This window comes from Citrus clementina, unplaced genomic scaffold (genome assembly GCF_000493195.1).
Source record: "Citrus clementina cultivar Clemenules unplaced genomic scaffold, Citrus_clementina_v1.0 scaffold_9, whole genome shotgun sequence".
NCBI lineage: Eukaryota > Viridiplantae > Streptophyta > Magnoliopsida > Sapindales > Rutaceae > Citrus > Citrus x clementina.
In genome coordinates, this window is record NW_006261964.1 from 12,046,246 (window position 1) to 12,118,334 (window position 72,089).

The 72,089-nt window shown below is 34.0% G+C and overlaps 3 protein-coding genes, 1 non-coding gene and 1 pseudogene across 5 annotated transcripts; 3 read left to right on the top strand and 2 right to left on the bottom strand.

The window, feature by feature from the left end:
- Window positions 1-8,289: 8,289 nt before the first annotated feature.
- On the top strand, window positions 8,290-11,940 carry LOC18032897 (histidine biosynthesis bifunctional protein hisIE, chloroplastic). Of its 2 annotated transcripts, XM_024178751.1 has the most exons (7): window positions 8,290-8,336; window positions 8,479-8,649; window positions 9,750-9,995; window positions 10,101-10,196; window positions 10,274-10,416; window positions 10,680-10,846; window positions 11,306-11,940. In XM_024178751.1, exons 2-7 carry the CDS (start codon window positions 8,503-8,505, stop codon window positions 11,359-11,361), a joined length of 855 nt encoding a protein of 284 aa, XP_024034519.1. In that variant the 5' UTR covers window positions 8,290-8,336; window positions 8,479-8,502; the 3' UTR covers window positions 11,362-11,940. The 2 variants fall into 2 exon arrangements, with proteins under 2 accessions (XP_024034519.1, XP_006420706.1); XM_006420643.2 differs by lacking the exon at window positions 11,306-11,940 and having other exon boundaries at window positions 10,680-11,128.
- Window positions 11,941-12,269: 329 nt separating this feature from the next.
- Window positions 12,270-15,922, bottom strand: LOC18032549 (annotated as a pseudogene).
- A 5,048-nt stretch (window positions 15,923-20,970) lies between these two features.
- On the bottom strand, window positions 20,971-27,917 carry LOC112099218. Its single transcript, XM_024186364.1, has 7 exons — window positions 27,725-27,917; window positions 26,486-27,322; window positions 26,222-26,326; window positions 23,239-24,804; window positions 22,205-22,734; window positions 21,363-21,474; window positions 20,971-21,218 (listed from the first exon to the last, which is right to left on the bottom strand). Exons 1-7 carry the CDS (start codon window positions 27,915-27,917, stop codon window positions 20,971-20,973), a joined length of 3,591 nt encoding a protein of 1,196 aa, XP_024042132.1.
- LOC112095492 lies at window positions 27,358-27,466 on the top strand. The gene has a single exon (XR_002903866.1). It is a non-coding gene; the product is annotated as a small nucleolar RNA R71 (small nucleolar RNA).
- Window positions 27,918-33,529: 5,612 nt separating the features above from the next.
- LOC18033180 lies at window positions 33,530-37,090 on the top strand. Its single transcript, XM_006420649.2, has 6 exons — window positions 33,530-33,757; window positions 34,108-34,258; window positions 34,352-34,550; window positions 35,566-35,695; window positions 36,122-36,295; window positions 36,399-37,090. Exons 1-6 carry the CDS (start codon window positions 33,569-33,571, stop codon window positions 36,549-36,551), a joined length of 996 nt encoding a protein of 331 aa, XP_006420712.1. The 5' UTR covers window positions 33,530-33,568; the 3' UTR covers window positions 36,552-37,090.
- The last annotated feature ends 34,999 nt before the right edge of the window (window positions 37,091-72,089 follow it).

The following is a 72,089-nucleotide window of genomic DNA, read 5'->3' on the forward strand; positions in this document are numbered from 1 at the left end:
AATCTATGCATGTTACATTTGATGAATCTAACCTCTCCTCTACAGAGAAAGTTGTTGTTGATAACGATGCAAATGAAGAATTATAAAAAGAGTCATAAAAGGATAACAAAAAAGATGCATCTCATGGGAATCAAGATAAGCAACATAAAGAAACGAATGTAGAACAAAATGAAGGTACTTCTCAATCACTCCCCAAGGAGTGGAGGTATGTTTCTTCTCATCCTAAGGATGTAATTTTAGGAGATCCTTCACGAGGTGTTACAACTAGATCATCACTTAGGAACACTTGTGAGCATAATGCATTTATTTCTCAAATTGAACCCAAATCCTTTGTGGATGTGGAAAATAATGAATATTGGATTATGGCAATGCAAGAGTAGTTAAATCAATTTGAGAGAAATAATGTGTAAGAATTAGTTCCTAAACTAGAACATCAATCCGTCATAGGTACTAAATGGGTATTTAGAAATAAGATGGATGAATCCGATGTGGTTGTAAGGAATAAAGCTAGATTAGTGGCTCAAGGTTACAACCAAGAAGAACAAATTGGTTTTGATGAAACATTTGCACTTGTAGCTAGACTAGAATCAATTAGGATATTGTTGGCATTTGCATGTCATAAAGATTTCATTTTATTTCAAATGGATGTGAAAAATGTTTTCTTAAATGGTTATATTATAGAAGACGTGTATGTAAAACAACCCCCTGGTTTTGAAAATGAAAAGTTTCCAAACTATGTTTATAAGTTGTTTAAAGCTTCGTATGGATTAAAACAAGCACCTAGAGCATGGTATAATAGGCTTAAGAATTTCTTGTTAGATAATGATTTTTCAATGGGTAAAATGGATACCACTCTCTTTGTTAAGCATAAGAATAAAGATATACTTGTTGTTCAAATTTATGTTGATGATATTATTTTTTGTTCTACTAATAAATAGTTGTGTAAAAAATTTTCATCTTGGATGAGTAATGAATTTGAAATGAGTATGATAGGAGAGTTGAAGTACTTTCTTAGGCTGCAAATAAAACAAAATGAGGAAGGAATTTTCATAAATCAAGACAAGTATGTGAAAGACCTACTCAAGCAATTTGGTATTGATGATTCAAATACCAAAAACACTCCAGTGAGCACAACAACTAAGCTTGACAAAGATGAAAAAGGTAAAAAAGTAGATATCAAAATGTATCAAGGTATGATCGGATCTTTACTTTACTTTACTTAATCGCAAGCAGACCCGATATCATATTTGGTGTATGTTTGTATCCAAGATTTCAATCATATCCCAAAAAATTCTCATTTACTTGTTGTAAAATGAATTTTCCGTTATTTAAGTAGAACTATAGATCTTGGCCTTTGGTATCCTAGAGGAACTCATATAGATTTAACATGCTATTCGGATGCGGATTTTGCCGGTTATAAAGTTGATAGGAAAGGCACTAGTGGAACTTGTCATATTATAGGTCACTCACTTGTTTCATGATTTAGTAAGAAACAAAATTCTGTTGCACTTTCAACTACTAAGGCTGAATATATAGCTACTGGAAGTTGTTGTGCACAAGCTCTTTGGATGAAACAAACACTTAGAGACTATGGCATTAACCTTGAACAAATTCCTATTAAGTGTGATAATACTAGTGTTATAGATCTTTCAAAGAATCTCATTCAACACTTTAGAACCAAGCATATAGAAATAAGACATCATTTCTTGAGAGATCATGCTAAAAAAGGAGATATTGCATTAGAGTTTATTTCTATGGAAAAACAACTTGCTGATATTTTTACCAAACCTTTTGGTGAAGAACAATTTTTAAAAATTCGGCATGAACTTGTGATTATGAAATTTTCGCATTAACATCTTTATTCATGTTATTGAGTTTATTAAAATTGATTGATTTATGATTTGATGATTTAATATCTATGGAATGCTTAATCATGATATACACGTGGAGTGTGTGTATTTTTTAATAGTTATGAATTAATTGTTGAAATATATATATATGCTCATGAATTATGCATTGAATTGGCACTTAAAACATTTTGGATCAATGAAATGATCATGAAATGTATTAATTATTGGCCAAATACTAAAATAAATATGCGAAATCATAAGTTGTAGAAAACGGATTGCCGTTATTTCAATAAACGGCTAACCGTTTTCGAGCAGAAAACTTGGCAAGCATTTTGGAAGCTGTCGGTTCACCGACATCACATTAACGGCTCGCCATTATCATGAGTTAAGTGCACAGTGACGCATCTTCTTCTCCAGTTTGTTTTTGCTCTTAACTCTCTCTCTCTCTCTCAAATCGCGACTGCAACTTCGTTTCTCTCTCAAATCCACTATTTTTCTTGCTCTTTTTCACCATATTAAAGCATTAAAAACAATTTTGTCCCCTTTAGAACCTTTTCAACCGATTAAAATCGGTTTTTACTTCAAAAATTAAAAAATCCCAAATTGAAAACCTAGAACCAGCCGCACTGATCTCGCCTAATTTGACCCAATTTTTTCCATTTTCTATCAAATTTCAACTTGTAATCACTCTCTCATCACTCAAACTTCCTTTCTACTGTTTTACCAAAATCATCAATTGCTTCACGACTGAGGTGTACCTGAACCAAGCAAGCAGCTCCATGCAATGTCAGTTCCTCTAGGCCTCTTTCTCAAGATTTTGACAGCTTGCATTTTCCAAATGGTAAATTGGCTCAATGATTTCATGAGAAATTCATGGGAAAAGCGATAACTACCTCTTTCTATATTGATATTGACGATTTCTCTGATATTACTATATGTGGTAGAACTTTGCCTCAAATGCTAAGATCATGAGATGAAGCTTTAGCCATTGAAGAACGAGTCTATGAAAATTTAGTTAGGGTGTTTTACTCTAATATGGAGATTTCGGTTAATCGAAAAGATAGGATTATAACACATATTAGAGGTGTGAGGATTGAGTTCGATATGTTTGAGCTTGATCGTATTCTTGGAATATCATGTGAGGGGTTAAACCTGTATACTTCTATAAAAGAGCTTCATTTTAGTCAGTTTACTCACTTTGAGGGTGTTAGGAATATCTGTAGACGTCGTAATCTCTCTGACGAGGTCTACTATTTGTCCTTTCGGTCTCAACTGTTGCCTTTCCAAGTCCGTATTCTTCATAGTATTCTCGAGCACATGATTACACCTAGGCAGGGACACATTGATGAAGTGACTAGATTAGATGTCGATTTACTTGACTCTCTCATTCAGGGAAGGCAAGTGCACCTTTCGTTTACTATTTTGCGTCATATGCTCTCTACCCCTGCTGTGTCTAACAGATCTCTTCCTTATGGTAGGATCATTACTAAGATTTTGAGGTATTTTCATGTACCTATTATTGAGCCTGTGTATGTCGAATCCCGCAACCTAGGAAGAGAGATTATTTCTGCGATTAGATACTTTAAGAAACGTGGAAAGTGGGTGAAGACTCAATCCTCCAAGAATGAAGACGCTTTGGTTGCTTTGGAGGATGATCACATGCTAAATGACGTTTATTCCGAGGATGAGTTACCCGACTTTCGCCTTGGAGCTAGACCATGTGTCCTTCGCCGAGTAGCAGCAGCAGCATCTACAGCAGCAGCCTCCTCTCAGGATGACGAGACAGCCGAGCCAGCCGAGCTAGTTGTGCCTCCTGCCGCATCGCCGTTACTGAGGATCACATTCAGCAACTTTTTGACAGAGTGGATGTCCTGTCCCAGCAGCAGCAGCAGCTTTAATATGACTTTATGACTTTTCGGCAACAGATATTAGATCAGCAAATGGAGTTATTTGCTGGACAACGCCGTATTCTTGGTCACCTTGGTTATGATCCTAACAGCTCCTCTTCACCGCCCCCATCTTAGTTTTCTACACCTTTGCATTTCGCACAAACATTACTCATCTCATGTAGTTGTCGTAGTACTATTTGGTTTTTTATTGTGCTTGTGATGCTTTTATGATATTTTTTTTTGGATATATGGACTTTGTTTATGATTGAGTTGATTTTGATGACATGTTTGGTTATTGCTTATGATTATGTTGATTTTGTTGGTATGGAGGTTGGTTGCTAAATTGGAGTTTATATGTGAGTATTTTAAATATTTTGTTTTTGAGAATATGTTCATTTTTAAGGGGAGATTCTGCTGAAATTTTTACGACATGGGTAATCTCTGAACTTCTCTTTCTAATCTTTTCGCGCTCATTTCTTTTTTATGATAAAAGGGGAGATAATTTATATATAATCTGTTGAAAATTTTTCTTTTTATTAAATTTCTTTTTATGAGGTTAAAAATTGATGGGCACATATTTAGGGGAGCAAAATTGCACAAGTATTTCTTGAAAAGTTTGTCATCATTAAAAATGGGAGATTGTTAACATAAATAATTCTTTATTATTGATTTTAATGATAACAAACTTGATTAAGATTGGTTAATCTTTTAAAAGCTCAAAATAGTTTTCATATATTTTTAAATCATCATTTTCACTTTTTAAATGCTTTTATATTCTATGAAAGCTTTTATAAAATTGGTTATTCTTATATTAATGGTTTCAATTGAAAAAGATTTGAGAATTTTGATAAAATAACAAGTATTGCCTAAAATCCTGAAAATGGACATATTTGACAAGTTTTATAAAATTTTGGGCCATAATATATTTTTATAAAGTTTTAGGGCTCTGTAGCAGTCAATGTAGAAAATGGCGATCCGACATCTCGATAACGGTGATCCGACATCGAACAGAATTGAAGAGTAGCCTCTGGATACTAACAGCAATCCGACATCTACAAAACGATGATCCGACAATTTGAAAATTCAGTCCAACGGTCATATTGACCAGTCAAACAGCGATCCGACATCTAGTTAACGGCGATCCGACAGTGAGCAAAAAGTCAATAATGGCTAGTTTTCAGCTTCAAGTATAAATAAGCTCAATCAAATTCAAATAATAACAATCCCAACAATTATTATTGAGCAAAGTCTTGAGCATACAATATTCATTGAGCCTTAAATTCTTGTATTCATCTCATTTACTCACACTTTGGATCTTCATTTGTAATCAAACACATTTTGTGAGAGAGATTTATTTTGTAATAATCTTTAAAATCAAATTGACTGATTGTAAGTGTTGGGATACACTTGGATTAAGAGATTGGGGATAATCTCTTGTTGTAAAGGTTTATTGATACATTCGAAGTCAAGTGCAAGCATTTAAAGCCTTGGAGGCTTGCTTAGTGGAATTCTCAAGCTCGGAAAGCTTGGAGGCGTGGTCGTAGGCGAGGTTGGCCGAACCACGTAAAATTCCCTGTGTTTGAATCTCTCCTCCCTTATCTTTTTATATTGTATTTGTTATTGCTATAAATTCATTTTAGATTTGCATTGAGTTTTGCTTTAGAATTAAATAATTTTTAGAATCCCAATTCACCCCCTCTTGGATTGCATAACTAAAATTTCACTAATTCCACGAGAAGATCAAATAAGGCTTGATGCAGAGATTTTGGATTGAGGAGGACCTGATTTATGCACAAGGTGGGCGAATGTATGTCTATGCGGGAGGGGACTGACGGAGGATTTTGTCACAATAGACACATGATCCTCAATGGGTCGGACATCCGAGGGTAGAAAGGATGATGGCGCTGCTGGAACGTTCATATTACTAGCCAAACATTTAAGATGATGTGCAGTTATACGTTGAAACTTGTCTAGTGTGCCAGCTAGACAAGACGGAGAAGAAGAAGTTGGCAGGGCTTCTATAGTTGTTACCAAATCTAGAGAAACCTTGGCAATTAATTTCTATGGATTTCATTTCGGAGATGGTTAAAGCGGAAGGGCAAAATCGATCCTTGTGGTAGTTGATCGATTTTTAAAATACGCAATATTTGTGTTTGCACCTCATGCTTGCCCAGCGGATAAGGCAGCATAACTGTTCTTTAAGCATATGGTGAAATATTTTGGTGTTTTAGAAGACATCATTAGTGATCGGGATGCTCAATTCACCAGCAGGTTTTGGACAGTGCTCTTCAATCTAATGGGGACAAATTTGAAGTTTTCTACTGTTAACTATCCCCAGGCGGATGGACAGACGGAGAGGATGAATGCACTGTTGGAAGAATATTTGCAGCACTATGTGATAGCAAATTAAAATAATTGGGTGGACTTGTTGGATGTGGCTCAATTTTGCTACAATATCTATCATTCTTCGGCGACGAGGATGAGCCCAGCGAAGCTGGTTATGGGGCAACAACCATTGATGCCTTACAAGGTGGCAAAACAGTATACAAGTTAGAAATGCCTTGCTAATTCACACGAGACAAGTAGGAAATGATCAAGGAGGCCCTTGATAGCTTGGCGAAGGCATCTAGCGAATAAAAAAGTATGTCGATGTTGGAAGGAGGCCATTGGAGTTCAATGTGGGTGACAAGGTGTTGCTTCAGTTAACGCCACTAATTTGAAAGAAAATCAGTAGCAAAACAGGACATCATGGACTGGTATCTAAATAAGAAGGGGCCATTTGAGGTGGTCAAGAGGGTGGGTCAGGTGGCATGTAGATTACGACTATCCGAGAGGTTGAAGATCCATTCTACATTTCATGTGGGTTTTCTTAAGCCTTTCAGTGAAGACTTGGCTGACAAGGGGAGCAACAGACCAAGCATGCTCCACTGGTAATTCAAAAACAATATGACAAGGAAGTGGAGAAAATTTTGAATCGTAGGACAATGGGGCAGAGTAAAAAGTATCGAAGAATAGAGTATCTGGTTCAACGGAAGGGCGACAACAAAACGAATGCTAGCTTGAAGAAAGAAACATCATTATAGCAGTTCGAAAATGAGGTTAAGACATACATGGACTCTATACTGACGAGGACATCGGGCTCTTCTCGTAGGGGAGGTTTGTCATCACCTTAGGCCGAGTGGGCCAGATGCCATGACTTGGCTTGTGGCCTTGTGCCAAGTCTTGGCAGTAACATGGGCGTGCTTATGGTGAGCACAAAAGCAAGGCAAGTCTAACGCGTGGGTTGGGGCATGGCAGTAAGCATGCGCTGTAGGACAAGTGCGAGGAGCGCAACAACAACACAACATCTTGCAATTACGTGAGGTGCAATGAGCACACGGACGTGAGATGCAATAGGTGCATGAGTGCAAGGAGCAGAGGGGCGCAAGCGCAAGGCACAGTGGCCCGCAAGCGGGCACGCGAGCGAGCGTGAGAGCACCGGGCCCAGCAGTGCTCGAGCGTGGCATAGGGGTACGCAAGCATGGGGCGCTCCAACGCGCAAGGCAGGAGTATAATTCCCTAAATATTTGTGGAAGTAGATTTTTGAGCTAGTCTAAATAGATTTTTGAGCTATAATATAAATGTATGTATTTAAATTTTAAATAGACTTCATCTTGTATGTATATATAGATTGTAAACAATTTAACAAAAGAAAAACTCACAATGGATAAATATCAACAAATTGTTGAGTCCACGAGTAAATTTGTCATCTCTATGCATATTATTGCTCAGTGTGGAGTAGATAAAAGATTTTCGAGAGCAAATAATTATCTTTTCATAATTCAATTACTATGTGAGTAGCCATCTATATATTGACTTAGGGTAGCAATTCTATTTTCTCATCATTTTGTACCTTAAACTTTTTATACAAGTCAAAGATATTTTACCAGATAAGTTAATTCGTACTATAGGTAATAACGAGTTAGGCATGCTGCAGGAATGTCAATACCCACATCCGTACCCTTAAAACAAAAGAAATCTCCTTCACCGACCCTTATCCATTATAGGCCTAAACGGATACGGGTCAGAGATTTCCCATAAAGAAATATAAATACTTATACATATCCCTTGTCCTCTATATCCCCATTTATTATTTTAATATCCTACACATTTTTTAAAAATTATAAATTTTAAACAATAGACGATAAATATCTTAATTTTAATATCTTATTTATTATTTACTTTGTTTGCTTTACAATAAAAATCAATTTTAACATTAAAAAAATAAAAATATGAAAAGTCAGTCAAGGTGTCTTATACCTGTACCTAACCTGTTCAATATAAAGGGTATAAATGGATACAAATTTTTTACCACTACTTAGTACCGGCAGGTCTGAAAAAACATCTAAAATAAGATTATACGAAACATTTTCTTTCAATAAAATTAAATTAGGCCCTATACCCGACCCAATGTAACGGCCCTTTTGAACCCAATACTCACGAGAATTGTTTGCACTCAATTTTATATTCTCAGTCATATTGCTATGGCATTGGTTTTGACTCATATCGGGCTTTGGGCAGTTTATGGGCACGATACCTACCTTCCCCAACATCACCCGTAAGAAGCGCACTTTTGTTATAAAACAAAATAAAAATGAAAAGTAAAATAGTGATGGTCGAAGTTTTATGGTATGTAAAGTGTTCGATCATTTTCCCAACTGAAATAATTAATTAAATTCATCTGGGTATTTCTATTTCAGCTTGATTGTGTGATTTTGAGAAGAATGGCGGTGTCGTATTCTCAGTGTGTTCAATCTCTGAAAGTTTCTTTGACTGGTAGTGATCGCTGCAGAGACAATGACATGAAGAGAAATTGTCTTGTGTTTGCCTCTTCTACGGAATCAAATTCTAATCCCGTCCTTCAATCAAAAGTAACTTTTGTAGCACTTACAATTATGCATTCTCATTTTCTTTTCGTTGATCAATTGCTTTATTTTTCTGTGTTGTGAAATCGAAAGCTAAAATTTGAATATATCTGATGATATCTCTTACCCTTCATATGATGATTGTTCGAGCTATATCGGATAGTTTTCAGATTAGAACCTTTTAAGATATCTCTGGCATCACTCGATGGCTTAGGGGAGTCTGTCAATGTGTTAAGGATGCACGCATACTGGCAGAAGTTTAAACTCAGAATCGTAGATGCCCACAGGAGTCACCGGTGCTCTAATGGATGGGCTTAATGTAGTTGAATGAGGAACTGAGGAGCCTTTACATAAGGCTGTCATTCACATACATAGGGTGGACAACCCCCTTGAACCCATAACCTTATGACAATGACTATAAGTCTCTCTTAGATATGTGCCCTTTGGTTGTTTTATAGCACGTGCACGTGCGTGTTCAACATTCTCTCTGTGTTTTAAGACTTTAGCATTACACTCCGGTAGTAAAGAGTCATTATACATATTAAAATATCACACAAGCTAGTTGTCACTCACAATTGTATGAGCCTACACATCCAAATTGCTCCTGCTGTCACTCATACTTGACCAATTCATCAAACTATAACACTTGTTGGCTCAACGATAAGTTGAAGGCTCCATAAGAACTTTGTGTATCTAGATCCCTCTTTGCCCTTACCCGATCCACTCAAATGTAAGCCAAACGCCTAAAGCCTATTTTGAGTGTTATTTGAAATAGAATTGTTGGGCAGGTTGTCATTCAGCTTGAATCCTCAATTTTTGCTTGGCTTTGCACTTTGGTGTTATTTTTTATGATGATATAAGAATAGGATTGGACCTTATGCAAGTTATCTTGAATCTCGTGAGTTCTATTTCAAGAGGCAGTTGTATTGCTCCACTTTATCAGTATCAAAACTTTATCAGTAGGGAAACAATAACTGTTTGCCGTCACCTGAATTCTTCTTCTCCGTGAATTTTTGTTGTTTCATCCTGTTTATTCTTTACTTGTACTCAGGTTTGAAAGCTTGCCTGTAAAATTGGAAACAGAATCTCTAACAGTCAAATTTTAGGTTGACAGGCTGCTAGACAGTGTAAAATGGGACAACAAAGGTTTGGCTGTGGCTATAGCTCAAAATGTCGACTCTGGAGCCATATTAATGCAAGGATTTGCAAACAGAGATGCTCTAGCTACAACCATTTCCTCTCGAAAGGCGACATTCTACAGTCGTTCAAGGTCAACATTGTGGACAAAGGGAGAGACTTCCCAGAATTTCATCAATGTTCAGGACATCTTTCTTGATTGTGATCGTGACTCTGTAAGATTTTTAAATGTAGTTGAAATCTTAAGCTTTTAGTGTGCTCCCAATGGATTTCACCTAATTATGAACTCGAATTTCATTTAATTATGAACTCTTCCTCAGATTATATACCTTGGAAAACCCGATGGGCCTACCTGCCACACAGGGTCAGAAACTTGCTACTACACATCTGTCCTTGATGCCCTGAAAGATCAGCCGGTTGGTAGCTTCATATCTTTAGCACACACTGCTGTACTATTTGGTATTCCTGAAGGTGAATTTGATTCCTCTGACAGGTTCAAGGAAATAATTTGGCAATGACAACGTTGTACTCGTTAGAGTCCACAATTTCCCAGAGAAAAGCAGCATCGGAAAATGGGAAACCTTCTTGGACTAAACGATTATTACTCGATAGCAAATTGCTGTGCTCAAAAATTCGGTACAATAATTAAAATATCCTATTGACATGGTCAATAATTGATTTTGAGTGCTTCATAGTTCATAACTTACTATTCTCTGAGCAGAATAGGAGAGATAGAAACAATAGAGGAACTTTTACATTTAAAACAAATCCACTGCTCCATCCTTTTCTTTTAAATATGTAGTATAAAAAATTTTCTTCTATTTTGAAGAATTAAATTCAGATGCTGAATATAGAACATCTTAAGTTTGGATCCTTATAAGTATGATATTTACTTGCAGTGAAGAAGCAGATGAATTATGCCGAACACTGGAGGAGAATGAGGATAATTCACGTACTGCCTCTGAAATGGCAGATGTGCTGTATCATGCCATGGTTTTGCTCGCGCTCAAAGATGTAAAAGCAGAAGAAGTACTGGAAGTTCTCCGAAAGAGGTTTTCACAGTCAGGTATTGAAGAAAAGAGAAGTCGTGTTTCAGAAAACTAGGCATGGACTTGTATCTTGTAAATTGGGAAATAAGATGAGAATTAATATATTTTCATGTGTTCCCAGCAAATTATGCTACATCAGATCCTTTTCACCAGTTGAGTTACTGTAGCTTAGTGCATTCATTCAGCCTCTTTGCATTGCTTTCTATTTTTATCTATGTTTTACAGAGACCGTATGTCTGATAACTTGGAGCAGTGTGAGCTTCTTTTAATACTTAATTTATGCCACCATATTTATCACATAGGATCTGTGAGTTGCAATAATTTACTTCCCGGACTTGGAAGTTCCTTTATTATCAAGTTTTAGGTCCTATTTAATCGAATTATATATCTACATTTTTTTTTCTTTTTTTGATAAAGAAAGTATCATGTTCATTCATTTAACAAAGAGAAAAGATTAACTATTTCTGCTTATATAGGGTCCTGCCATACATCAGTTCTATTGTTCATTAAAGCAAATTTGGCTAAAGCGTGAGCATGGACATTACACAATCTTGGGATGTGTTGAAATCTGAGATTCTGAAACAGCTTGCTCTGGTTTTGGAATTTGGAGCTTACCCAAAAAATTTCAGTTCTCCTTTTCTTGTTGTTGACCAAAACACCAACTTCTTGACAGTCAATCTCCACTATCAGATGTGTGACACAGCGTCTTCCTTGCTGCATCAACATTGACCTTGAAGGCATTTCTTGGTGGGGGATTTTCTCTCTCTTTGGGGTTTTCTCTGAAAACTGAAAAGATGAGAGTGAGCATGGAGTTGTCATGACTCGGTGAATCATTCCCAAGTGGGTGTTTACACTTTGTTTTCTAGTTTTTTTTCTAGTACGAGAATCTAATTTCTTGTTCAGTTCTTTACTTTGGGTGGCAACTTATAGCTACCAACTCATTGTTCTCATTGAGCCGTCTGGTGTGGGAGATGCTAAAAAGCAAGATTTTCAGTCGTGCATCATTTTGGGTCTATAACACAAAGTACCCATAATGTGTACGAAAAAGGAGACGGTAACATCTCTGTGAGAGTCAATCGACAAAGTAAACGAGATTGAAACTGATTCATCAGGGGAATGCATTAGGAAAATTTTGTTCTTAAAGCTGACACAAGAAGACATAGATAAACTAGAGTTGTGCATTAGACAGATGGTTGCTTTGGTGCCTTGTGTGATAATCCTTTCATGACTTCCAACATAATACTTCTAACATGTAGAAAGAGCAATCCACAAGATTTTAGCATCCCGTCAAGAAAACTGATCACAACATTTTCTGACCATTATTATGGCAAAGCTCATCAATCATGAAATTGTCTAGAGATTATCAAAATTTGTTCTTAAAGCTGACACAACATACATTATTTGGGTGGCAGTTCGAAACTTGGATATAACAGGGTTGTGTGATGTTTAAGGCTTCGATGCTTGTATATTAACATCTCAACAACTAATCTAATGAAGAATATGCAAAACCTAAGGACCAAAATATTCGGTAACATATCCAACACCCCCATTCTGCAGACATACATTTTCACGTCTGCATAGAACAGAAGCTATTAGTTGGTGTCAATCCTAACTAATCAAAAAGACTATGGCAAACAGGCTTTTGGCAATTGAAGCAAAAGACTGTACAAGGTAGTAATGACACGTTCTTCCTAGTCACTAACAAAATTGCAGTCTTTCAAAATAATTCATCCAATGATGCTGAAAGCCTTCATTCAAAAACTGCCGTCTCTCATCTCGGAATATAATTCTGAGAATGCCAACTTAACTTTGTGTCGACTGGTTTGGCAGGACTAAATTGCAAAGATTTGCCTTCAACTTTAAGAACCCCTGCACCAGCATGAACCTGATAGGCGACATAGAACAATCAAATTAGAGAAAAGCTTGTAGATCCAAAGAAAATATTTATTTTTTTTCATATAAAAGTGATTGTACGCAAAAGAAATGTAACATCCTTACAGATGTTATCCCCCTTATCTGAACTTCAACTTTGTTAGCATATTTGTCAAAACAAGTTGTAATTCTACTTGAGAATGAATAAATAAATGACATAGAAGATGCAGGAAAAGAGGCAACACAAAGTACTGGCAGCCCATCAGTAATCAATGGCTATATCACGGAGATGCCTCATAGCCAGAAACATTACCTTTTTCATTTTCCTTGTAAGGGAAAGAATCATGAACGCAGAAATAAATAAATTTAATCTTGAGATAATCTTCAAAGGCTCATCCTCGTGGAATTATAATGGAGTGAATCAAGACTGATATGTAGTTAACAGAGACAAAATCCAAGTTAGGGATTAGCACTGATAACGGCAACTAATAAATCATATCACAATTAGTAGAGTTTTTATGTTACCTGCAATTCTCTGGGACTGTCCAAGAAAACATTGCTGATTTTTTCAAAGTTAGAGGTAAAGATAAAAAATATTTCCAATCCTGAAGCATGATTCTGAGGTCGATAAGCTTGCTATTCAAACCATAGCAGCAATTAGCATGCATTGTACAAACTACATTAAAATCTTCGCTAGGTTCACAGAGCCCACCAAAGTAAGCGGTGTCCAAGAATTTTATCTTCAGTCCAATATCCATGATTGAAGGATCAAACTTTATAATGTTAAGAACATCCTGATCATGATATCCAGGATAAGTTTCACGTGAAGCGTACCAGAATCTGTAAAACTCTATTGATCGGTTATTGGACTTTACATGATTGAACCCTCCATTGGGTCTGTTCTGTACATCATCAGGGCTACCTAGAAAGTGATCGCATGCAACCTGGAAATCTGCATCTGGATAAAACCGTGGAAATGGATCCCTAAACCACATAATATCAGCGTCCTGGAGGAGGAAAAAATGAAAAAATTATTGAATATGATGTAAGTGTTTATTAAATTTGGTTAAGATATGTAACAAGACATACGTTCTTTTGAAGAACCACTATGTTCTAGTGCGTAAAGCTTATTGAGAACCGTAGCAAGTAGTAAAATGGCCCATGATCTCAATATACTGGAGGACGGTCCATAGTATTATCCAAAAGAACATATGTGCTCAACAGAAGAAAAGCAATTTGGGACTAAAGTTTCCTTTTGGTTGGAACTCTAAAAGTCAAAAGGATTTGTCCATATCATTATAAAACTAACAACTATCCTTGTGATAAATTTCATTGAAAGCCCCAATAACAGAGCGTAGTCATCAATCAGCTTGATGTTCTACAACATTTTAACAAAAGGGTTCAATCATTATTACTACTTTTTCCCCCCTAAATTTGTGCCCTTATTATTCGACTTTTTCTTTTCTTTTCTTTTCTTTTCTTGTTATGTCAACCAAACACCATATCTCTATAATGAAAAGATCAAAGTGCACCTGGAACAGCTGCATTTATGTTTGAGCTGGACAAAGTTCACGCACATGGACAACAGTTATAGATTTGCAATAACTTTGAAACAGAAAAGCTTTCATGCAATCACATAACAGTTCTTAAGGAATCTAAAAATCATCTCTATAGTAGGTGCGCATAGGTGTTATGGCACAAACTCACAAGACACACTTATACTTAAAGCTTAATGGCTTTGGTTATCAGATTCAATAATGAGAGGTCAAGAAATTTCAAGTTAGTTAAAATACAATAGAAAAGCAAATTGACTGGACTTTAGCTAATTTCATGGATATTAATATTCCGATGAACAAAAATCTTTTAACTGTTAAAATATGTCAATAGAGAGAGCTAACATCACTACCAATTACCAGCTTCAGAAGAACCAAAAATCCCTTTTATCAATGAAAAGAGAAAAAAAGGCCATCTGCTGTTTTAGTATTAATATTTGAGGTAATGCAAACCAAGACTATGTCCTGATTACTAGTTAACAAGTGGCTAAAATCTCTTATCTACGCCTCACACTACCTCAATGACAACTAAACCCTGAAAATTTTTGTCGATGGGTTTTCTCATGCAGTGTTGCTCAAATGTCAATTGACTGTCCCTAAGAGCATTGGTGTTGCGTTCAACTATCTATTTGATGATAGGTTGCTGCTAAAAGAATCAAATAATCACCATCTTAAAGAAAACGAACTCTATACTTCAAACATAAAATGAGGCGAATATTACTGTGAAAATAAAATTGTAACCCATCTCAAGAACTGTACGCAGGAAATCAATTCTTTTCCACATCATCTTCAAATACTGGGGGGTCATAAAGTAAGCCTCTTGATGAAAATCAACTCCGTCGGTAATGAGAGCAAAGCAATGTCTGTGCAAAGTTAAACATCGCTCAAAAGCCTTTTGATCCAAGGCAATTCATGACCAAATAGTTTAAAAGCTTTCGGGTACCATCTCCAATCCTAAAGCTTTCAAGGAAAAGGTCGATAACTGAATCAGGAGCTGCCCATGCTTCATTCAAAGTTGTTAATATAACAGTCCGGTCTTGCATTGCAGCATTGTTCAAAACCGTTTCAAGCCTATTTTCCTCACTAACCTACAACAAATGAAAATGATATAACAAATTACACTGGGTTGGCTATGAATGAGCTTCACTCCTGCAATCACAAGATAAGGGGTAGGCAAAACCCAAATAAATTTTTTAAACCCCAACTTGTAAGATTCGAACTTGGATGACGAGCTAAATAAAATTGATTCAAAACCGCTCAGTCAAGCAATGGGCAGATCAGTAAACTAAACTAAAACTAAACAAACGAATAAGAAAAACCCAGTTGGGAAAGAAAGTGAAAGAACCTGAAGAGAGTCGTTGTCGAGAGCAGAGGAAGGGAAAATGGACGGAAACGAGGAGAAAGAATTGGAGAGTGGAAGGAAGCGGAGGGTATCAGCAACACCGTACACAAGTATACACGTTAACAAAATTGAGGCGACCGAGAAAAGTGCGCGCGGGCGAGCAGCGGACTCAGTGAGCACCTGATGCATCATATTCGCAAATCCAAAGCTATCTCTTCCTCTTCCTGCCGCTGCTGCTGTGACTGCTCTCTGCCTTCGACTCATCTACATTGAAGAATTACTCGCTCCAATTGAATTTCTTACATCTCTCTGTCGGTTTCCATCTTTCCTTCTCGTATTGCATCTATTCACTTCTCTCTTTTAAACTCCTTACTCAACTCGTGGGGCCCACCTTCTAGCCTAACTCAATCTTTCGGTCAACGTTTCAAAAAATAATAAGTAAGGCCCATGAACTAATCAAGGGCTTTGATTCACTATCATTTTAATTAGGGAAATTATCAGTCATATATTTTTAAATGACAACAATATCAAACATCCTATAATATTTTTTAAGTGTATCACTCGTATACCATAAGTTGACAAAACACTTCTGCCGTCCACCAATCCGTTAACTGCCGTTTGCGAGCGCTGACATCATAAGGGTAATCTAGTCCTTTTAAAAAAACGACATGTCATTCCATTTACTTAGTAAAAAACGACATGTCATATGATATATTTTGATAAAAATGACATGTCATCCCATTTATCGGATAATTATTAATAATTGCTAAAAAACGCTACTTTACAACCGAATCTACTCCTCCAAAATTTAACCTAAATTATTGAAGATCTACTCCTTCAAGCTCAAACTTGAATTTTTTATGGTATAATATATATAATTGTAAATAATATGTTGTTAATAATTTTTTATGGTATAAGATGAATATTTTTTATGGATAATTGTTAATAATGTGTACCATTAATAATTCATATTTTTTTAATAAAAAAATGTATTGTTAATAACAAAATAAAAAAAAATTGTGTATTGAAAATGTACATTAATTTTCAAGATAAATTTATTTTTTTACCTCATTTTGAGTTTAAAGGGTAAAATAGTCATTTTACTCAAATTCTGTTAAGTTCTTAATGGTAGTAAAAGGAAAGGTGGACGCCATAACTCTTTTGTCAACTTAGGGTATACGAGTGATATAAGCGAAAAGTGTTATAACACGTTTGATACTGGTGTCATTTAAGGGTATATGGCTGATAATTTTCCTTTTAATTATTACTAAAATGAAAATGAGGTTTCTAAAAATAATACTTCTATTTTACTATTTAATTAGTAATATATTAAAATTTATATTTTTAATTTTTTAACTTATCTCTAATTTTAATATAGTTGACACAACTTAAAAGTAAATTTTAACTCCCAAGTATAAGAGTGTCTTGTTGTATTATAACTCGGTGAGTCCGAGGTCGATCCACAGAGAAAAGATTTAATTAGTTTATTTTATTTTATCTAAAAATTGAAATTAAAACTTGAATATAAACAACTTAATTTAAATGAAACTATGGAATTGAACTAGTTAGGGTTATGGATCCACTCTTAGAAATAAATAAAACTTAATAAATTCTTTTTGCCAATTTGTTTTAGATTTATTACCCAAAAGATTAATTATACAAATTATTATTATTTTCCCTTTAATTTTATGATGGATTAAGTATTTATTGTGCCAAAATTTAATTTGTCTACAATAAGTCAAAATACCATTTCACCATGCCTTATATTAAGATCTTAAGAATTTATTGTGCCAAATTCATTTGTTTGTCTACAATAAATCAAATTTTCAAAATATAAAACATGTATAAAATTAAATAGAAAATAATTTAATTTATAAAATTAAACATAGAATTTGATTAAATCATATTTATTTCTTAAGAGTTTCACCTTTCCCTAACTAATATTATTTAGTTAAGCATAATTAAAATAAAAAGAAGTAGTAAAATTGAATTACTTATAATTAAAAGAAATAAAAACAACTAAAATTGGAAATAAAACTAATTTTATTAATGAAAATAATTATACAAAATATTAAAAACACACCTAGAAATCAAGATTACAAGGAGATGGAGAGAATTTGAGAAGAAGAGAGTTGTAGAGAGATGATTAAAACATAAAAATGAGGCTCTATTTATAGAAAAATAAATTCATAATCCAGTGCTTTGCGGTCCATTATAGGCTTCATGCATGTGCTCCTCACAACCCTTAGATCAAGATCCAATGGCTGGTCAAAGTTCAAAAGTAAACATCACACATGGCATCATTTGACTCGTCCGATTTACCCAAAGAACGGTTGAGATTTGGCGGGTTAATGGGTGGATCGGGTCGACCCAAATACAAAGATTCGGATCCTCCAACTTGCTTCACCAACCATTGCCACGTGGCACAATCATGGCCATTGAATCATGAACGGTTGAGATTTAGTCAAGATTGCCAATTATCCCATGCACTCATATCTATTGTAAGCTCATTTCATCATCCAATCAGTGCTCGGTCAACAGGAAAAGTCAACTTTTTTTACACAAGCCCAATTTTAAGCCGATCTTGACTGATCTTAAGGTTTTCGGACCTCCGGAATCCAAATTTGACCTCCGTTTATCTGTTTGGAGCCTCGAAGTACGTGAAATTAATAATTTTCCTAATAAACACATAAAAATACACAAAATTAAATATATTTAAAACATAATTAATAATTCATAATATATTACATAAACACAAATATAAATTATAACATAAGCATAAAATAACATATTATCGCTTGATAATTAAACAATTTTTAATACTAATCACACCCCCCAACCAGCTTATTGCTAGCCCTCTAGCAATTAAAGCGTTATATTAAGATTTATAAAATTCACATGCAAGTTAATAGTTCATCTATTCTCTAAATTACCAAATAAATAAACTCTCTCAAATTCCTTTACCACATTGATGTTCACTCATTATCCAGAATATCATCAAACCTTCTTTTGTGCTCAAGTAATTAACACAATACTTATGGGGCTTCATTAAAAGAAAAACAACATTTTCATTCTAAAATTCATTAGAAATTATATCTTTAGGCAATAAATTATTCACACATTTTTTTTTTATATTACATTTCTAACCCGTGTAGCGAGTTTTAGGTCAATGACTCCCAGACCAGTTGGCCTTAAGGCACTAGGTGTTGAAGCACCCCTACGGACTTAATTACTCGGGTTTCTAATAAACAAACAATATATCTATTACCCATGTAGCGAGCTTTATGCTAGTGACTCCCAGACCAGTTGACCTTAGGGCACTAGGTGTTGAAACACCCCTACGGACTTAATTACTCGGGTTTCTAGATATAACAAAATTAAAAACATTTTTTCTTCTTCTTCTTTTTTTTGATTTTTTTTTTTTGGTTTTTTTTTGGTTTTTTTGTTTTTTTGTTTTTGGAAATATACACTTTCTACTACCTTAGATACTATTCCTAATAAATCAAAAGAACTAAATGCTGTAAAACTTTAACTTACAACCCACTAGTATGTGTCATAGTGTGTGTGTGAAGAATGATTCAATAATACCTGTTAAATGAGTAAACAATTAAATAACTTAATAACCAAGTGGAGAGTTCACAAATTTGAGTAATTCAAAGAAAAGGGAACAAAAACAACTTACTATGAATCTCAAAATCAAAATATAATACAACAAGACTATTAGGATGCGTCTCAAAAGTCGTGACTCTTTACACGGCCATCCTAGACAAAAAACAAATTTTTTTTTTTGGTTTTTTTTTAACAAAGAAAAGAAAAGAGAAAAGAGAAAAACAACACACATATTTAAAACATACGTCAATTATCCCTACCCCACAACCTAATCTAAACATTATCTTAACATTTTATAATTTTACAGATATGCAAAAAAATAAAAATAAAAATAAATAAAAATAAAAGAGAATAATAAAAGAAGAAGAAGAAGAGATCTCACCTGAACTTGATGTAGAAGCTTAAAAGCAAATAACAAAGATGAAGAAAAAGTCAATTTTTTTTTTTAACAACACCCTTAAGATTAAGAAGATGCGTTTCTAGAGAGACTATATTCTCTATATCCTGCCATCTTCGACTCAAATTTGTCCTAAGTTAGTCTTTACAGAAAAAAAAAATTTTTTTTTGTTTTTTTTTTTTTGTAAGCACATAACCAGGACTAAGACATTCCACAGTTATCAACTATTCCCTCCCCCCAACCTGAAAAAGACATTGTCCTCAATGTTTTAAAAGGAAAGAGAAAGAGTGTAGAAGACATCACATGAACACTACAACAGAAAATATTTACAAACGGAGAGTTAAATCTAAATCGCACTTCTTATTACTGCTACTGTTACCGTTACCGTCATTAGTCGACCAATTCAGTGCAACAGTCTGTGGATCTGGCTCTGGTGTATAAGCTTGCAAAAGATCAAGTAACTCATTATCAGTAGAAGCAGAGATAAAGAGTTTTTTTACAGAATGTGGAACAAAATGATTCTTTATTGCATGGTTAATAAAAGTTAGCAAGCCGTCATAAAAATTATTAACATTTAACAAACCGATGGGTTTTTAATGAATGTTCAAGTGGGCCCAAGATGCAAATGTAATTAGTGCCTCAAAAGTTGCAAGATCTCCTGGCAAGAAAATAAAAGCATCAGCATGATTCATCATTTCAGATATTCTCTCTTGCATACTTGATACCACTAATTCTTCTCCAATTGGTGGGCCAGACATGCACACTAGCGGTTTCATGGGTTTTGGGATAATGCCGAGTACTTGGCTTCCTCTGGTAAAAACAGCTTCTGAGACAAGTCTTGATAACCCTCGTTCACCTCCTCCATATACAAGATGCAGTTTCCTCTCTGCTATGACACGACCAAGATCTACAGCTGCCTGAACGAACTCTTTGTACTTTCCATAGTGAAACCCAGAAAGCACACAAATGTTTTTGAATTGTTTACTCGAAGATGATGCCATTGGACTAATTTTTCAAAAACAAGTTGTGAGTGTTTGAAAAATGAGCTCATATTTAAAGATCTTGGTAACATAAATAATGAGAAACAGCTGTAAATGGGTTGGCAATATTTGTCAAATGACGAGTAAAGCTCGTGGCTCAATAATTCAAAAATAAACAGTAAAAAGAAAGTAATGATTAGAAAAAGCAAACAGTAAAAGAAAACCAAATATTTATTAAATACAAAATCACATCGCTAAATGCAATAATGCAAATGATAAAATAACAGTAAAGTAAAATAACAGTGAAGTGAAAGGATATTTACTGGTAGTTGTGATTGTGGCTCACATCTTCCTCTGGTTTTACGTCCAGTAACGGCTTGAACGCCCTCTATGGGTCGAGGATCGGCTTCCCATCTAGTTTTCTTATAAACTGGCAAACAGGGTCTTTTTGAGTCAGATTCCCAAGACTTAACTGTGCACTTTGTTTTTGGAATAGTATCCACAAATTGTAAATCTCACGTTGCACAATTCCGCTTCGATGCGTCTCAAGAGATCGTAAGATATCATCCAACGATTCTTTACTCATGCCATCTTTAACGAATTTAATTTTATCTTCACGAGTATCAGAAACCATTCCTAAAGATTTACAATCTGGTCGTTTGCAACCAAGTCTCACACAGTTATGACATTTTGAGCCAAGTCGTTTAGCTCTCCTTTTCTTAGCAAACGTACTTTTACCAAAACCAGGCATGTAAGAAACAAATTGACCAGAAAACTCACCTGCTAATCGGACCTTTGCTTCAATTAACCAACGAATGTAAGAAGGAATGCCATTGATCATTAACAAACGCAGTCGTTCACAACGAGCTTTGCAAATTTTCCTGAGGGCATTCTGAGGGAGAGAGGGAAAATGCTTATGGAGTTTATGTTGTATTTCTTCCATGTATGATTTTGGGGTTTCAGTTATTGTGGGAAACTGAAGATACCGACTTAAGAAGTCCCGGAGTACCGTTATCCGCCATTTATACGGGAAAATAAATCAAAACACACCAAAATCAAATCTGCAAAATCAAATCAAGCGTGAAAGCGAGCAAAAAGAAGCACACAATATAAAAGGAAAATGAACTTACATTCGTCCTCTCATTGAGTTAACCTCAAGCTCCATTTGAAATTTATATATGCCACTCTCTACTGTTCTGAGTTGTCCCTCTAGATCCTCAACATAGGACACGAATTCTGGTGGTTGCAGATCCCAAAGTGGATGTGATTTACAGCTTTGTATCAGGCCTCTTAAGTGAAATTTTATACGCCGAAATCTTTTAAGATGTGCGAACAGGTATTTTCTCATTGAGGTGCTCATGATGTAAAATGAAAATTGATGAGAGAATGTACAACTGTCAAACAAACACGCTTACACAAGAAAAACAATGTTAAAAAAAAACTATGTACAGTGCATTAATCTAAGGAAAAAAAAAGTCAAACAATGAAACGGTAAAATAATAGTAAAACAAAAAAAAATCATTAAAAACTTAATCAAGAACTGGTGGGTCATCCAAATTAATTTCGGTGTCCTCGTCACGTGGGTGATGTTCCAGATATGGTTTTAATCTTTGACCATTAACTTTAAATGTGACACCATTATTTGGATTCTCAATTTCTATGGCCCCATATGAATATACATTTTTTACAACAAATAGGCCACTCCATTTTGACTTTAACTTTCCTGGAAATAAATGAAAACGAGAATTATAAAGCAACACTTTTTGACCAATCTCAAATGTTTTTCGAAAAATTCTTTTATCATGAAATGCTTTTGTTCTTGCCTTAATAATTCTTGAATTTTCATATGCATCATTCCTTAATTCCTCAAGTTCATTCAATTGCAATTTTCGCACATTACCAGCATCAACCAAATTTGAATTAAAAGCTTTAATAGCCCAAAGTGATTTATGTTCAAGTTCAACAGGTAAATGACAAGGTTTACCATAAATTAACCGATAGGGTGACATTCCTAATGATGTTTTAAATGCAGTGCGGTAAGCCCAAAGTGCATCATTAAGTCTAAGAGACCAATCTTTTCGGTTTGGGTTAACCGTTTTTTCCAAAATTTGTTTTATCTCCCTATTTGCTAATTCAACTTGACCATTTGTTTGAGGATGATAAGGGGTAGCAATTTTATGTGTAATTCCATATTTCTTCATTAAAGACTCAAATGACTTATTACAAAAATGCTTACCTCCATCACTCATAATGGCTCGAGGGATTCCAAATCGACTTAAAATGTTTTCTCTTAAAAATTTAATCACAGTTTTACTGTCATTATTTCGACAAGAAATTGCTTCAATCCATTTTGAGACATAATCAACTGCAACTAATATATACACAAATCCAAAAGATGATGGAAATGGACCCATGAAATCAATTCCCCAACAGTCAAATTTTTCAATTTCAAGTATGGGATTTAAGGGCATCATGTTTCTTTTTGTAATTGATCCCAATTTTTGACATTTTTCACAACTTTTGCAAAATTCATATGTGTCTTTAAACATGGTAGGCCAATAAAATCCACACTGTAAAATTTTAGCAGTAGTTTTTCTTGAAGAAAAGTGACCACCACATGCTTCAGAATGACAAAAATTAATGACACTACTTACCTCATTATCAGGAATACATCGCCGAAAAATTTGATCTGGGCAATATTTGAACAAATAAGGATCATCCCAATAAAATTTCTTTACTTCAACAAAAAATTTCTTCTTCTCTTGAGCATTCCATTGCAAAGGCATTTTACCTGTAACAAGAAAATTAACAATATTAGCATACCATGGCATTGAAGTAACAGAAAATAAAAATTCATCAGGGAAAGAATCATTTATGGGTGTTATATCATTGCAGAATTCGGATGTGAGTCTTGATAGATGATCAGCAACAACATTTTCAGCACCCTTTTTATCTTTGATGGTAAGGTCAAATTCTTGTAGTAACAAAATCCAACGAATTAGTCTCGGTTTGGCATCCTGTTTACTCATCAAATATCTCACAGCAGCATGGTCAGTAAACACAACAGATTTAGAGCCAAGCAAATATGAACGGAATTTGTTTAATGCAAATACCACAGCAAGTAATTCTTTTTCAGTTGTAGAATAATTCATTTGAGCACTATCCAAAGTCTTGCTTGCATAATAAATCACAAAAGGCTTATCATCCCTTCTTTGTCCTAAAACAGCACCAACAGCAAAATCACTTGCATCACACATTAATTCAAATGGCAAAGACCAATCAGGAGATTGCATAATAGGTGCAGATGTTAAAAGATAAATTATTTTTTCAAAAGATTTTTGGCAATCATCATTCCATTCAAACGGTGCATCTTTTAATAAGAGGTTACAAAGTGGTTTAGATATGGCACTAAAGTTTTTTATAAACCTCCTATAAAATCCTGCATCTCCTAAAAAGGATCGCACATCTCTAACTGTTTTTGGTTGTGGCAATTTAGATATGACTTCGATTTTTGCTTTGTCAACTTCAATTCCTTTAATAGAAACAACATGACCCAAAACAATTCCAGAAGTAACCATGTAGTGACATTTTTCCCAATTCAACACGAGTTCTTTTTCAACACATCTTTTTAAAACTTTCTCCAAATTATCAAGGCAATCATCAAAAGAATTCCCAAACACAGTCAAATCATCCATAAAGACCTCTAAACAATGTTCAACCATATCACAAAAAATGCTTAACATACATCTTTGAAATGTTGCAGGAGCATTACAAAGCCCGAATGACATTCTTTTAAATGCAAATGTTCCAAAAGGACATGTGAATGTGGTCTTTTCTTGGTCCTCAAGTGCTATAGGAATTTGATAATAACCTGAATATCCATCTAAAAAACAGTAGTAGGGATGTCCTGCTACTCTTTCTAAGATTTGGTCAAGGAATGGTAATGGAAAATGATCTTTTCTAGTGGCTTCATTTAATTTTCTATAATCAATGCACATGCGCCAACTAGATGTAATTCGTGTTGGAATTAATTCACCTTTTTCATTTTTAACAACAGTGATTCCAGATTTTTTAGGCACTACTTGTGTAGGACTTACCCACTTACTATCAGAAATAGGGTAGATAATTCCCACATCAAGTAATTTAAGGACTTCTGTTTTGACTACCTCTTTCATGTGTGGGTTTAATCTTCTTTGAGGTTGTTGACATATTTTATCATTTTCTTCCAAATTAATTCTATGTGTGCAGATTAAGGGATTAATGCCTTTAATGTCATTTAAAGTCCATCCTATTGCATTTTTATGCTTTTTAAGAACAGTTAGTAACTTACCTTCTTGGTCGCTTGTTAAAGTAGAAGAAATCACAACAGGATAAGTTTGTTCTTCTCCAAGAAAAGCATATTTCAATCCTTCAGGCAAAGGTTTCAATTCCATTTTAGGTGCTTCTTGTTGTTCTGTCTTTTCAATACTTCCAAGCTCCTCAAATTTTGGCTCGTCATCATAATTTTGCGAAGTCTGCATAGAATCAAGTAACAAATTTATATTAGAAATATCAAGTTCAAGTTGCTTATTTGACTCAATTGAATTAACTAAACAAACATTAGAAAGTTCAGAAAAATCCCCTTTTTGAATATTTTCCTCGATACAAGATTCAAACAATTCCTTTTGTTCATCAGTATCATCTTCATTCTCATTTTCTTCATTAGGTTGCCTGTAGGGGTGGGCATTTTACCCGACCCGACCCGATAAATTTCGGGTTCGGGTCGGATCGGGTCGGGATCGAAACCCGATCGGTTTGAAATTTACAAACCCGATCAGGTTGTGATCGGTTCGGGTCAAACCCGACCCGATCCGAATACCCGATCGGGTTCTTAAAAAAAAAAAAAAACGTACTGACCCGAATTGACCTGATTTCAACCGACCCGAACTGACCCGAATTGACCCGAACTGACCCGAATTGACCCGAACTGACCCAAATTGACCCGAACTCAATTCTACCCATTTTAAATCCAACCCGATCCAACCCGAACATAACCCGAATTAATGACCCGACCCGAACCGACCCGAACATAGTTCGGGTCGGGTCATTAATTCGGGTTATGTTCGGATTGTTCCTTGTCTAACCCGAACAACCCAAAACCCGATCGGGTTGACCCGAACCCGACCCGAACCCGATTTTGCCCACCCCTAGTTGCCTGCACATGTTGAAAACATTCAATTCCAAAGTCATATTCTCAAAGGATAAATTCATTAAATCATTCCTACAATTAATCAAAGCATTAGCAGTTGCTAAAAATGGTCGACCTAAAATTACAGGAATTGGTTTGTAATTATTCACAACAGGTTCAGTTTCCAAGACAATAAAATCCACAGGATAAATAAATTTATCAACTTGTACTAAAACATCTTCCACTATTCCTTTTGGTACTTTAACTGATCTATCGGCAAGCAAAAGTGTAGTTGAAGTTGATTTTAACTCACCAAGATTAAGTTGAAGATAAACTGAATATGGAAGCAAATTAACACTAGCACCAAGATCTAGTAAAGCATGCTCAATTCTGTGGTTACCAATAATACAAGAAATGGTAGGACAACCAGGATCTTTATATTTCAACTTATTATTAGTAGACAGAATTGTACTTACCTGTTCGGCCATGAAAGCACTCTTTCTTACCTTCAATTTCCTCTTAACAGTGCACAAGTCCTTTAAAAATTTGGCATATGAAGGAACCTGCTTGATTGCATCTAATAGAGGAATGTTAACTTTCACTTGCTTAAAGATTTCATAAATTTCAGAAGAGTGGTTTGATTTCTTTGGTTTATTCAATGCATGCGGAAATGGTGGTTCAGGTGGAACACTAGTTATTTCTTCACTAGGTGTAAGTTCATTTAATCCTTCCTTACCCTTTGAATTTTCATAATTTTCATAAGGTTCAGGCATAGGTCTATCAACAACCTTACCACTACGAAGAGTTATAACTGACTTGACTTGGTCTGTGGGTGGATTTTGTTGAATTTTAGGATTTGGTTGTGGTTGGGCTGGAAATTTTCCTTTTTCTTGAATGGTGAGTGCAGAAGCAATTTTAGCAAGAGTATCTTTCAAATCAGAAAAAGTTTGTGCATTTTGATTGTTAATAACATCTTGCTTTCTGATGAATGAATGCATTGTGTCCTCCAGATTTTTCCAAGGTGGTGGAACATATGGTGCATAAGGCTGAGGATTTTGAAAATTTTGTGGAGGTGGTGCTTGTGAAGATTGTGTATTATTATTATTCCTCCAACTGAAATTCGGATGATTTTTCCAACCAGGATTATAAGTCTGTGAATATGGGTTTGGTTTATTGAAAGTGTTAATGACATTAGCTTGATCATTTAGACATTCTTTAAGTGCAGGCAAAGTGGGACACTCTTGAGTGAAATGATCATTCGAATTACATATGTTACATGCAATTTCTTGAACAGATTTTACTTGATCACTCTTTTTATGCTCCAAAGCTTCAACTTTCCTAACTAGGGATGCAAATTTTGCTTGTAAATCATGATCTTCCCTAAGGTTATGGATTCCTCCACTAGATGGAGATGATTGTTGCTTATTTGTCAATTCAAAAGTTCCAACAGTATCCCAATGTTGTGCATTTTCAGCTAATTGGTCAAGGTAATCTAGTGCATCTTCAGGATTTTTATCCCTAAATTCACCATTACACATCATTTCAACAACCTGTCTACTTTGGGGTATTAAGCCTTCGTAGAAATAAGTGACCAATCGCCAAGTTTCAAAACCATGATGTGGGCATATGTTAAGCAACTCTTTAAACCTATCCCAACATTGGTATAATGTTTCTCCATTTTTTTCAGTGAAAGAAGTGATTTGCCTTTTAAAAGAATTTGTTCTATGAGGTGGAAAGAATTTTTTCAAAAACTGTTCTTACATGTTATTCCAAGTTCTTACTGATCCAGATCTAAGGTTTTGTAGCCAAGTTTTAGCTTTATCTTTTAATGAAAAAGGAAAAAGCTTTAATTTAATTATGTTCATGCTACAATTTTGGTCCGTGTATGTATTACAAACTTCCTCAAAATCTCTTAGATGCAAGTACGGATTCTCATATTCTAAACCATGAAATGTTGGTAAAAGTTGGATAATACCTGGTTTAAAATTGAATCGAGATGCTTCTGGAGGAAATACTATACACGACGGTGCTCCGGTTCTGGTTGGATTCATGTAGTCTCTCAGAGTCCTTGGTTGATTCTGATCATGCCCATGTTGAGATTGGTTGTCTCCCTGATCAATTTGAGGATTAAGTTCGCCCAAAACGTTTTCACCTTCATTCTCATTCATGATTGGTGGTGGAGATTGAGATCTACGAATTAACCTGCCACTTGAAGATCGAGACCAATGTCTCATGCAAGGGTTATGTTATAAAGATAATATTTACACAAATTGATAACAAAATAAAATAAAAATAAATAAATAAGCAAATAATATAAGTATACAAAAGAAAATTAAATAACAAAAATGGTGGTTGAACCCACCAATTAAAAAAATAAAAAATGCAAAATTAAATAAATACTGAAAATTAAATAACTGAAAATAAAAGTTAAGGGTTAGTAGTTGGTTTGGTGGTTAAACCCACCAATAAAGCAAAAAAAAAATAAATAAATACGAAATTAAATAAATGCAGAAAATTAAATAACTGAAATTAAATAAAAGTTAAGAGTTAGTAATTAGAGTTAGTAGTTAAAGTTAGTTTGGTCCAAAATAAGTCCAAATATGTCCAAATATGTCCAAAGTATGTCCAAATATGTCCAAGTCTTGATTATGTTGAGGAATTTCGTCTAGGGATTCTATTGCAAATTATTTTTAATTTTATGATCAAATTGTAATTTTTAGAAGTTTAGAATTAGCAATTTGGGATGAAAGTGAAACAGTTGAAAGATATCGGGGTCTGAACGTAATTACCAGAAGATTGGGCTGGAAACGGAAATTGTTGGGGTGAAACTAGAATTATGAAAGATATGGGGATAAAAGAGAATTTAAGAAAAGAAAAAGGCGGTAAACGAAATTTTACATATAAGAGAAAAATAAAAAACGGAAAAACAAACCAAATAAAAAAATTTTTCCCCGGCAACGGCGCCAAAAACTTGACACAACTTAAAAGTAAATTTTAACTCCCAAGTATAAGAGTGTCTTGTTGTATTATAACTCGGTGAGTCCGAGGTCGATCCACAGAGAAAAGATTTAATTAGTTTATTTTATTTTATCTAAAAATTGAAATTAAAACTTGAATATAAACAACTTAATTTAAATGAAACTATGGAATTGAACTAGTTAGGGTTATGGATCCACTCTTAGAAATAAATAAAACTTAATAAATTCTTTTTGCCAATTTGTTTTAGATTTATTACCCAAAAGATTAATTATACAAATTATTATTATTTTCCCTTTAATTTTATGATGGATTAAGTATTTATTGTGCCAAAATTTAATTTGTCTACAATAAGTCAAAATACCATTTCACCATGCCTTATATTAAGATCTTAAGAATTTATTGTGCCAAATTCATTTGTTTGTCTACAATAAATCAAATTTTCAAAATATAAAACATGTATAAAATTAAATAGAAAATAATTTAATTTATAAAATTAAACATAGAATTTGATTAAATCATATTTATTTCTTAAGAGTTTCACCTTCCCCTAACTAATATTATTTAGTTAAGCATAATTAAAATAAAAAGAAGTAGTAAAATTGAATTACTTATAATTAAAAGAAATAAAAACAACTAAAATTGGAAATAAAACTAATTTTATTAATGAAAATAATTATACAAAATATTAAAAACACACACCTGGAAATCAAGATTACAAGGAGATGGAGAGAATTTGAGAAGAAGAGAGTTGTAGAGAGATGATTAAAACATAAAAATGAGGCTCTATTTATAGAAAAATAAATTCATAATCCAGTGCTTTGCGGTCCATTATAGGCTTCATGCATGTGCTCCTCACAACCCTTAGATCAAGATCCAATGGCTGGTCAAAGTTCAAAAGTCAACATCACACATGGCATCATTTGACTCGTCCGATTTACCCAAAGAACGGTTGAGATTTGGTGGGTTAATGGGTGGATCGGGTCGACCCGAATACAAAGATTCGGATCCTCCAACTTGCTTCACCAACCATTGCCACGTGGCACAATCATGGCCATTGAATCATGAACGGTTGAGATTTAGTCAAGATTGCCAGTTATCCCATGCACTCATATCTATTGTAAGCTCATTTCATCATCCAATCAATGCTCGATCAACAGGAAAAGTCAACTTTTTTTACACAAGCCCAATTTTAAGCCGATCTTGACTGATCTTAAGGTTTTCGGACCTCCGGAATCCAAATTTGACCTCCGTTTATTTGTTTGGAGCCTCGAAGTACGTGAAATTAATAATTTTCCTAATAAACACATAAAAATACACAAAATTAAATATATTTAAAACATAATTAATAATTCATAATATATTACATAAACACAAATATAAATTATAACATAAGCATAAAATAACATATTATCGCTTGATAATTAAACAATTTTTAATACTAATCAATAGTGATTCTTAATTGGAATATATATATGTGTGTGTGTTGTATTCAATAATTTTTTGCTATAATAAAGTTAGGAATAAACTAAAAGTTAAGGAAACACAGATTTTAATGCAATATATGTAGTGTATTAAAATTTATATATTTTTTATTTTTTAAGTTTTAATAAAACTAGGGATCCCTGATTAAATATATATGTGTGTGTGTGTGTGTCCAAAAGAAATAAGAAAATATAATGGAGGATTTTATTACAAGAGGAAGATTATTACAAGAAGAGAAAAATATATAAGATTCGATGATCAACACGCTATTAGAGAGTCATTTTTTTTAATACTGTTATATATGACTGTTAGTGATATTATATCAGATATTACAACTAATTTTTACAAATAGATTATACAACTAGGGTCTCCTCTTAGCATGTATTCTTCTAATTCTTTAAACATTTTCTAATATTCGACAGGTGTTCATTCCACTCACATTTTGTGAGAGAGAGAGAGACCATCTCTACTCAATTATTTGAGGTCTGCCCAAATTCTTTAAATATTCTCTAATATTTGAGGGATGTGTACTCCACTCACATTTCGTAAAGGAGAGAGACTATCATCACTCAATTATTTAATAATTAAAAAATGACTGAAACTAACTCCTATAATGTTTTTATAGAGACTTAAACATTTACTCTCAACATTTTGAGTGTAAGGCTCTCCTACTAGGCCAAATGTCTATTGATTACTAGAGAATCTTTTGTATAAGTACCAAGAGAATCTTCTTTTATAACACACATCAATACATCTTATTATTAAGAAATCTTACTTTATAACTTACCACTACTTTTTGTTTCATCACATAATTCATCCTTATCACTAAGTAATCTACTTTACAATTAACCACATTCTTTATGTTACATCATACTATTCACACAAATGACTTATTAGACACTATATGTGGCTTCAAACACTAATCACTTATTTTTCAGTAACTATTCACCTTCGCTTCTGCTAGTAGGGTCCACTATGACTTACGCTTAGCTTGTGCTGCTTCCCTCATCGTCCCATGCAGGGTTCTTGTTGTGCACAGAGTCTTCTTCCCACTCTGTAAATTTCTGATAAATATTTCTTCGTCTTTGATAGATGCTGGAGGAGGAGCATCTTGTAATGGTTGAGGAGGATATATATATATAGGCTTAAGTGAGTGAAATTCAATGCAAGGACCGAGGATGTTGTTCCTGATAATGTTTCTTCAAATAACTTTTGATATCAACACTGCATTATTTTTCACTCTAGCCATGGCCCATGGATACATGATTCTTTATTAGCTGCCGATTACAACCAAAAAAAAAAAAAAAATTCCCTGGAGTTAAATTATATAATGACAAAATATAAAAACTAAAAGTTTATGGGTTAATAAATTTGTAGAGATTATTTTAATAGATTTAATATGACTAAATTAAATAATTAAAAAGTTACTTATATAGATTATTGTAGATTTTTATTTTTTAAATTAAAATGTGAGTTTTCATAATTCTTAAAATTAAAGTTGAGATTTTATGGGTTTATGGGGCTGTTTTTATAAATTTAATAGGTGTTAATTAGTGATTCAAGTAATTTTTTCTGTATTTTTTAAATTATTTTCTCCAATTAGGACTTAAGCCCTTATTGGTCGTGAGGTCGATCTGCCTATATTTTTCACTATTTTATGTGTGCCACAAGTCACCCATCATCATTCGTCGACTAATCTATGCTCATACTAATTGGCATTGGGAAGGTGTGATTCTGTCTTATTTATATATTTGGGATTAAAATTAAGATCAATTCTGAACGGTCCTCATCCCATTTCGATTGTACAAAATATCTGAATGTCCCACTCAATTAACATTTTAAATTTCATTAACTTATTTAATAACATTTATCTTAAAATTTTTATATATTAAAAAATCAATGTTTCCATTTACAATTGGCATTAAAATGAATATGCCTAGTACAATTAGAAAACAAAAAATATTATATATTGATAATTGCATAGTAGGCCGTTAAAAATATTAAAAGAAAAGTCAGTGTTAAATATAATGTCAGCTAAATTAATTGGGAGGATATCATGAGATAAAATCTCAATCTTGTTCGTAATTACCTATTGAAATCAATTTCAATTTCTTTGCCATCAAAGTCTAACAATCCATTCATAAAAGACCCTAATAATTTATCACTATTTAGCATCTATTTAGTATTTCCTATCTAATAGTCATAAGAGTTTATTTAATTTCATAATTTTTTTTTAAAATTTTTGTCATTGATTTTTTTTTCATTAAAACTTCTGGGGTTTAAATAAGTTTATTTACCTCTATCAACAAAAACTCAAATTTTGAACTTTTTAAAATAAAGGTTAGAGTGTTTTTTTTTAAGTTCGATTGTCTAAAATATTTATTATTTATTTTACATTCTTATAAAATAACTATAAAAAATTAATTATTAAAATATATAATTTTGAATAAATTTTTTTTTGATAACTAATCAACTAAAATTTTTTGATAACACTCTGCTAATAAAAACTATATTTACTTATTTTAGATAAGCTCAATTAAGAAAGCGTTAATATCTATATATATATATATATATATATATATATATATATATATATATATAAAACTGAGACTTGAGGAGGTGATGTGACATCACCGTTTCTCATCTTTGTATATTCTCTATTATCTAATAAATAGAGAAATTTTTTTTTAGATTTGGCTTTTCATCTTCTCATAATTAATTTGATTATTATTACACAATAACAATTATGTAAAGATTTTAATGAGACATATTCTTTGTAATGAACATCCAAGGGAGAGTGTTATAAATTTATTAAAATAAATGTGGATGTCCATAACATATATCTCTTAGTCTCCTCACTATCTCTCATTATCAACCTTTAGCTTCCCTATAACTCCCACTATCTCACAAGGAATTATAATCCATAATTTTTTATTAATTTTATGGAGTGATTATATAACTATAAAAGGAGAGCTCATCTGTTGTTTTGTATACATGCAATTGGAATGAATAAAATCACTCTATAATATATTCTTTCATTTTATTTTTTATCTTATGTTGCTTTTTTATTTGTATTGTTAGCTAATAGTTTTTTTTAATTTTTTATAAGGTTGCCTCATCTTTAAAAAAAATCCATTCATATTTTTTATCAGTTTCATCAAGTGTAAAGTAAGAAACCGCATAAAGTGCGGTTCTATTTTATAGTTTATTAATAATGAAAAACATTCATTTGTAGGAAATTACAGTTATCTCCCTCGCTCATGTGTAATTAACCGTAAATCACAGTCCCACAAAATATTAGGGTTTTTGGAGGGTAGAATTTGTGAGTGACAGTCTTTCGAAGAGTGAAGTAAAGACAATGACTGAAGAAAAAGAGGAAGAAGAATTGAAGCCATGGGAACAGCACTCTCGAGTGATAAGCATACCTCGTTTCGATTACAACTCACCTTCTTCTCTTCTTCAACGCTCTCATTCAGGCTTCCTCCTCACCTGCACCATCAAGAGGGAGAAAAGTGCTACTAAAGAAGCCATCTCAATTCTTCACAAGGTTTAACTTTTTTTAAAAAAATTTATTTTCATTTGTTCTGCAACTAAATCAAGTCATTTGATGGAATAATGATTAGGTGGTTGCTATAGTTATCAAATACTTCAGTTGCTGCGAAGAAAATGTTCATTTTTGTAGGTTCCAATCAAAGAAAATGTTGGTCTTTGTTGCATTCATTTAACTGCTGGCAATTCTGTTCTAAAAAATAATTTGTATGTTCGACTTCTTCGATGAAAGTAGGTAAGCTAACAAGGATGAGTAGAATTGCATCAAAGCATTGTTCTTGTGAACTTTTCATCTAAAATATAGCTATTTAGACATGATTGGCCCATGGTCCTGTGAAATTAATGCAGTATGTTGGACACAACAACATTGAGAACTCTCAGTGTTTGGAAAGCTCTAATACAGCTGGAGACTCCAAGAGAAGGAAAGTATGCACAGATGATACAGGTGGAGAATGTGCCGATGGTGCAGAAATCAACAGTATTGAAGAAGATTCAGCTGGTAATTTCTCTTCAAGAACGCTAGAAATTTTAATCTTGTTTAGAAAACGGATTCTGAAATTTCACTCCTGTAATGTGTTTGTTCTGATGGTAGGGGGACTTCAGAAAAATGAGTGTCACTCCAGTGTGAAGACAGATACAAATACAGAAACAGATTTTGACATGTCTCTAGTAAAGCTGACAAGGAATGGTTTGCTCCTGCTTACCTTCCCAAGAGAACATTCTCCCAACACTATTAACATTGTATCAAACATCTTTCAATCTCTGGGCTCTGGGAGTCTGAAGTCACCTGTGTGAGTTGTTTTTACCTGTAAGATTTTAACATCTTTACTGTTCAAAGCCGTTACGAGGCATTGTTTTCAATATGGTTAATAGTTTTGTTTCTTAATACTATTCTGCTTATGTGCATATACACATATGTCTGTATGCCCTAACTTTAATACATACATACATACATATATGTGTGTGTGTGTGCCCACGCGTGCGCGTGTAATGTCAAGTTATATATATATACAATGTCTGTATGCCTTTTAGATATAATTTTATATATACCCAAATGCCTTCAGGTTGATATCCTGTATGGTTCTGTTGATTCATATTTTTTAACTGGAACTTGTTTCTCAATGTAACTGTTGTGTGTTATTGAAACCCTGTGTTGTATTTGCAGCATGTTGCAACAATGTTAATCATATTTTCTATGAAACCTGAGGAGGACCTTCATCTTCTTTATATTTGATGTAGCATGTTTTTGAGATCCATCCATGATCCATTACTCTATAGTCTTGGTACAAAATTTACAGGAAGCATCCTTGTTTGGGGATGAATTCATTTCTTTTTCCCTCAGACAAATGAAGCATCATCGAGCTGTTTATTCTTGTCCTATTGTAATTAGTTGTGGTTATGAATTCATTGAAGCTTTTAGCATTGATTTTAGCTTTATTCTTCACCTACCCTGTAAAGTTTTCTCTCTCTCACTTTTTCGTAATTATTATTTTGAATTATTTGTTTATTTTTCTCGAATTCAAGTTACCGCTTGATGTTCAGTCATCCAGAGTTTAATATGATGCATTCAACCGATTCCCCTTTTTTGTAAGTTTTATTGTCATACATATTTTAGAAGTTGTGGTCTTCTTGATGTGAATTTGGCCAATTCTTTCTGCTTTTGGTTTAAATTCTTTTAGTTCTAGCAACTATATTTATGCAATAATTTTCAAGTTACATCCTTGCTGAGGAATCTGTTAGTTATGGTTTGTGTACTGGAGATTAAGATGTTATAACATGCAGTGAAATGGCACTTCTTTTGTGCAGATGGTGTCATCGAATTTTTCCTATCCAAGCTACTTGTGTTTTGAAGGAGAAAGAACTTCAAGCAACTGTGTCAAAGCTTGTTCTACAGTTTGTGAATGATGAACAAAACAAACTTTCACGGCCAGTTAAGGTATCTGTTTATAATGTAATTATTGTATAGCTTAGCAGAAATTGTTTAAAAATACACTGAAACATTAAGCTTTTGAAGATTTAGAAACTCACTGCTTTTGTTGGGATATTCTGAGAAAAATATTACTTTGCTCTCTCCATTTGTGATAGTTGAATAAAGAATTCATTGATTTATATTGTAACTTATGAAGCAACCTTTTGAGTACATGACATGCAAATGTGATATGTAATAACTACACAAATTTAGCTGAAATTTGGGGCTATCCTACTTTCTACTTCTGTTTTCAAATTCTGAATTATATGGGCTTTAAGGATGTCAGATATTTACTTGTGTCTGTGGGTGGATGCATCCCTGTGTTTAATTTGTAAAATATTCGAAGTTATTTGGTGGATGTGATTGCTTAATTAACCATACCTGGCATTGTAGTTTGCAGTGGGATATAACAGAAGAGGATTCGAAGAGAAACAGAATAAGATTCCAAAAGATACGAAGGATTCTGATGTTTCAGCTTTATTGGATCGAAACAAATGCTTCACCATAGTGGCCGCTGCAGTAAAAGAAGTTGTATCAGATTCAGCTGTGGACCTGAAATCTCCGGAGGTAAAAACTAGAAAGGCCTTTACTAGCCCCTTATTCAAAGCTTTTGATACATTTTGCCTGTCCTTGCATCTTTTTCTGACTATTATAGTGACCAATTTTACAGCTTTCTGTTCTTGTTGAGTTGCTACCCATTTCTGGACTGCCCAGTGAGTCACTAGTAGTTGGTGTTTCCGTACTTCCACAGAAGCTTGTTACTACAAAGCCACGACTCAGCATTAGGGCTCTGGTTTCCGGTACCAATGCAAAGAATGGTTAGGAGTTGGAGTGGTACGATGTTGCAAAAACATTTTACTCCACTAAAAATCATGGGATTGACAATGGGAAACAGAGGTCCTCCCATCTAGTGTTCTTCACTTCCATCTCCTCCCGTCAAGTGTTCTTCACTTTCAACAAGAGTGCTGGTCTTGTTAGATGGTATCCACAACAGGAATAGAATCACTTGCTTTTGGAGTAGAGGATCTTGGTGAGTTAAGCTGAGACACTAAATATCAGCTGGTTTTGGACGGGTTGGCTAGGCCTTGACGAGTATTATACTTGGTTTAAGTCCTCTAGTTAGATCTGTTTATATTGCTTTGCCTTCACTGTTTATTATATCTAGTCTAGAAAAACATGAACAAGGCTATTGACTTGGCTGAAGTCAAGTGCCATTAGCAGTTTAGCACAAGTCTTCTCATGTACATGCCTCATGATGCTTCGTCTGTTGCCTTGTGTCTTGATAGTTGAAAGTCATTTTGTATGTTTTAATGGCATTTTGAACCAAGGATTCCAGTTGCTTAAATTTTCTGAAATATTATAATATCACATCGATTGATATATTTTGTAGATTAAGTTCAAACAATTATTAACTGTTGAGTAAACTTTTGAAGATAGATTAGTTCATGAACTTTTTATACGATATCTAAGCCAAATCATATATGAGTGGAGCTTGCACTATTTTTCTTACATAGTTTGTGGCGGATTTAATTTCAACTTATTTTTTATACAAGCCAATGAATTAGGAGACACTTACTATTTATGTATTATTTATTTACCTAAATGCTTATCAGATCAAAGACAACAAAATCAAATCAAATCGCAAATGTCCATGCCCTGCACTTCCAACTCAAAGAACTATAATCAATAGGATAATTCCCCCAACAAAATTGATTATTTCAACACAATGAAAAGTAAACCAATATTTGCATTGAGAATTAACACTTAAAAGGGTGAGAAATTCATGTATCTGATTAGATTTAGTATCTGAACGTAACCATCTTCCCATTTTTCATAGTTTCATTATCGTCCTCTTCTTGTTGGCAACTGCCACGAGCTTTTCCTCTCGTTTCATCTTATCCCTCGCTGCCTTCACATTCTTTCTGATGTCATTATGGATCTGTAAAAAAACCTGGCTGTCTAATGTCTTACGCATACAGTCACATTCTTCTTGCACTAATTGCTTACAAATCATCCGAACAGCAGCAGCTTGTGGATGAGGAACATTGGATGAATGCAATAACAAAAAATATACTTTTTAGAACTTTTTACGAGAAATAAATGTTTGGTCTGTGACTCATAAATAGTCTAGTTGGCTTCATCAGGAAGAAAGCTCCTAATGACTTCTCGCTATATTCTCTGCAAGCCTCGGATACAGCAGTAAAATACAAGGCTATAAGGCGATTTGATCTGTTATGAATAGACCGAAAATGAGGCCAAAAAATAAAAAATGAAGAAACAGAATAAAACAATCAATAAAAGATTGGGAGCAAAAAGACAATAGCTCAAACTAACAGTAAGATCACATCCAAGATAGCAAGACGCCAATAAGAAACAGACAGAAATTTTGTATTAATAGGAGAAGATGTCTTACTAGCTTCATCCATTGAAAGCAGATGAAGTGCACCTATCAGTTCCATCAGCAGCCATGAGTTTGCTTGCACATCTATTATATGAGGATAGCATCTGATGATTCCCCAAAGCAGAGCGAACTTGGACTCGTTTCAATAGATGATCCCATGAGCAACATCATTATCACCCTGATCCAAGAGCAGATAGATTCCTGCAAGAAGCCTCGAAACCTCGAGACTTGTCCTTCCGATGTTCCATCTAAGAAGTCACTGCACTGAGTTTCCATTTTCAGTTTGTCAAAGAAGGAAAACAACAAACAAATAACTTTGTCCGGAAAATTTTCTATCATATCATTCATTGCTCTGAAAAAACAATAACAAAAGTGAAAAAAAGAATGTACCAAACAACAAACAGAAACAAAAGATATGACGTGCCAATATTACCTTAAAATATTCACTCTAGTATAGACTATGCATGGGTACTTCTGAATTAGCTTTCCAAGAAACTTCAACAAACTGAAATCCATGAACATATAAGTTAAGTAGGCAGTGAAAAAAAATTACTGAAGCTAAAATGAGTGACTCATAAATAGAACTCCTCAATTTGAGGCATTACCTTGAGTTCTTCAACTCAAATGCTGGAGCCTATTTTAACGAACAGTTGGTGATAGTTTTCTTATCGTTTGCTGCATGAAGCCCATCCAGAATGAGTGGCATTAGTTGCAGAAGCTTATCAACAACTTAAGATAATTGTAGGAAGCACTTATGATTCCAAGAAACATAGAGGAAGCACTTATGATTCCCAAGTGGAGAGAAGCTGTTTATGAAGAAATGAGAGCATTACAAAAGAATGACACATGGCAACTTATGAACCATCCACTTGGAAAGAAACCAGATGGATGTAAACAGGTCTTTACGATCAAACACAAAGATGATGGCACGGTGGAAAGATAGAAGGCAAGACACTAAGGAGCTTGCTCTAATGAAACTACTCACTCAGACTTGGACAGGGACTCAGGCCCGGTCGCGCTTGAACCTGCTGGTGAGCTTATCAGAACTCTCTTCCTAGAAAGAGAACTATCTTGCCGATTCCCTAACCCCCTGAAAATGAGATTTTCCACGAATTCACCACTTTAGCAACCTTGTGAGGTGAGGATTCTCTCCCCCCCCCCCCCAACCCCGTCAACAAGTTATGGCAAAAGGTTACTTAGGATGCGGACAGAGACCTAAATTCCCATTAGATTTCTTCTATTCTTAAGCTTGCTTTGTTGCAACAAGATGATCAGTCCGAAAGTGCTGGAGAGAAGAGAAAATGTCTTCAATCGAAATTTCGTACCTCTATTGGATCCTTCCTATCTCCTACAAAAGGATTCACACAGACTTATGGAATCGACTACCAGGAAACATTTGCACCAGTAACATAGATGAACTGAATCAGTCTTTATTTCCCTGACAGCTAATCTAGACTTGTACTTAGAACACTGTAAGGTTTGCTGGTGAATCAAACTCAAACTCATCAGCGCTAAACGGTGGTGTTTTGGCAAATATAAGAGCACTTGAAACTCACGGGAAAAGCACGTGTGTGGTCACTTATGTTTGGAGCTTGAAACGACAGTTCAATTGTGTCGTTTAGAGAAGGTTTTTAAGTGATGCACGTGACGATCGTGTGAAGCAACTTGATTCAGTTCGTTAAGTTTGTTATGCTACATGTAATCAGGCTATTCGATCTGGTTTTAGCTGGGTGGCTGCTCTGTTAGCTTTAAGAACATACTGGGGTAATAGTTGAGAGCCTAGCGTGTGTAACCGTGTTAAGAGAGAGAGAGATCGGGGATGTGTGAGAAGAGTTCTCTAATATCTTGTAGACAATCTCTATAAACTTGGGATCCTCTATTGTTGAGTAATAAGAACTCTGCAAAAAGATTCTCCCGTAAATGTAGGTTGTGCCAATTGGTGCAACTAAACCACGTAATTGATTATTGTGTTGTCTGTGTTTGTTTCTTTTCTTTTCTGCTCTCTTAGCTCTTGTGTTACATTGATTCTTTTCTGGATTCATTATTCAATTCGTGCATCTTGGATAGTTCTTTATCAAAGGTCATGGGAAGTGATTTTGTCTTGTATACTAAAACAACATATTTAATCACTACAATTGGTATCAGAGCCTGGTATATTTTGATCAAGATCAAGAATGGCCACACCGAAGATAGATCTAGAAAAGTTCAATGGCAAGAATGACTTTAACATGTGGAAAATCAAGATGGAAGCCTTGCTTATCACTTAAGGTTTGGGAGATGGAATCAAACCTATTTCCAAGAAGGAGGGAAAATAAGTCTCATCTTTCAAGACTCAAGAGGAAGCATCAGAAATAGACAAGAAGGCCAGAAGTATTATAATCATCAGTCTTGGAGATGCTGTTATCGGAGAGGTGGCTAAAGAGAAGACAGTTGTTGGATTATGGGCTAAATTAGAAAGTATCTACATGACCAAGTCACTGGCAAATCGTCTCTACATAAAAAAGAGGATGTTCACTCTGAAAATGGTGGAAGGGTCATCACTGGATCATCATATAAATGAATTTAATAAGGTTTGTGATACTTTAGAATCTATTGATGAGGGTCTAAATGATGAAGGTAAAGCACTTCTTTTAATAAGCTCCTTACCAAAATCATATGAGCATTTTGTGGATGTCTTAATGTATGGAAGGGAAACTTTGACTCTTGATGAAGTTAAGGGTGCCCTTAACACTAGAGAGCTACAAGGAAAACAAGATGCTGTCGAAAATGGTGTTGGTGAATGTTTGATAGCAATGGGCAAAATTGATAAAAATGATGAAAAGAAAAAGAAACAAAGGAAGCAGAAGAACAAACAAAAAAGTTGGAAATGTTTTCAGTGTCACAAAGAAGGGCATCTTAAAAAAGATTGCCTAGAAAAGAAGTTTAAACCAAAAGACTCGAAAAATCATAGTAGAGATGCAGCCATAGTGGAAGAGGAAGGATATGAGTCAGCAGGTGTGTGTGTAGCAACTGATTGTAGCCAAAAACGTAAATAGATCTTGGACTCTGGATACACTTTTCATATGAGCCCTTTTAAAGATTACTTTACTGAATACCATGAATTTGATGGGGGTAGAGTAATGATGGGGAATAATGCCATGTGTAGAGTCATTGGAATTGGTACTGTTAAGCTTAGGTTACAGGATAAAACTCTATTGATGATTAAACATGTAAGATATGTGCCTGACCTTAAAAGGAACCTTATCTCCTTGGGAATGTTTGATCAAATGGGGTATATCATTAGGCTTGAATCTGGTGACCTAAGCATAATGAATGGCGCTAAAATTGTCTTAAAGGGGAATAGAAATAATAGAGTGTATGTCATAGATGGTGAGGTTATAGCTGGTGAATCAGGTTTCTCTGAAAGTATCAAAACTGATAACACCAGGTTACGACACCTTAGGCTGGGTCATATCAGTAAGAAATGGTTAAATGAGTTAGAAAAGCAGGGTGTATTAGGCAAGGATAAAATTGGAAGTCTAGGTTTTTGTGAAGACTGTGTGTTTGGCAAATCTTCAAGAGCAAACTTTAAGAGATCAAACTAAAAGTCAGAAAATGTCCTAGACTATATACACTCAGACCTCTGGGGACCAGCCCAAGAGTTATCTCTAGGGGGGAACAAATACTTTGTGTCTTTCATTAATGATATTTCAAGAAAGGTCTGGACTTATGCCCTGAAACATAAGGATCGGGTGTTTGAAAAATTTAAAGAATGGAAGAGTCTGGTTGAGAATCAAACTAGTAAGAAAGTTAAGAAGCTGAGGACAGACAATGGGTTGGAATTCTACAATCAACAGTTTGGGAGTTATTGTGCAAATGAGGGCATAATGAGGCATATGACAGTAAATTTTACACCCCAACAAAATGGATTAGTTGAGAGGATGAATAGCACACTTCTGGAGAAAGTAAGATGCATGTTTATTCAGTTCAGGCTTCCCAAGTCCCTGTGGGCAGAGGTACCGATGGCAGTAAATTATTTGGTAAATCTCAGTCCTTCCTCAGCACTGGACTTCAAGACACCTTTTGAAATGTGGCATGGTAAACCAACAAGCTATGAAGGCCTCAGAGCATTTGGTTGTTCAGTCTATGCTCATGTAAGACAGGGAAAGTTTGCACTAAGGGCATTGAAAGAAGTCTTTGTGGGTTATCCAGAAGGGGTGAAGGGTTACAAGATCTGGTGCACTGATTTAAAACCCCCAAAGTGTATAATCAGTAAGGATGTAATCTTCAATGAAGATGAGTTGGTAAGAAAAACTCAACCAGCTGAAGTTACTAACTTAAACCCAAAGCCTCCTGAGATGTTGGAATTTGAGATGGGGCAGTCTGATCAGAGGAACACAGAAGAAGCAACATGTTTTGAAGATGTTGAAGATGATTCAGGAAAAGCACAAGCACCTCAGCAACAAGTGGAGACAGAATTAAATCCTCCGGAATCAGATTATCAATTTACCTGAGATAGGAAGAAAAGGCAAATCAAACCAACAAAAAAGTTTGGTTATGCAGACCTAATTGCCTTTGCTCTAGCTACAGCACATGATATAGCTGATAAATAACCAAAGACCTTTAAAGAGGCATTACAGAGCTCAAATAAAAAGGAATGGTTGGCATCAATGGATGATGAAATTGCTTCCTTGTACAAAAATAAAACTTGGGAATTGGTTAAGAAGCCAGTGAATAGAAGAGTGGTTGGATGCAAATGGATCTACAAGGTTAAGGAATGTTTAACTCAGGCAGAACCAAGGAGGTTTAAAGCAAGACTTGTAGCAAAGGGTATACTTAGAGGAAATGAGTTGACTTTAAGGAGGTATTATCTCCAGTGGTTAGACATGCTTCAATAAGGGTGATCTTAACCTTAACAGCAGTTGAAGACATGGAGCTTGATCAACTCGATGTTAAGACTGCATTCTTGCATGGGAGGCTATAAGAAGAGATATTCATGAGTCAACCTGAGGGGTATGAAGACTCTAAGAAAAATGATTTATTAGTCTAAAAGGCTACACATATTGTAATTTTGATGATAACAAACATGTGTCTTAAGTAAATTGAAGAAATATTGTATTTCACATTTTCACTAGCTTTTGAAGGATAATATTTATGCAAGTAAATCAAGTGAAATCAAGCTCAAGATACTCAACGGACAACGGCGAAATCAAGAATAAAGTTTAAAGCTCAACGGACAAATTATTGTGATAAATTCTTGTAAAGTCGGTATGATTTAATTGATGCATGATTTAGCATTTGAGAAGCCCAAGAGATTAATTTAATTAATTACTTTTCATAAACTAAAAGGTTTTATTTTTATAAGATAAAATATTTTGTGGTTTTGAGTATTTTGGACTTAAATAGAAAGTTTTGCAATCTTTGTTTTTTTAATAAGTATTATCTTGAATTCCGGAGTTGGACCTTTTTGCAAATATGTGAAATTTTTTAGGCCATACTATAATTTGTGAACATTGTGGACTAAAGTGAAAAATTGTGAGAACTTTGAAAAATGTGTATTATGTTAAATTTTGAAAAAGGACCTCTTTGAGAAATAATAATATATTTGGGACCATAGCATAATTTCAAAAAGTGTTGGAGAGACAATTATTATTGGAAAATTCTGAAATTGGATCTATTTGTAAAGTTTTATGACGTTTTGGTCTATAGTAGAATTATAAAAAGTTTTGGGCTAAAGTGTAATTTTAGTGAACAATATTACTGTAGCAAAATTCAAAAATAAAAGTAATATCACTGTTACAAGCGGGTAGCCGGATAAATCAAGCGGCTAACCACTTGGGCGCTGGAATTTGGCTATAACGGTTAATTTTCAGGCTATAAGTATAAAAACGCAACTCCAACTTCATTTTAAGAAAAAAATGCAAGCAAAAATAAGATCATATAACATATATTGAGCTTCCAAAATGCAAATCATCATAGATTGAATCATTGGTGAGCGATTATTTGTATTCTAGAAATCGTACCTTGAAAATCCGAGTTGGCTTTTTCCGCTGAAGTGATTTAGGTTCCTAGATCACGATCCGCCACCACTACTCCTGTTAGATCACGATCCGTCACCACCACCCATGTTAGATCACTAACTGTCACCAATGATCTTCTAGGTTATGACTCAGGTTCGATCTGCACTTGACGTGTGAGCGCCTTTATCACTACCAAAGCAACTAGCACGAGAAAATTTTTCTCTCAACAATAGAGAGAAAAATCTTATTCTCCGATCTGTATAAAGTAGCTGCTTTCTTTTTCTTTAGAGAAAAATAAGCATTTTATATCATCCTTTAGTGAAAACCCTAGGCTCCAAATAATCAAAAAATAAAACCCACGTTATTTGCTTTTTCAATAGGGGACCCACCTTGTAAAATAACATAAGGCCCCTTACACAAAAGTTAATTAAATGGAGCCTCCCACTAAATGATATATTTAGGCTTGTGACCCAAATACTTAGTTATCTTACTTATTAGTCCAGTAGTGGTGCAATCAATTAAATGAGCTAACCCGGGGATCATTTGGGAACATACAATAGTGGCTACAATAATTAGGTCTGTAATTAAACTAGCCCAATTATTTAATTCCAAATCTACTCCACTAAAAGATTGGAACTGACTTTCATAATTGTATGCTCGAATAATAATTCGTCCCAAGCCACATTGATTTCTTTACTGCACAATCCTTTGTACCACATCGTTAATTAAATTGATATCTCAACTGTCCAATCAATTTAATAACATCTTATTCCTTGATACTTACTGGTTTTCTCTAATGATCATTTTCAACATACTAAATATGTTGACACACTCTGGCCAGGGAATTCTATGATCAAGTGCCGAAAACCCATCAAGAGATGTGTTGTACAAATTCTATATTGTTAATCTATAACTCCAATACTCATAAATGCTCCCACCAAGATACTGGGTAATCTAGACTATAAGTATGTGTCATGCCCATTGGTAACTCGCATGGAATAACAATTATAATCATGAAATCATAATTAACTCAAGATTAAGATTACAGTAAAATCAATACATATGAGATTTAATAAGTCTGACAGTTATTACAAAGTTAATTAAATCTCATATGTGATCCTGTTCAATGTAGTCATACTATATCAATAAATTCATACATGATTAAGACAAATCATTCAATGAATTTATTATAGTCTATACCTAAATAAAGTGCCCAACTTTATTTATCAACTGCGAACAAAATTTATTTAATCATAAGATAACTTGTATTTATGTTTTCTGTGAATCCATATGGTGATCACATAAATACATATAATATGATTAAATGGACTTTAATAAAAATATTAATGCAATTAAGATATTTGAATAAAATACCTCATTAATTTTATTAATCAGAAAAAAATGTTTATTACAATTAAATAAACATATATGCTTTTAAAGAGCATATTTTCCCAACAATCTCCCACTAGCTCTCAAAGCATATCTGGCATATTGCACATGCTCTAGGGCTCTAAGTGCAGGTTATAAAGGTTTCCCACTAATGGCCATTGTAATAAGATCTTCCATTTAGCATCTAATGCTATTTAGGGTACTGTCATAGAACCTTTCTACACTATTCCCTTATAAGATGATACTTCTGGTCAGTATGTTTTGTTTCTTGTGGTTCCTTAGATTGAGCTACTGCACCACCATTATCACAAAATAGTTTAAGGGGTGTAGTTACAACAGGTACCACCTCAAGATTTTGTAGGAACTTGCGGAGCCTATATAGCTTCTTTTGCAGCTTCAGATGTAGCCACATATTCAGCTTCAGTTGTGGAGTCTGTGATACAAGATTGTTTCACACTCATCCAACTAATAACTCCACTTCCTAATGTAAACACGTAGCCGGAAGTTGATTTTCTAAAATCTTTATCTGACAAAAAATCAGAATTAGTATAACCCACTAGAATGAGTTCATCACCGGAATACACAAGCATATAATTTTCAATTCTTTTCAGATACTTCATTATATGCTTGACTGCAGTCCAGTATTGAGGTCCAGGATTAAATTGATATCTGCTAACCATCATTACCGCAAAACAGATGTCTGGCCTAGTGCAAAGCATGGCATACATGAGACTTCCCACAACTTCTGCATAGGGAACTCGTCTCATTCTCTCTATCTCTTCAGATGTTTTAGGTGATTGATCCTTAGAGAATGTAATTCCATGTCTGAATAGTAATAAACCAGTCTTGGAATTTTTCATGCTAAATCTAGCCAATATCTTATCGATATAGACCGCTTGAGACAAGGCCGAAATTTTATTCTTCTGGTCTCGTAGTAACTTGATACCAAGAATATAACTTATCTCTCCCAGGTCTTTCATATCAAATTGTTTTGCTAACCAAATCTTTATTGTAGTCAATACTCCTATATCGTTTCCAATCAGGAGAATATTGTCTACACAAAGAACTAGGAAGGCTATAAATTTTCCCTGAATTTTCTTGTACACATATGGTTAATCAATCTTCTGAATGAATCCAAGCGATTTAATCGCTTGATCAAATCTAATGTTCCATGACCGGGATACTTGCTTCAATCCATAAATGGATCTCTGCAACTTACATACCATGTGTTCTTGATCTTTTTTGTATAAATCCATTTGGTTGCTGCATGTAGATGTTTTCTTCAAGATGCCTGTTAAGAAAGGCAATCTTGACATCCATTTGCCAAATTTCATAATCTAGCACTGCAGTAATGGAGAGCAGAATCCTGATGGATTTAAGCATAGCAACCGGAGAAAATGTTTCCTCATAATTGATTCATTCTTTCTGAGTAAACCCTTCGGCTACTAATCTTGCTTTAAATGTTTCCACCCTTCCGTCTACTCCTCTTTTTCTCTTGTAGATCCACTTGTACCCTATACGTTTTACCCCATTTGGTGCCTCTACAAGTTCCCAAACTATATTGGAATACATAGATTCTATTTCTTGATTCATAGCCTTTTTCAAAATTCAACATCTCCATCTATTAGAGCTTCGTTGTAACTAGTGTGATCTTGTACTTGTTCATCTGAGATAGTCGTATAGGTTTCTCCCAAAAGCATGTATCTCGCAGGTAACCTAGTTACCCTCCCACTACGACGAGGTTCTAAAAGTGATGGTTGTTCAAGGATAATCATGTGCTGATCAGCTGGTTGTTGTTGTTTTTACTGTTCTATAACAGGTGTTGAAAGCTTAGCATCAACCTGATCTCTTTTATTTCTCTAGTTTTACCTTACTCTTAGGTTATAAGTCATTATATAGTCTTCCTCAAAGAAAGTAAAGAATATTTCTATAAATACATTCCTATCTTGAGGACTATAATTCAGACTTTCCCTTATTCCTTTAAAATACCTAAAACATGCAAGCTTCTGAACACGAATCCATCTTCTCTATATCTGATTCTAGTAGAAATACTAGTAAACTCCAAATACGAATGTGTCTCAAACCATGCTTGTGACTTTTTCATAATTTCTTGGAGTAGTAGACACCGAGATAGATGAAACTAAATTCAATAAACTTTGTAGTTTCAAATACTAGCATCTGGAATCAAAAAGGTAAATGATAAACCACTTAGTATATATCTTGTCTTATCCAAAAGAATCTTGTTTCTCCATTTAATTACACTATTGTATCACAGTGTTCATTGACAACCAAATTGTGCTTGAATTCTCCATAGAGATATTCTTTGTTTCAATTATATCGAAGTTCTTTTATGTTCCTATCTAATTGCTTCTGTCTTATCCACGTACTCTTTTGAATTTCAAAAGCAATGGAATCATGAGGCATTTAGACAAACATAAATAAAATGAATATTCATCAACAAGATTGATAGAATACTCATAACCTCTTATAATATGTAAACTGATTAATCCGTATACATTTGTATGCGCTAAATCATCAAATACAATGTTATGCTTTTAGCTCAAAAAGAGCATCCTTGTCATATTACTTTTCTAAATAAGATTTATAGAGTTACAATGATCAATCTTAATAGGCAAACAAGTCTATCATTAATCATTTTCTTAAAATCTTATTATAGTTTATATGACTTAAGCATAAATATCAGAGGTGATTTTTGGTTAGAAGAAACATTTCTTTTCTTAGATAAATGCATATACTTTTTATCATTATATCTTACTTTGAATAGATCAATGTACTTCTATGATATAAATTGTCTTTATAAATAACCAAAATAAGTAATAAACAGAGGATCCATAAATAACAGTGTACTCCTGTTTATTAAAACAAGCCACCGAAATTAAATTCCTCTAATATTTGAAAAAATAAAGACAAATATCAAAACTAAAGTATTATAAAATTGATCTAGTCTTTCAATTGATATAAACTAGCACGTCCTCAACTGCTGTTTGAAGCTTTCTTCACTTAATCTCTTGGTTTCCTGAAAACCAAATAAATGAATTACAAATAAGATTAGTTATCTCAGAATTCATTATTGTATGAATCAATAGAAATCTGAACTAATTAGGAAGCTTAAAGATTTCCTATACCTGATTTTAATAATCTTAGGACAATCTTTCTTCTAGTGACCCTTCTGTCCACATTTGTAACACTTGTCTTTTGGCTTGCCACTTCTTTTAGTGGACAGTTTGCCGATCCCAACTCTTGCTTGCTCATTCTTGTCTTTCGACTTAAGCCTTGAAGAGAATCCTTTTTCAGGAAGTTTTCCGCTATTATAAAATTCTTCTATAGCATGTAGTTCGGGCATTAATTCAATTAAGGTCATATCTTTATTGTTTAAGATATAACTGACCTTAAACTCTTTGAATGTATCAGGTAAAGATTCAATCACCATGTTAATCTTTTATTTATCATTGATTTGAACACCATGAATCTCTACCTCATTCAAATAGTCCATCATTTTAAGGACATGATCACGAACTTTTGTGCCCTCTTCCATCTTAGTATCCGTAATACGTTTTAATGCCGCTTCTCTGGCAAAATGAGTATTTTGCCCAAACATCTAATGAAGACTAGCCATTATTTCAGTGGTTGTTTCCATGCTCCGATGTTTCTTATGCAGTTCCACAGAAATCGAAGCCAATATATAGCGCTTAGCCATTTTGTTAGCTTCGTACCATTTCTCATAAGGCTCCCTCTGATTTCTATAATCGTATAACGATGGTTCAGGAGGGCAAGGCTGGGTCCACACATATTTGCTTCCCTTAGCAGTGAGAATATTAAATAGATTGCATTTCTAATCTAAATAATTTTCGCCAGTGAGTTCATTTTTAACAAGGATAATTAATAATGGGTTGATGGAAGACATTTTCTGAAAAAACAAAACAAAATAAACATGCATAAATACTTTGAAACAATATTCACAATAAATGACAAAAATGTAAAAAATCATAAATGCATTTTAATTTATTGTAACGATAATCTAATACCGCTTTGACAAGATATCCGTTGGGGAAGTCATGTCTACACTTACTAGTCCCAATTATCCATTAGATTATTTACTTTCATGTAGAGACATGATAAATAATTATCGTTATCCCTTTGGGCCTAAATTTGTTAACAGAGCTTCGTTGGGAAGGTTAATAACAAATTTTAGTTGAGTGTATAACCATTGTTTTAATCTACATATTTTTCATATCAATAGTCACCGTTGGGGCGAACAATCGATTGAAAAATATTTCAATTTTATCTTTGAAGAAGTTCATCAAATAAAATATCTAATATATATACCCTCCGTAGGGAGCATCACCGTATCATGAAGTCGGGGTATATATATAATTTTATTATTGAACTAACAATGGAGCCCGTGGGAAAAATTATCTTGAATTTTCCCTCTCCCACTCAATATTTTAAAATTGATTTTTCTTTTTAAAACATACATATTATTAATTGCATGCTTCCTATAATATTATCTAGATGATATCCAATATTATTAAGCATAGGCAAATTTCAAACAATATAATGAAATTCATTATTTAATTAATGACATGTATCATTATGCATAGAGTGACACTACCTATTCTATATGACATGTTATCATGGCATGTTATCATCCAAAACATAACATATAGAAAAACAATTAAATAATCTTAATTCATGGCTTTCCTAATAATGAAAAATACATTAACCCTAAGCCTAATCTTCATTGGGCTTCTTGTCAATGTCCATCTTCCATAAACTTGTCTTTGTTAATGGACTAGGGGAAATTGGGCTTTTAAATTTATAATTGGTCCAATTTTAATTTTTAAAGGAAATAAATAAATAATTAAAAAAATTTACTAAAATAAAACTTTTGGATCAAAAATAAATTTAATATATTCAATTTTATCTATGCATTTTAATCCATTAAGCCCAATTGAAATTGGGCCGAAAACTAGGATTGATTAAGCCCAAAACTATATTTGGACTTAAATGCAAAAAATTAAAATTTTCTGCCCACAAGAAAAAATATGAAACTATAGGGACCTCCATGATAAAAACCATGGAACCCTAAAATCACATTTTTCTTTTCCTCTTCTTCCCCAGCCGCCATCTCCACAAAGCAGTCACTGTTCATCCAAGTCCGACGCCGATTTAACCATTGCCGCCACGCCGGAAAGCCACCAATCGACGGAACCCGCGAGCTGCACGCCATTTATAATTACTTGCATCTTTGTGTAATTTTTAATTACTTTATTTTATTTTAGTTTTTTTTAATCTAAATTCACTTATTTGGTTATTTTAATAAATTAAGGTTAGAATAATTTTAGTAGTTAATAGGATATACAATCTCTGTATGACGATACTTTACTCTTCATTATATTATTTGTACCGACTAGTGAACTTGTAATTTTACACAATAGAGAAGATAACTCATTCCTTTTCCTTTTCCAATTGATTTCCTTGCAAATCCATTAAGTAACATGACTTATAAAAGTGGTTTAATCATAGAAAAAATTAGGGTTTCTTTGTAGAAGGTCTTACTAAGCTTTAGGCTAGAAATTACCATTGGATCAAACATATTGATCTTGCTGCAAACTTAACTATAAGTATTCTTATGGATCATTTATGTTTATAGGTTCTCTACCAACTCATTATACAAGGCATTTCCTTGTAGGCTAAGTGAAATACTAGTTATGCAACCCAAGAGGGGGGTGAATTGGAATTCTAAAAAATTATTCAATTTATAAGTAAAAACTCAATGCAAATATGAAACACATTCAAAGCAATAACAATTGAATTACCCACAACAAAAAGGATAAAGGAAGAGAGATTCAAACACTAAGATTTTTACGTGGTTCGGCCAACCTTGCTTACGTCCACGCCTCCAAGCTTTCCGAGCTTGAGGATTCCACTAAGTAAGCCTCCAAGGCTTCAAATGCTTACACTTGACTTCCAAGGTGTCAATAACCTTTACAACAAGAGATTATCCCAATCTCTTAACCCAAGTGTATCCCAACACTAACAATCACTCAAAGATAAAAAATTATAAACTAATTTTGCCTCTCACAATATTTAAGATTACAAAATAATACCCAATATGTGAATAGATGAAGCAAGAATGTATTTTAAAGCTCAATGAAGATTGTACTCTCAAGTGTAAGCTCAGTAGTTGTGTTGTGATCAAACTTCTTTGAATTTGAATGAGCTTATTTATATCTGGAGCTGAAAATCTAGCCATTACAAACTGTCGGTCCGAAAACGGTTCGCCGTTAACCATAAACGGTTAGCCGTTTAGGTTGGTCAAAAGTTACCGTTGGGCCAAATTTCAAATAAACGGTGTGCCGTTAAGGGTTATCCTTTTGCCGTTAAATTCCAGAGACCAGCAAGATGAATATCAGTTATCCGTTTAAAGTAAACGGTTAAGGATTTGCATGAAGTGACTTCTCTGGATATTATCGATTGACCGTTTGTAATAAATGGTTCGCCGTTTGTTTCCAGTAACCTGCAAAACAATTCAGCCTTATCCGGTTTTGTTAAATAGTGCCAGAGGAGTACAACCTTCAATTCTGGATGTTATCGGTTAATCGTTTCAATAAACGGTTCACCGTTAAATTCTAGTAGTCTTTCCATCTGTTGTGTTTTCTGTTTTTCATAAACGGTTAGAGCTTAGGCAATATGTTGCTCTCTAGTGTTAATCGGTTAACCGTTTAAATAAACGGTTCACTGTTTATATCCAGAATTATATTTTAAACCAGATTTTACAGAGAATCTTTTTCTAATTTGAAAGTCCATCTTTTATGGAAAAAATGAATGAAATGATTATTAAGGCATTCCTTTATTAAGGAATAGCTCCAACATTTTTATCAAAAAATCATTTAAAGTTTGTTATCATTAAAATCAATATTATTAACATATTCATGTTAACAATCTCCCCATTTTTTATGATGAAAAACTTCATTCAATATTTAGCTCCCCCTTAATATGTGCTCCCCCCCCCTAAATGTATGGCCAAATTAAGAAATGTCCAATAAAAAGATTTTTTGCTCAAGAAAATATTTTTAAATTCATTTTTAAATCTCCCTATTATCTCCCCCTTCATCATCAAAAAGAAAAGAGAGAAAGGAAAAACACAAATCCGTTAAAGAAGTTACCCGATTTTGGCGAGCGATCATTTTGGCAGAGTTTTCCCTTAAAAATGAGCAAAACCACTAATACAAAATGAGATTAAAACACTTCCAAAATAGATTAACACCAACTTCATCTTTCAACAACTCAACAACGCCATGAACAAACAAACCAGCACTTCAATATCCAATAAACCACAAATTTCATCAACCAATAACCAAGTTATCCAATCAGCAAGAACATCACAAACATATGTAATCAAAATCCAGAAAGAGCATATAGAGGGAACAATGTATATAAAAATATAAATGGCAACATGCAAACAACCAAAATATGAAATGTATGTGCGAAAACAGAACCCAGAAACTATGGAGGTGGAGAAGATGTGCTCGTCGGATCATAGCCGAAATAGCGGAGAAGAGTGAGCTATCCAGCGATAAGCTCAAGCTGCTGATCAATGCTCTGCTGCTTGAAGGTCTGAAAGTCAGAATGTAGCTGCTGCTGGTCACGGGAAACAATGTCCAACTGATCAAGAATCAGTTGTTGGCGCTCTAAAATCCAGTGAACATCAGTAATCAACTACTGCACAACGTCTGAAGCAGGGGACTGAACTGGAGCTGGAGGCGGCATAAAGGCAGATGGCTGCTCAGGAACAGTAGATGGCTCAGGAGCAGGAGGCGGCTCGGAAGAGGAGGGAATGTCAGCATTCATCGTACGCTCCTCAGAGTCAGAGTCAGCTGGAGGCCGAGGGACAAAACGGCGACGCGGAGGATGAGGATGAGCTCCTAATCTAAAGTTAGAAAGCTGATCGGGAGGATAGATATCATTGAACATCCGATCGTCCTCTGGAGCAATCAAGGTATCCCGGTTTTTGGAGTTGCTTGTCTTTATCCACTCTCCATTCTTCCTAGAAAAATCGATACTAGTCATGGCCTCGGGACCAATCCGTCTAGTCTCCATATGTCCAGTATCAAGAAGAGGCACTTCAAAGCGTCACAGTATCTTAGTAATGATACTGCTATAAGGAAGCAAGCGGTGATTGACCGCGGGAGTACTCAACATGTGCCGCACAATAACATATCCGAGGTTAATGGGACGGTCTGTAAGTAGGCTATCTAGTAGTCCAACGTCCAACCTCGTAACCTCATCCGAGTGACCCTTTTTAGGTGTCACAATGTGCTGTAAAATAGTGTGAAGAATGCGAACTTAGAGGGGTAAAAGTTGAGACCGAAAAGGAAGCAAACAAATCTCATCAGACAAGTCTCAACGACGACATATATTGCGGACGCCATCAGTATGACAAAAACTATCAAAGAAAATGGCTTTCCTAGAGGTGTATATATCATGCCCCTCACTAGAGATACCAAGAAAGTCAGCTAGATCTGCATCATCAAACTCTATTAGCACACGACTGACTTGAGTGACTATCCTATTTGGGCGAGTATCGGAGATTTCCATGTTTGAATAAAAGACTCGCACTAAATTTGGATAAACCCGGTCATCAAGGTTAATGGCAAGCTCCCAAGGCTGAAGCATATCCCGAATGCTTCTACCACATACAACTAAGTTACGAAAATCATCAATGTCAACAAAGAAGGAGTCAAGTACCTTTCGACCATTGAAGCGATCTTCGAACCGCTTGGCCAAGGAAGGTGTGGGGAAGTGAATGCTTGCAAATTCAGAGACTTCCCGTGGTGGTAAAGGATTCCTTGGAGGCACAGATTTACGCCTGAGATTTCTCTGAGGGGGTTCAGCCATGGAGAAACACAATGGAGTGTGAAAAATGCGGGAGAGATGTGATGAGAAGAAAATGAATCGATGATTTACTTAAGAATGAATAGAGGATGTGAGTTGGATGCTCAATTTGGTTGAAGAAGGGGAAGAATCGGATTAAAAACGAAGAAACCCGACCCGCGGTAGTTAGGGTTTAGATTTGGGATTTTTGAATTTTGGGCTTGATTTGAAGTTTTGAATCGGTGAAATCGTTCTAAAGGTGATAAGAAATGATGTTGAAGGTTTGATCTGGCAAGAAAAGCAAGAAAAATGAGGGTTTAAGGGCAGAGAAACCTTCGGCTGCGCAACAATGGTCGAAACGGTGAAAGGGTAACTAGAGAAGGAGAAGAAAAACCTTTAAACAGTTTTATAATCGCGAAAACGGTTAACCGTTTATTTAAATGGTTAAGGGGTAACTTCCAGAGGCTAAAGAAAGGGCAACGGTGAAAGCTTAAGCGCTTAACGGCTAAGGAGTAACTGTTAGAGGACTCTCTGTTTTCAAACGGTTCACCGATTGTAGCAAACGGTGAAAGAGTAAACGGATAGACACATAATCTCGTTTCTGGAATAAAACGGTTCACCATTTATTGGAAACGGTTATTCGTTTATTTTATCTGTAAATTTGCATATTTGATTTAATTTTTTGCCAGCAAATAATATATTCCAAGATCATTTAATTGATCTAAAAATATTTTATGAGCCATTTTAATGCATGATTCATGAACGTGTTTTAACCAATTTAATTCATATAATCAAGAATTAACAAGGCAAATTCATCATTTGACTATCAAGCTCAAGCATTTCATAAAAATTTGATCACAACTAAGTCAATCAATTCAGTACACTCAATAGCATGAATAAAGACGTTAATGCAAAAATTTCATCATCCCGCCGAATTTTTGAAAATTGTTCTTCGCAAAGTGGTTTTGTGAAAATATCGGCAAGTTGTTTTTCCGTAGAAATAAACTCTAATGCAATATCTCCATTTTGAACATGATCTCTCAAGAAATGATGTCTAATTTCTATATGCTTGGTTCTTGAGTGTTGAATGGAATTCTTTGAAAGATTTATAGCACTAGTATTATCACACTTAATAGGAATTTATTCAAGATTAATGCCATAATCTCTAAGTGTTTGTTTCATCCAAAGTGCTTATGCACAACAACTTCCGGCAACTATATATTCAGCCTTCGTAGTTGAAAGTGCAACAGAATTTTGTTTCTTACTAAACCATGAAACAAGTGAGTGTCCTAGAACATAGCAGGTTCCACTAGTGGTTTTCCTATCCACTTTATAACCGGCAAAGTCCACATCCGAATAACATGTTAAATCTATATGAGTTCCCCTAGGATACCAAAGGTCAATATCTATGGTTCCACTCAAATAACGGAAAATTCTTTTAACAGCAAGCAAATGGGATTCCTTGGGACATGATTGAAATCTTGCACACAAACATACATTAAACATGATATCGGGTCTACTTGCAGTCAAATGTAAAGATCTGATCATACCTCGATACATTTTGATATCCACTTCTTTGCCCTTTTCATCTTTGTCATGCTTGATGATAGTACTCATAGGAGTGCTTTTTGCCGTTCCATTATCATAGCCAAATCTTTTGAGTAGATCTTTCACGTACTTGGCTTGGTTTATGAAAATTCCTTCCTCGTTTTGTTTAATTTGAAGTCCAAAGAAGTACTTCAATTCTCCCATCATACTCATCTCAAATTCTTGGCTCATACATGATGAAAAATCCTTACACAACAACTCATTAGTAGAACCAAAAATAATATCAACATAAATTTGAACAATAAGTATGTCTTGGTTCTTATGCTTAACAAAAAGAGTTGTGTCCGCTTTTCCCATCGAAAAATCGTTATCCAACAAGAAGTTTTTAAGCCTATCATACCAAGCTCTAGGTGCTTGTTTTAAACTATACAAAGCCTTGGATAACTTATACACATGATCTGAAAATTTTTCATTTTCAAAACCAGGAGGTTGTTTCACATAAACTTCCTCCATAATATATCCATTTAAGAAAGCACTCTTGACATCCATTTGATATAAAATAAAATCCTTATGACATGCATATGCTAACAACATCCTAATGGATTCTAACCTTGCTGTGCAAAAGTTTCATCAAAATCAATTCCTTCTTCTTGGTTGTAACCTTGAGCCACTAATCTAGCTTTATTTCTTACAACCACCCCGGATTCATCCATCTTATTTCTAAATACCCATTTAGTGCCTATGGCAGATTGATGTTCCAGTTTAGGAACTAATTCCCACACATTGTTTCTTTCAAATTGATTTAACTCCTCTTGCATTGCCATAATCCAAGATTCATCATTTTCCGCATCCGCAAAGGATTTGGGTTCAATTTGAGAGATAAATGCATTATGCTCACAAGTATTCTTAAGAGATGATCTAGTTGTAACACCTCGTGAGGGATCTCCTAAAATTACATCTTTAGGATGAGAAGAGACATACCTCCACTCATTGGGGAGTGTTTGAGAAATACCTTTTTGTTGCTCCAGCTCCGTATTTGTTTGTTCTTTTTGTCTATCCTCTTGATTTTCTTGTGGTACGTTCTCTTGATTCTCTTTTGATGATTCTTCTTGTAGCTCTCCATCTGCATCATCATTAGCAACTCCTTTCTCCGCAGAGGAGGGGTTAGATTCATCAAACGTAACATGCATGGATTCTTCCACAACTAAAGTTCTTTTATTATAAACTCTATAAGCTTTGCTTGATTTTGAATATCCGAGAAAAATGCCAACATCGGATTTTGGATCAAATTTACCAAGATTATCTTTTGTGTTTAAAATAAAACATTTGCATCCAAAAACTTTGAAATACCTAATGTTGGATTTTCTATCTTTCCAAAGCTCATAGGGAGTTTTATTGAGATGAGGTCTAACCAACACCCGATTTAAAACATAGCAAGCGGTGTTGACGGCTTCGGCCCAAAAATATTTAGGTAATGCATTTTCATTTAACATGGTCCTAGCCATTTCTTGAATAGACCTATTCTTTCTCTTAACAACTCTTTTTTGTTGTGGAGTCCTAGGTGATGCAATGCCAAGATTATTGCAAAAAATCTCAAATGCATGATTTTCAAATTCTCCTCCATGATCACTTGTAATGCATATAATATCACGCCCTTTTTCATTTTGTAATTTCTTATAAAACACTTTAAAAGTGTTGAGTGTTAGAAAATGCATATTTATAAAGGAGAAAACCGTCATTTTACATTTCAAGTCTTACTAACAACCCTTACTTTTATGTATTTAACCTTCTTGTGATTTAATTACATGTGTTTTATTTTAATTAAGTATTTTATGTATTTTAGGGGCATTATAGTCATTTCACAATAAAGGAGAAATCAGACGGCAAAACGGACATCACTTTTGAACTCAGGACGGTCAAAAACCTTAGGAGGAGCATAAAAGGAAAAATGGCACTATTCACATGTACGGTACTATTCACGTGTACGGTACTGTATACGTTACTGTTCACGACACTGTTCACATAGACGGATGATGACGTGGCATTGACCGATGATGTGGCATTGACTGATGAGGTGTCACGATCCTGTTGGACTAAAATTCTTATGTACTGTTGATGGTGACGTGGCAGCATATCAGTGGACGAAAAATCTCTCGTACGGTGCATGCATCACACATGATTATTTTCAACCAAACCGCATTACTGTTCATCCGGGTCAAACCGTGTTACTGTTCATCCGCGTGGTCAAATCGTGGACTGTTGACTGATGACGTGGTGCAATCCTGAGCGTCCAAACTGTTTTTAATCCGATGGCCATGATTTACTCCATGTATCTATAAAAAGGGGGCCTCTCCCCCCTAATTTGATATCTCTGAATCCATTTTTTGGATCCATTTTCTGTAATTCCTTCTCCATCTTGTATTTTCTTCGTATTTTAATAAATTTCCATTTTGCCCCTAGTTCAATTATGAGTGGCTAATTTTCTTTCAAGCTTGGGTTGAAGGTGAAGTCTCAACATGTGTCATGGGCTTAATTTGGTAAATTTACTTTCTCTTCCCCTCTAATTTTTGTGGATGTTTTGACTTCTCGTCGACAAATAATACTAATCTTGTCTAGATACCGCCTTGGTTATACCGGCTCTCTAGTATAAGGTTATTATTATTTGGCACGATAAGCCCTTAGCACCATATTGATTAGAGCGTGGTTCATGAGGTGTGGATTCCCCCCTCATGATTTAATTGGCATTAATAAGGATTATTTAGCCCATGATGCATGTTGATACGGATCCAGATACCCAAGTACGTCATTTCAATAGAATTCTCTTCAATTTATTCTCACCATTTCAATACCAATTTTAGAATTTATTCTCGCCATTTTAATTTAAGTTTTAGATATTCCAAATCATTTCCACCACAAATCCAATCACCCATTTACAAAATTAATTCTACACACAATTAAAATCCACCTCCTCGTGGGATCGACACTCGTCACCATTGATCTATACTACAATAGATTCGTGCGCTTGCGAGTACATTAAAATTTGCACAACAAAAAGCATCAAGAGCATCATCCTTATTGGCTAAGAATAATACCCATGTATATCTAGAATAATCATCCACTATCACAAATGCATAATATTTTCCATTTAGACTAGCATATCTAGATTGTCCAAATAGATCAATGTGAAGGAGTTCAAGTGGTTTTGAAGTAGAGATATGATTTTTATTTTTGAAAGAGGTTTTGATTTGTTTTCCAAATTGACAAGCTTCACAAATCTTATCCTTTTGAAAACCAATTTTCCGAAGACCTTTAACTAAATCATTTTTCGAAATCAAATCCATACTTGCATGTCCTAATCTTCTATGCCATAGCCAACTATCATCATGTAATGCGGAAAAATATTTATCAAGAGTAGATGCACATTCTATGTCAATGATATAAACATTACCACATCTATTACCAACAAACAAGGTTTTGCCATCACATGAGTTCTTAATAACACAACTAAATTTATCAAAGATAATTTTATAACCTTTGTCACATAATTGACTAATGCTAATTAAGTTGTGTTTCAAGTTCTCAACCAAACATACATTCTCAATTAGAGTTGAAGAGACTTTACCAACATTTCCAATTTCAAGAATTTTTCCTTTTGAGTTGTCTCCAAAAGATACGTCTCCACCATTTTCATTTTTGGTGAAGCTTGAGAACCATGCATAGTTTTTGGTCATGTGCCTTGAACAACCGCTGTCCAAGAACCATTTATTTTTCTTCTTCTTTAAGCCCTACAAAGAAAATCTCAAGTTTTAGGTACCCAAAGCTTTTTGGGTCCTTGAGAGTTAGCAATGGTTCCTTTTGGAACCCAAATACATTTGACACCATAATATGCATTCCTTTTCACGGGACATCTATATTTCATGTGACCATTTTGATTACAATAATGACAGACAATCTTATGATCATTTGTGGAGGTAGCTTTAACAAAATAATTCTTATAATACTTTTGCTTCAAGTTAGGCTTATATCCAAGTCCTCCTTTATCAAGAACACATTTTTGTAAGTTAAGCATATTATCTAACATCTTTTGTCCATTTGTAAATTTCAAAACAATTTCATTCAACTCATTACTCTTTTTCTTGAGCGCTTCATTTTCATTTTTCAAATCATCTATGTGTGATTCTAAATGCTCATGTGAGATACTAGGTTTCTCGTTTGATAATGCAAGTTCATCATGCAATGTTTTGTTCTCTACTTCTAGACATGCAATTTTTGCATTTAAGGATTCATTTTCATTTTTAACTTTCATCATTTCCTTTTTAAGACATAGATTCTTTTTACCAATCTTCATCAACTCCTTATGCAAATCTTTAAAAGCATCATACAATTCATCATAGGTGGGATCATTTACCTCATTGAGATTATCATCCTCTCCTATTGCCATAAGCGCTAGGTTTGATACTTCTTGCAATCCTTCTTCATCACTTGAATCTTCCTCGCTATCATCCCATGTTGCAACCATGGCTTTCTTCTTGAGTTTGTTGATAAGTGGGCACTCCGATCTTATATGGCCAGGCTTCTTACACTCATAGCATGTAATCACCTCTTTCTTCTCCCTTTGGTTCTTGAAGTTTATGAATTTTCTTCGCTCTCCAGTTTTCTTGAAAAACTTTCTGAACCTCCTTGCTAGCATGGCTAACTCTTCATCATCTGGTTCACTACCTCCATCACTCTCATATTTTGAAGCTTTGAGAGCAATGTTTTTCTTCTTCTCCTCATCTCTTTTTTCTGCTGCCAAGTCTTCTTCATATGAAATTAGAGAACCAATTAAATCATCAAGATGTAAAGTATTTAAATTTTTGGCCTCTTCAATGGCGGTTCTTTTAGGTCTCCATTCTTTTGGAAGTGACCTAATGATTTTCTTAACTTTCTTACTATTTGAGAAGGTCTTCCCTAAGGCACCTAGGGTGTTCACTATGTCTGTGAATCTAGTATACATAGAATACACATTTTCATTTTGTTTCATTTGGAACAACTCATATTGACGAGTGTATCTACTAATTTTAGACTCTTTAACTTGGTTTGTCCCTTCATAGACAACTTCAAGTTTATTCCATATTTCTTGTGCACTTTCACAACTAGATATTCTATGGAATTCTTTCTTATCAAGGGCACAAAACAAAGCATTCATAGCCTTGGAGTTTAGAGACATTTTTCTCTTTTCTAACTCACTCCATTGACTTGATGGTTTAGGAATATCATTTCCTACTTCATCTTTAAACATAGGCATGAAAGGACCATCACAAACAACTTCCCAAATTTCATAATCTAAGGCTTGCAAATAGATTCTCATTCTAGTTTTCCAATAAGCATAGTCATTACCATCAAAGAACGGTGGTCTAGTTGTAGATTGCCCTTCTCTAAAGGTTGAGTCATTTAGGGTTGCCATGGATCTTTTACTCTAGACGATTAAGTCCTAACAGGAGAACAAGGCTCTGATACCAAATGCAATACTAGTTATGCAACCCAAGAGGGGGGTGAATTGAAATTCTAAAAAATTATTCAATTTATAAGTAAAAACTCAATGCAAATATGAAACACATTCAAAGTAATAACAATTGAATGAACCACAACAAAAAGGATAAAGGAATATAGATTCAAACACTGAGATTTTTACGTGGTTCGGCCAACCTTGCCTACGTCCACGCCTCCAAGCTTTCTGCGCTTGAGGATTCCACTAAGCAAGCCTCCAAGGCTTCAAATGCTTACACTTGACTTCCAAGGTGTCAATAACCTTTACAACAAGAGATTATCCCAATCTCTTAAACCAAGTGTATCCCAACACTAACAATCACTCAAAGATAAAAGATTATAAACTAATTTTGCCTCTCACAATATTTAAGATTACAAAATAATACACAATATGTGAATAGATGAAGCAAGAATGTATTTTAAAGCTCAATGAAGATTGTACTCTCAAGTGTAAGCTCAGTAGTTGTGTTGTGATCAAACTTCTTTGAATTTGAATGAGCTTATTTATATCTGGAGCTGAAAATCTAGCTGTTACAAACTGTCGGTCCGAAAACGGTTCGCCGTTAACCATAAATGGTTAGCCGTTTAGGTTGGTCAAAAGTTACCGTTGGGCCAAATTTCAAATAAACGGTGTGCCGTTAAGGGTTATCCTTTCACCATTAAATTCCAGAGACCTGCAAAATGAATATCAGTTATCCGTTTAAAGTAAACGGTTAAGGATTTGCATAAAGTGACTTCTCTGGATATTATCGGTTGACCGTTTGTAATAAACGGTTCACCGTTTGTAATAAACGGTTCACCGTTTGTTTCCAGTAACCTGCAAAACAATTCAGCCTTATCCGGTTTCGTTAAATAGTGCCAGAGGAGTACAACCTTCAATTCTGGATGTTATCGGTTAACCGTTTCAATAAACGGTTCACCGTTAAATTCCAGTAGTCTTTCCATCTTTTGTGTTTTTCGTTTTTCATAAACGGTTAGAGCTTAGGCAATATGTTGCTCTCTAGTGTTAATCGGTTAACCGTTTAAATAAACGGTTCACCGTTTATATCCAGAATTATATTTTAAACCAGATTTTGCAGAGAATCTTTTTCTAATTTGAAAGTCCATCTTTTATGAAAAATGAATGGAATGATTATTAAGGCATTCGTTTATTAAGGAATAGCTCCAACATTTTTATCAAAAAACCATTTAAAGTTTGTTATCATCAAAATCAATATTATTAACATATTCATGTTAACACTAAGTACCCCTCAAATACACTTAGCCAAGGATTTAATGCACATTAGCCTTCCTTATACATATTTGTGCCTTCAAGATCACAACCCCCAGTTGATACCTTAGTAAAATGCCTTAGGTCCACATTAAAATACGTAACTTATGGTTTGGATTGGGCCTTTGGACCTAGTGTCTATTTTCGGTAGCAACATTAGCCCTTTTGATTTTAAACTAGTAAATCACATAACTAACTTTAGTTGCCTAAAAATTACATGCAATAAACATAGCTAACTCTAAACTAAATTGAAGTTAAGGCAATAGTGATACATATTACTATATTTCATTAGGCGTTGAATTGATGATACTACTATTGGTTGGTTTTTTTATGCTATAGTAAAGTGATCTAGGGTGTTAAAAGGATAGCTATTTTAGTAATAATTTCAACGCATCTAATTAACTTGATATGCATCCGACTTGATAATTGTTTATAGGCTTGTTGAGTGTTTTGAAAAGATGGTCCTTCATGGATTTGTATTTAATTTTGAGAAGCTTGTAAGATTTCATGGAGCCACACTATTTTATGTATGCAAACACAATTATACGTAATAGTTCTTCATAGAAATTAAGAATTTAAATACTGCAGGATCAATTTTGTCACATGTCTACTTTCTTCAACTTCTAGTAGTTGTTTGATGTTTTTGTGAGTTATACTGTCTAATTATGTCAGCACTCATTTACACAAGACAGTTGAAAGATTAGAAAGAGATATGAGTATGGGGACAATAATAGTATCCTCACAAAACTAGGGGTGGGCATCGGATCGAATTCAAATTTAGCTTCAAATTTTCTCAAATATAATTTTTATAATTCAATCAAATTTAATTCTGATAAAAACAAATTGGATTCAGGTCAATTCAAATAATATGACCAGATTGCATTACTAAAATTAAAAAAATGAAAGAGGAAAATCAAAAACCAATACCTAATTCCCAAATCACGAAACAATACACCATAGTCATGCGACCTTGATGAGCCAACCCACGATAAGCACACCACATCCACTGGCCACGACCTAGCAAGCCAGCCCACTACTATGCCGACAACGACACAAACTAAATGAACCCAGCTACCACGACATCTTCCAGACCCATGACAAGCAATTAACATCGAAAATGACGAGAGCCTCGTACTTTTTCATGGTAATCCACTAATCTGAAAACTCCCGACAATTTATGTTTGAAACTTTAATTTTTTTCACTTGTTTATACGATTTTTTTTTATCACCGCAAGTGATTTGGTTGCTTAAAATGTACCCCCACGTACTTTGATGTTTTTTTATTTCACTTAGTTTTCTTAGCAATCACAGATGGTTCATGAAATTCTTTATCCAGTACTATTCCCTTGTTTTCAATATATTAATAATTCTTGAGAGCATTAGGAAATTTGTTTTTTCATTCTTAGAATAATAGAATCTGTTCTAAGTGAAGTAATACATTTGATCCATAAAGTGTTTGATTGTTATGCTGGTATTAACTAGAAGTTACCCAAAAAGTAAAAAGTTGTCCAGTTTCTTTCTCTATGTTAATTTTTTCCCAGTTTTTAACCTACGATAGTGCAACGTTATTCAGGATTTTTTGAATGGTTAAGTCTTTAAGAAAAGGCAACTTACCATCCTTGTTCAGTTGTTTAGAATAGCTTCTCACTTTTATTTTTAATTTTTTGTGTAATTTCTCGAAGTAACAAGCCAGTAGTTTATTTTTGCCATCCTTGTTTATTTTTCAGTTGAAAATTCATAAATAGAGTAATGGTAATTGATATGGTTTTTGTATGTTCAGATGACTAGGCATTCAAGATCAAATTCCAATGATGATAATGAAGTTCAAACTGTACAAGTACCCACAGAAGAAGGAAATGCAAATACAAAGTAAAAAAAGCCAACTCAAAGACGATAAATGAAGAAAAAATTTGAAATATAAAGCCATTTCACTTTACTTGAGGACATCAGCATAAAGCAAAGTGCAACTACTATTGCAAAGTATATCAATGCCATTTAAAGTATGATGGGATTAGCAACATGAGAACATATCTAAAAGTATGTGAAGCATACTTAAAAGTGAATTTTGAAGAGTTTGATATGTATAAATAAGCAGAGGGTGTCTTGGAACTAACATATAGAATTTAGTTCACAACATGAGTTATATAGTGATCATAGCTCATTTTATTGATAATGATTGGTGTTTATAAAAAAAGGTTATTAGTTTCAGTGTAATTGAAGACCATAAAAGGAAAACAATTGGTAAAAAAATTGAGGTTTGTTTGCTTGAATGGGGAGTAGAGAGGGTGTGTGCAAAAATTATTGATAATGTGTCAAGCAATGATGTTGCTATTGATTATGTGAAGAACCAAATGCTTATGTGGAAGAATTCTGATGCATTTTTATTGCACGATAATTACATGCATGTGAATTGTTTTGCATAAATCTTAAATTTGATTGTCACTGAGGGGTTGAAAGAATTACACGCCTCAGTTGCTGGTATTCATAATGTTGTATAAGATGTGAGATCATCCACTTCGAGGTTGAAAACATTTAGTCAGTGTGTGTGGATCATGTGAAAAGCCCTAATAGAACTATAGTTTTGGATTATATTACTAGATGGAATTCTACCTATTTGATGTTGATAACTGCTTTGAAGTTTCATGTAGCGTTTGAGAGGATGGCAGAAGTGGATAAACCTTATGAAGCATACTTTAAAAAGGAAAAAAAATGAGAAAATAAGAGTGGGCCACCTGGACTTGAAGATTGGGAAAGTGCCAAATGAATTGTGAGGTTTTTAAAGATATTTTATGATGTTACATTGACTTTTTCAACCTCTTTAAGTATGACTTCTAATCTTTGTTACAATACAATTGGCATAGTTGAGAATTCATTAAATGCATTGGGAAAAAGCAAAGATAGTTAGTGAATTTGGTGGCTTCTAGTATAAGGGAAAAATATGACAAACATTGGGAGTGCACAGAAAAAATTAACAAAATCTTAATTATTGACTCAATACTTGATCCGCATTGAAAAATGAATTTTACTAAACATATTTTTAGTTTGATTTTTTCTAATGACAATGCGAAGATTGAAGAAATAGTTGCGGTGATGAAAGGCTTGTTGAATTCACTTTTTGATGCATATAGTGGATGGAACTCCTTATCACCATTGCACAGTGAGAGTTTTCCTAATTACAGTACTCGTAGTGGTGGTGTCAGTTCTAGTTTTTCTCCACATCTTATAGATTACACGGACTGGCAACAAGAGTTCATAATGGAACATAGTGATGATACCCTACGAGTCAGTCGCCCTTTCCTTGGATATGCTAAGAAAATTTCCATTCAAAACGAAGGCAAGCATGTGTCAACCGACGTGGAAAGATACTCACTTGACCCATTGAAGATCCTAGTAATGATTAACTCAATGTTTTGCTATGTTGGAAGGTGAACGAGTCAAAGTATCCAATATTGGAGAAAATAGCAAGGGATGTCCATGCAATTCTGATATCCACTATGGCGTCTATGTGTGTTTTAGCACTGGGTCGTATTATTGATTAATACAGGAGTTCTTTGACTCTTACTATGATTGAAGCATTGATTTGTATTGAAAATTAGTTGCAATCTAAACTTTTGCCCACTCCCATCTACGATCTTAAGTAAGAGTTGGAAGATCATATATATCAAATGGAGTTACAAGAAGGTAACATCTTTTTATATTACATTTTATATATAATACATTTCAAATTTATTATAATACATTTTTTATATTACTCATGTACTAATTATAAGTTATATTTTTTTTTCATTTTAAAGAGTATGTACACATACAAGCTTCAATGATTACAACAGTGGGCGCTAGTATTCGTCATGTTATTTGAATAGATAACTCTTAAATTTAATAGATGTTTTAGTTTCAAGTTATTATAATTATAATTGTTTTACTTTTGGTTTTAAGTTTTAAGTCAATTGTAACATGATATTTGTTTGCGATCTTATGTTAGGAAAGTTGAAGTTGGTAGTTGGAGAGCAAGAGTCAAGGACTTATCAAAGTATGTTGTAAGTTTAATTTGGTGTTGTTGTACTATAGTTTGAAGAACTTGTTGTCTAATTCCTAGTTCCTTAATGTTGTTGGATGATAATTTTTATTTTCATTTATTTTGTTGTCAGATGATAATATTTATCTTGTGTTGTTTATTTGGAGATTTAAAGTAATGTTTATTTTGTATTGTTTATTTGGAGACTTGGAGTAATATTTATTTTACGTTGTTTATTTGGAAACTTAAAAGTAATGTTTATTTTGTGTTGTTTATTTGGAGACTTGGAGTAATATTTATTTTATGTTGTTTATTTGGAAACTTAAAAGTAATGTTTATTTTGTGATGTTTATTATGAGACTTGGAATAATGTTTATTTTGTGTTGTTTATTTGGGGACTTGGAGTAATGTTTATTTTGTATTTTTTTTTAGAGACTTGGAGATTGGAGTAATGTTTATTTTATGTTATTTATTTGGAATTTAGAGAGTTGGAGTAATGTTTATTTTATGTTGTTTATTTGGAGCAATGTTTATGCGGCTAGCTTATAAGAGCATTACTAATTCAATGAAATGCTTTAATGGACCATTATTCCTAAATTATTAAAACATAAGCTTACGAAAGGAGTCTTTGTACAAAATGAATGCTACAAAAATATAAATGATCCATTAATTATAGATTTAATTACTTAGTGTTTTCATTTTGATGGCTTCATTACTCGTGAATGGAAACTTTGTACATAAATGGTCAGCTTGTTTTCTTTTCTTTTTTGATGTTTTACATTACTTCTGTTTTTTATTAATTATAGATTTCATAATTTTTTTGTGAGAATTGTCGAAAAGGCCCCAAATCTAAATTCAATCCAAATCTGAAATATAATCTTAACCTGAAATATAATCCGAAATTGGAACTCATCCCAATTCGATCCGAATATGGAATTATCCAAAATATTCATTCGATCCGTATCTGATCTGAATTAATTCGGATTAGATTTAAGGTTTGGATTGGATTCAGATGGATTTTTTTCCTAATCTAAACTATTTGAAATATAATCAGATTCATCCGAATTTAAAATTACCCACCCCCACACAAAACTACAGAGCCTAGACACTAATTCAAGAAGAATCATTTTAGAAGTTTTAATATTAGCAGGATATGCATATATTGTACCAAGACTGCTAATTTGGGCAACAAGTTTCTCTTTAAAAGCACATTTATTTAGGGGTGTTCAGAATCCAATCTGATCCGCTCAATCCGTCCGATCTGTTGAATCCGATCTGTGGATTGGTGGATTGGATATGGATTGAAAATTTAAAATCCGCAGTCGATTGATTGGATATGGATTTACTTCTGTAAATCCGCAGAAATCCGTAAATCTGCAAAAACAATATATATATATATATTATAAATTTAATTAAAAAAATTATAAATGTGACATTGCATAGTTACTAAGCACTATAACATATCTTAGCCATTACCCAATAATAATATAAAATAAAAAATAATTAAATAATCAAATATACAAATATAACTTGTAAAAATTGTAAAACAAAATAAAAGTAAAGTCACACGCACTAGCAAAAGTAAAGTAACATAACGCCAAGTCACCAACAATTTGCAAACAAAAAACCCTAAGCTTCCCCGCCATCACACACACTAGCAACACTCAATACTGGTTGGATACACTCTCGACACAGATTTAAAGGACACCGGCCGTGCGATTCTGGCCAGAGTAAGCCATCTTCTTTCCCAAGTCCATCGAGCCACTTCACATTCACTGGTTCCAGCTGAACAATTTTACTATCACAACCTTCAAGATCGCCACCCGTACGGCTTCTCCTGGTTCCCATCGTGGATGGCTCCGTAATCACCACTTTTCGACAGGCGCAACAGCCCTGGTGAAGGATCAAACTGTGTTTGGTTTCCGAAACTTCGTCATTTCAATTAATTGTGGCTTTATTTGAACAATTAATTTCGGTGTTATATTAACGTATTATTGTAACTTTAGTTGAACAATTAAGCTTGGTGTGTTATATTTTGAAACTTTGAACGTATTCTTATAGCTTTATTTGAATAATTAGTCTCGATGTGTTATATTTTGAAACTTTAAATGTATTATTTTAGCTTTATTTAAAAAATTAATTTATTTAAATTTTATTCAATTTTAAATTTAATTGGTAGCAAAATTATTTTTATATTAGATTTTTTTATTTCATTAGTTGGAGAGAACTAAAAATTTTTAATTCGAAAACTAATGCACAAAATGGTGGATTGCATATGGATTGAGTCAAATCCGCATCTGATCCGCAGACGTATGGATTGGATATGGATTGAGTCAAATCCGCATCCGATTCGCAGATGTATGGATTGGATTTGGATTTAATTTTATCAATCCGTGAATTGGATTGGATTGGATTGAAAAATTATAATCCGCAAAATCATGGATCGAATATGGATTGATGTTCAATCCGTAAAATCCGATCCGCGAACACCCCTACCTTTATTTACAAAACACTGATTCAGGATAGTAGTTATCCCATCATAGATCTCATCTAGTTAAGAACAAGCCTATATTCTTAATCAAATCCATTAAAACCAACAAATGATACCTTCTTTACCAAGTTAATATTAGCAGTATTCGCAATGTCGGCAACCAAATCTTTCTTGCATTACTATCCATTACTCAAAACTTGTCTAACAACTTATAATTGCACTTTTTTCAGTCACCAAACCATAGACACAAACCTTATAGTGAAGATTGCAATTAGAGTTTTCAATTATTTACTGTTGAATTTACCCTAAGATACCATCGTAAAGTTCTTCATTACTCATTATAAATTATTTACTCCCACACAACTATTCACAGGAGAGCCTTTTGTTCAACAACCTATTATCTGCTAGTCAATAGCCAAACTCAAGGTTGTAATAACAATTTATTAAGGCCACACTAACGCTTAAATAGACTCTTAGACCTTATTCTTTAGAACACACGTACAATAGAATCAAGCAGATTGCAAATCACTAGGCTTGAACTTTTGGTCTAGCCCAATCCTATCTTGACTAAAGGGGACCTCTTAGCCAATCTAGAGTGATAAGTGCCTTGATGAAATTTTCACCCAAACATTTGACAAAACAGCAAGCTTTGATTAGGATAGGATTAAGTAAGATCAGTTAAGTTCTTCAAGAATTGATTCAACCAATCCAGCCCAATCCTATCCTAGCCAAGCCTTGGTAATCTGATAAATATTGGGGTAGAAATTTTATTGGGTCAAGTTTCATGTTTGAATTAGCTAAAAGGTTCCCTCCGCCATATAGGATTGGGCCAAATTAAAATTTTGGGCTTGGCGGTCTATGGCCTACTTGATTTTGTTATGTGATTCGAGTAATAATGTCCAAGACAATATTTGAGCTTTGGTGTCACCTAAATAAAATCTTATTGCAGCTTTAACTTTGGCTATTGACTTGCAGAGATTGGGCTTTTGAATAAAATACAAATAGTATTGTGGGAGCAAAATAATGTAAAATGAATAACTAATATCCTTATGATGGTTTCTTAGGTTAATCTGACAGTAAACTAATGGAAAAAGTAGTGTTTGGCTTCCCAATTCCTTAGTCTTAATTTGAGTCTCAACTGATGTGACATTCATTCATTTGATGGCAGATAAATAATGTAAAAGTTATGAAATCCATCATCCAATAAATAAGGTGTAGCATTGGGACTCAAGTTGAAACTCAAATTTTGGGATCCCTAATATTATTGGTAATGAAAAACTCTAATTGTGATATTGATTGTAGAGAAAAGGTACAATTTTAAGGTTTTAGATGTGTGATAGGTAGTAGATAGTTATTTGGGAAAAGTTTGGTGGTCAACCTTACCAATGTTGCCTTAACTATAACTTGGTAACAAAGGTACCATTTGCAGGTTTCAATCAATTTAATTAAGAATAGAGTCATGTTCTTATTTAGAGAAGACTCTATGGTGGTGAAGGAATGGTAATGAATGCTCTTTCAGGGTTATTTGTGCCTTAATGTAAGGCTTCAATGTTGGTCCGGATCAAAAGAGAGATTTTCTCCTTAATTAATGGTGAATACAGGCTGCATGGTTATTATTTGTAGTTCAGAATTTTAGAGAACTGCAAATGCTAGGTTCTTAATTGTTGATGATCGTAGGTGGTGAAAAAAAACCTTATTTATAGGCATTGACTAGAAAACTATAATCCTACTAAGGTATGATACTACTAAGGTATTACTTTATTTATAGGTGGTGAATGTGATGGTTGATGATCGTATTACTAAGGTATGGTATATAGGTGGTGAAAAAGAACTTTATTTATAGGCATTGACTAGGAAATTGTAATCCTACTAAGGTATGGTACCAGACTCTTATAAGGTAGCTAAAATCCTTGTATGATAAGGCATAGGATATTGAATTTTTTCTCTTTATCAAAGAGAGATAATTCTTTCCTTATAAATAAGATTATAACTCGTTTGGAGATTATCTTTTTTATCTACCAAGTAACATGACTTAAGTTTAGGATGAAATTAGAGTCTCTAAAATGTTTAATGAGCCTAGGCCAGAAATTACCGTCAGATTGCTAATGCTAATATTGCTGTAAACTAAATTATGGGCCTACACATCAATGGGTTGTACCGGGCTCTCTACGGTCGTTCTATGATAATAGGTTGGACTGTACTGGACTCTCTACGGTCTTTTTATGATAATAGGTTCACCATTAGCTCGTTCCCTTCAAGTACGATTGACTAAGGATTCAATGTATATTGGGCCTTACTTATACACATTTGTGCCATGGTCCAATGTATTGGCTTAGGACTATGAGTGGAGCCATTGGCACCCCTACATTATTCTTACAAAACCCCACTTTAAATAAAATTATAATTAAGAACAATTAAAAATTAAATACATATAGATTTTTTTCAGCAAATTACTTAATTCATTATCAATCCTTTTTTAAAAAAAATCTATATGTTACTTCCTATTTAACTAAAATAAATTGTACAAATTTAGAATAATCTATTGTTCTCTTTTGATTTCTTATTGATTAAATATTTTTATACTTAAAATTGCTCTGAAATTATAATTTGAAATATGTGTTATTTCAGCCAATGATTAACACTAAAAAAGTTATCACCCATATAAATTTTTAATTTGTGTGTAGAGTAATATAAAATTGAAAATAATTAAAAAATAGCACAATAATACTTTTGAGTTTTAACAATAAAACAAATCAAATGAAAATTGAGAACTTAGAAAAGTGAATATAAGAAAAAGGGTATTTTCAAAAATAAAATGAAT

Bases quoted from the DNA above. Each gene is read 5' to 3' on its own strand.
- LOC112099218 (XM_024186364.1), bottom strand. From the start codon at position 27,917: ATGAATGAGAATGAAGGTGAAAACGTTTTGGGCGAACTTAATCCTCAA. The intron at 27,323-27,724 runs GTATTATCCAAC...ATTTCTACGAAG, and splicing joins TCGATTCAATTTTAAACCAG to GCTTAATACCCCAAAGTAGA. The intron at 21,475-22,204 runs GTTAATGGTCAA...TCTCTCCCTCAG, and splicing joins ATAATGGTGTCACATTTAAA to AATGCCCTCAGGAAAATTTG.
- LOC18032897 (XM_024178751.1), top strand. From the start codon at position 8,503: ATGGCGGTGTCGTATTCTCAGTGTGTTCAATCTCTGAAAGTTTCTTTG. The intron at 10,197-10,273 runs GTTGGTAGCTTC...TTCCTCTGACAG, and splicing joins ATGCCCTGAAAGATCAGCCG to GTTCAAGGAAATAATTTGGC. The intron at 10,847-11,305 runs GTATTGAAGAAA...CTGCTTATATAG, and splicing joins AAAGAGGTTTTCACAGTCAG to GGTCCTGCCATACATCAGTT.
- LOC18033180 (XM_006420649.2), top strand. From the start codon at position 33,569: ATGACTGAAGAAAAAGAGGAAGAAGAATTGAAGCCATGGGAACAGCAC. The intron at 33,758-34,107 runs GTTTAACTTTTT...AAATTAATGCAG, and splicing joins CCATCTCAATTCTTCACAAG to TATGTTGGACACAACAACAT. The intron at 34,259-34,351 runs GTAATTTCTCTT...TTCTGATGGTAG, and splicing joins TATTGAAGAAGATTCAGCTG to GGGGACTTCAGAAAAATGAG.